Source organism: Hoplias malabaricus, chromosome 9 (genome assembly GCF_029633855.1).
Source record: "Hoplias malabaricus isolate fHopMal1 chromosome 9, fHopMal1.hap1, whole genome shotgun sequence".
In the NCBI taxonomy this organism is placed as follows: domain Eukaryota; kingdom Metazoa; phylum Chordata; class Actinopteri; order Characiformes; family Erythrinidae; genus Hoplias; species Hoplias malabaricus.
In genome coordinates this window covers 724,001-795,474 of record NC_089808.1, presented here as the reverse complement: position 1 = coordinate 795,474, position 71,474 = coordinate 724,001, and the positions used below count along the sequence as shown (strand labels likewise).

Sequence of the window (71,474 nt, the reverse complement as noted above, 5' to 3'; positions counted from 1 at the left end):
GTACGTTTCAAAACCCTGGTTCACAGACATCATGGGGTGCATCAGTATGTGTCAAGGGTGACTTTCACATCTGTGAATTAACGGTGGCTAATGCTGTATGATACAAGATTGGAGCAACATGGTGCCATCCACACAACGTCTTTTTCAGGGAAGGCCTTGATTATTTCAGTCAAACTACAATCTGCATGGATTACAATAGCATAGTCCCATAGTAAAATATATGTTTGTATTACATTTATTTTATTATAAAATCAAAAAACTGTCAGTTTGCACTACAAATACGGTTTAACGCAGTACAAAAATACAAATTACACGAAGAACTTTGATTACTCCGATGGGTAACTTATGACATACAGTTTGCTCCGAATGCTCTTGACCTAAGGTTTAAACAGTGAATATCATGTGGAATAACAGCCTTGTTGTGTACAGTAATAAAAGAAGAGAATTTATTGAGCTTTGAAGAGATCAAAACAAACATACATTATTTAATCAGGACCACTTTAGATATTTACTGTTAAGAGATTATTACGAGAAAGAAAGAAAACCCAGATTAAATTTAGATAAAAATTGTATAATTAGGATCATAATGGATGTTTATAATTTTAAAAAATACAGAATAATATCTGCACTGTATCAGCAGCTAATGGAAAGAAAAAGGTGATACAACATTTCATATTAAACACAAAAAGAGGGAGAAAAAGCTGAATGTGAATCTTTCTGAAGACGAATGGTTGTTTATGTGGAGAACACAACAATCCACGACATCTTCACGTATTTGGAGAGAACACTGTTGGAAAAATTTGTGTTTTTTTTTTCACTCCCAAAATTAGTAGTAAATTTATGTCAGTGCCTCAACTCCATGTTGGAGAAAATGTGGAGCAGTAAAATGGAAACCATTCTCGTGTCTGTTGGCTTTGTCCTGGCATCGAACAGTTTCGGGAGAGAGTCCATTTAGTTACAGTCAAAACTTTGGGTTATAATATCCCTAGGTCTCGTACGGTGATGTACTTGGGTCATTTCTGAGGAAATATTGTGTTAAGATCAGACAGATGTGTGTTTAAAGCCACCACGAGACCACGGTACAAACAAGACCCACCAACACGAGACGAATTGTAAGAATGCAAGAGGAACAATGTCAAGAGAAATGGACAAAATGGACGTTGTTTACGTATCAACAGCAGGATGAGGACTGAAATGTTGATGTTTCAGGAACAAACTGTGGTACCAATGTTGCCCATACTTTTTTATTTTCCCCAAATACCCCCCTCCCACCGACCTCCTTCCCCTTTTTTATTGGTTGTTGGGTTGATTGATTTTTCCGATGAATTTTCTATATGTACGATTCTTTGGAAACGAGGGAAAGTAAAAAATATACTATATTTATGCTGTGGACATTGCAACTACTGTTACCTATGACCAGTAAAAAAGAGTCTGAAGGGTTTTGAATAAACCATAACAATCAAAACATGCTACAATTTTGAAAAATGTGTAGAATTCTTCATAAATTTCATTAACACGTTAAAAACAGTTGTACTTTTTAAAGATAAGTAAAGAGTGAGAACATGAAGAACAGTTTTAAAGGTGATAGTCCTAGCTCCTGACACATGGAGCTCTTATTCGCCCCGTCTTTTGATTGCTGAATACCTTAAGGACTGAGCTGGATGCTAAAAAACCTTTGCCAAATTCTTTACATGCTAAGTCAGCTGGAGTGCTGTTCTGTGTGTAGAGTAACGCCAAAAAAGAAAGTACATTCTACTGACTTTCCCATGTATGTGCTACGAGTCACATTTAAAGGAATGACGTGCTCACGATAAATCTGCAGGGATAGTTTTCCACATCTAAAAAACTGCATTCTATTATTCCCATGATCTAATCTAATGGCAAACATGTTCAGTATTATCGAAGCGAGGGTTCGGTGGCCAGAGATACACACCCTTTAACAGTGATGAGTCTGTTCCAACATTGGAAAGATGGACAGAAACACATTCCCAGATCTGAAGCTGAGTTTGTCTTTCTCCTTTCTCTTGAACCTCAAATGTTTAAAATGAAAACACTGTTTCTTTAATGGTAAGGGTTCCGGAGGTCTGGCATTACGTCAAAATTTGAAAACAAAAGTAGAAATAAATATTCTATGTGGTTGATATGGTTTAAGAATTCATTGCCAAGTGAGTGCTATGGTATTCCAAGTAGTTGCTATGGCGTTTCTAGTTGTTTTCAAGGGTTTTGTAAGTGGTTCCTAGTGTATCCCAAAAGATTGCTAGGAGGTTGCTATGCAACAACACATGACTGCAAGAGTGTTCCTAGGTGAATGCTTTCTCCTGTGATTTTATGGGTTTTCTGTTATTATCTGAGCTGGTTTCTAGTTTGTTGAAAGATGATTCCTTAAGTTTTATGTCACAAGTTAAAAAGCACTTCCTTGATGTCACTGTGTTAGAAACTGGACAAATTTGCAAGGGTAAGGTCTGACAGGTGCCAGACGTGTCTGCAAAGGCCATGATGTTTTCTTTATGTATTATAAATAATATTTCAATAATACAGTAATTCATTATATATTATACAAGTAGTTTACAAATTACACAACATTATGTAAAGGTAGGAAATGTGATTGATTGATTGGCACCCCTATATTACTGATTTGTGAGGGGAGTGCGAGGCTATCCAGTCTGTTCTGATCCCACAAAAGAGCTTTTGTAGCACATCACTCAACAGTTTAACGCAGGTTACGATAGAAAGGTGTTCAAACAAATGCATCGCAGCATATTTGTATGGAGCTGCATGCCCATGCACTTCTTCCTTGTTCTGTCACTGGCGGTACGATCTAGGGCACATGTTCAGTACTTTTGATTAGTGTACGTTGTTGTACCATATTAGATACTGGATTTAAAGTTGTATTTAAAGTTTAAAGTTGTGGAATACATTTTAAGTTGTGTTTATTTCACGTCTCATTTCATCTCCAGGACTTATGTTGTTGTTGTACATTGTATACGTTCCTTCTGGGTACCGTTTGTACACTTAGCAACGATAATGTACCTCCACTGTACCTTTTTTCACGGAGCGTGAATATCGGAACACCACACAAGGCCTGAGGTTTTGAAGCCCTTGTTGAAGTCACTGAGATTCATTCACTATGCCATTATACCTGCCTCCAAAATACACCACACACTTAGGCAGGTGCCACTGAAACTATCGGTGTTAACGTTAAAAACAACGGACAATGGTTTTAGTTTTGTGGTTGATCTTGTAAGATCATTAATTAAATATAATGTCGCTGTCCAATTAAAGGGTGGCACGGTGGAGCAGCAGGTAGGTGTCGCAGTCACACAGCTCCAGGGACCTGGAGGTTGTGGGTTCGATTCCCGCTCCGGGTGACTGTCTGTGAGGAGTGTAGTGTGTTCTCCCTGTGTCTGCGTGGGTTTCCTCCGGGTGACTGTCTGTGAGGAGTGTGGTGTGTTCTCCCTGTGTCTGCGTGGGTTTCCTCCGGGTGACTGTCTGTGAGGAGTGTAGTGTGTTCTCTCTGTGTCTGTGTTGGTTTCCTCCGGGTGACTGTCTGTGAGGAGTGTGGTGTGTTTTCTCTGTGTCTGCATGGGTTTCCTCCGGGTGACTGTCTATGAGGAGTGTGGTGTGCTCTCCCTGTGTCTGCGTGGGTTTCCTCCGGGTGCTCCGCTTTCCTCCCACACTCCAAAAACACACGTTGGTAGGTGGATTGGCGACTCAAAAAGTGTCCGTAGGTGTGAGTGTGTGAGTGAATGTGTGTGTGTGTCTGTGTTGCCCTGTGAAGGACTGGTGCCCCCTCCAGGGTGTGTTCCCGCCTTGCGCCCAATGATTCCAGGTAGGCTCTGGACCCACAGTGACCCTGAACTTACAGATAATGAATAAATGAATGACCAATTAAAAACATTTATCTCTCAAATTAGTAACTTTACAAAAGAAGGGAAAAAAATCCTTAACTTTCAGTGGAGGTGGTGTGGTGAATTAAACATCAACAAAAATGGAAATGCATGGTTTGTATGCAACAACTACAGTATATAATATTTGTAAATAAGTTGGACTTAAGAAAGTCTTTTATTGTAAAAACATTTCTGATAGTTTTACACATTCTGGTATCTGTTCCAAATATTTGCACAATATACTTATATTGTGGGGGCGGCACGGTGGCGCAGCAGGTAGTGTCGCAGTCACACAGCTCCAGGGGCCTGGAGGTTGTGGGTTCGTTTCCCACTCCGGGTGACTGTCTGTGAGGAGTTGGTGTGTTCTCCCCGTGTCCGCGTGGGTTTCCTCCGGGTGCTCCGGTTTCCTCCCACAGTCCAAAAACACACGTTGCAGGTGGATTGGCGACTCAAAAAGTGTCCGTAGGTGTGAGTGTGTGAGTGAATGTGTGTGTGTGTCTGTGTTGCCCTGTGAAGGACTGGCGCCCCCTCCAGGGTGTATTCCCGCCTTGCGCCCGATGATTCCAGGTAGGCTCTGGACCCCCCCGCGACCCTAAATTGGATAAGCGGTTACAGATAATGGATGGATGGACTTATATTGTGTATTTATATATGTTATATATTATATTATATATGTTAATCTAAATTACACATTTAAAAGGGTTTTATTCTAAGCACAATATCCTCTAAAGCTTTACACTTGAATTGAACTCTACACTTCATTCATTCACAATTGGCTTCATTCCGTATGCATATAATCTATGATAATGAAATAGTTCCCACGAGTAGACAGGATTGGTCCCTTAGGTTTATGATGTAAGAAACTGTGCATGTTAGAATCCGCCCATCTGAGAACATATTCCGAACACTGCAGTTCCTAGGTGGAGATACTACACCACAGGTAGAACACATAATAGGTTTCTCTTAAAATTATGGGATGTAAAATGATCTCTCTCTCTCTCTGGGGCGGGGGTCGGCGCTGGTGTGGTGGTGGTGACGTCACGCCGCCGCGTTGGCCCACTCTCTCTCTGTTTGTGTGAGTGTGTGCGTGCAGGAGAGTGGAGAAGCCCCGCTGTGTTGTTGTTGGAGCAAAAGTTCCTGCAGGAGAAGAGTTGAGCCGAGTAGATGTGGTCGGAGCGGAGGTTTTAAACCCCGTTTCTTTAAATGGTAACGGGAGAAAGACGAAATGCGCGGGGTTTAAATAAACGGCCGTGCTTTAGGACGGTAGTATTTTATCTCTCGGGAAAAGTTTGAGCAGAGGAGACTGAGGCTCGAGTCGGTGGAGACCCCCTCCTCCTTTCTCCTGCTGCTGGTCTCTTCAGCTAGCGTTAGCCTGTTAGCTCCCTCTCCTGTAGTCCGGTGGAGCGAAGGCGAGAAAAAAAAGCCGAAAACATGTCGGAGACTAAAATAATTTATCACATTGACGAAGAGGAGACGCCGTACCTGGTGAAGATCCCCATTCCGGCCGAAAAAATCACTCTCCTGGACTTCAAACAAGTCCTGAACAAACCGAACTACAAATTCTTCTTCAAGTCTATGGACCAGGACTTCGGGTGAGTGAGAGAGAGAGAGAGAGAGAGAGAGAGTGGGCTCCACAGGAGAGGGTTTCCATGTACGAGTGATGAGGCCGAGAGAGAGAAAGAAAGGTAGAAAATGGCTGGAGGAAAAGTTTCCCTCTCTTAACTCAACCGCAGATTTTTAAACCACACTTATTTGTCATGGGACAGGAAATATTATGGGGTGTATTTTCTGAGGTAAAACTTCCCAATTTAACGAGTGAAGAAAGGCAGCAGTTCCAGGGTTTATGGAGCATTGTTCGAGGTAGAAAAGTATCAGTTGGACACACTCCTGGGACTCTGCCTTTCAGTGTAAACAGGGATCCGTTTGAACTGGACCGGTACTGGTCCGTACTTTTAAAACAGCTTTTAAACACAGACTTCATTTCTCTCGTTTTATTTCATGGCCACCAGACTACAGTGAAGGGTTTTGAAATGTGAATCAAGGTCTAGAGCAAGTTTATAACTTTGATTTCACTAAAAAAAGAGATTTGAATTGTTCTAAAAAATAATAATAATAATAAAAAGAGAGAAAAGGCTTTAGCTCCATCGTCTACTCCTTTCTCTCAAGTTTGTCCAGGTTTGGGAACACTCTTTTACTGGGAACAAAAACTAAAACACAACTATTATGATATATTTTTTAAATGTTTCCTGCAGAGCACCTACATATTAATCAAACAGAGGAGTACACAGTTTACAGGGTTTAAGAAAATCAGGTTTTAACGCCTGAGAACAAAACACAAACCCTGAGAAACGTATAAGATGTGTTTTATTGTATTAGTGTGTGTCAAGCCCAGCACAGTGAGGCATACACACACTGACATTGTTAAGATTCCAGCTCCAAATTAAGAACTCACTTAGTTTATGAGAATTTACAAACGCAGAGTAAAGAAACAACTAAACTGTCTTCTAACGCAATTCTTCTCATGTCTGTCATCTTGTGAATACTCCTTTCCTGGCTTCAAGCCACATCCTTGACTTGGTTTTCTTTTTCCTTTTTTTTTTCTGGGCCCTGTTCTTTATCCTAAATACCCAGTGGATTCTTCTAACTGAGTAACCCATCACCTTCTGTTTGCCTTATTCTTACAGAACAAACTTGTTTAAATGAGGGACATTAAGGTATTTTTGTTTTTAGGTTTATTTTCTCTCTCTCACCGAGGCCGAAACGTGCTGTGGACGAGCTGCCGGACGCTTTGAGTCTGTTTACTAACGGATTCTAAAGTGACAAACTAATACCAAATAACAGTGTGTTCAGAAATGTAAAAGGAAGTTGCGTAAATATGTCAAAGTCTCTGTGTTATTCAGTCGTTAGGAGAAAAAGCCGTACAAAGTAATGCTCGGTTCTTGAGAAGTCTGATTAGTTTTTTTTATTGTTTATACTTTATTAATGTTACATATAAAAAGCCACTTTACGCATCAAAACTATCACGGACTCTAGATGTTTTTCTTATGTCTGTGTATTAAAAAATCCTCTTGATTAGTGTCAAATGTTATTGTTTTATTAGAAAATAGACCCCGTAGAGTCCAGAGTTACACACCGTTATCACACTCACGTTAACATGTTGTTAGATAACAATGAAATCATCGCTTATTTCTTTGTCTAGTTGATCATTTAAAATAATAATAATAATAATTGCTGATATCAGTCCTGCTGGGAATCCCAGTGAAGGTACGATATTTAGTTGTTGATTATGGTTTAGAATTGTATTGTAAGTTCTATGTCTGTTACTTGTGCTGTTTTCAGAGATTACTGATTTATGCCCATTATACGAACTGAAAAAAACTGGGCTAAAGATCCCATTTTGATTCAGTTTATCCTCATTTTATGTCAAATAAAGCTTGTTTTTAAGCATTATTTTGTCTTAAAAGCTTAACACAACGTACCAGAACGTCAGTTTGGTTTTGTTGTAGTTGGGACGTCGTAGGCACAGCACCTGCGTGTTTGCTAGCTTTTGACGGGTTCTATTTATTTACAGGCAGTGTTTGAGATATTTTATGTTTGAGGTTGTTTTTTAAAATAAGAGTTGCGGATCTTGAGGTTAAAAAGATGAATGTGATATGCTTGTGATGTTCTGCAGAGAGTCTAATGAAAACTTAATTAATGAAAAAGTCTTATTAATACGTTAAGATCACTTTGCCAACCCCTGTGTCAGTGCATGAATATGAAACCGTTTAATCGTCATGAACGGTCGACTGTGTGTTTAACGGTCAAGTGTGCCGTTGAATGCCTTTGACCCGGTCGAATGTATGTGTGTATTATTGTTGAAGAGCAGAAACGCATAGACGGGTTGTAAGGTGATACCGTGGTGGAGGGGAACGGGAAGTAAGTTCTCTCTGATGCTGCTGTTTTGATTTGCTGTGCATGGAGCCAGCTGTCAGCCAGTCTGTGTGTGGTAGGGAAGGGTTAGAGTGGGGTGTGTGTGGTGTGGGGGTGTAGTTGAGTTGGAGAGAGGCCATTTGCTGGATGTCTGGGCAGAATCAACAAGAAGCGATGGATAGAGACCGTGAGTTTGCAGAAGAGAAGTTGAATGTGCTGAAGACTTGGGTGTTGGTTTGTTGGTCAGTGTTCGTCTCTTGTCCTGTTTTTAAATGAATTCCCCTGGTCCTAGGCATGGGTTTGAGCAGGTAACTCGGGGCATATCTCTGAATAGTACTGATCTAATTTAATATTGTGGTATTATCTGAATATGTCACGGTGTTAGTTTGTCTTTAAGGTTGCATTAATAAAGTCATTCATCTCATGATTTCTGAATGCTGGTACTGTGAGGAATGTGTAAATGACTAAGAGGTTGTCTTCAGATCCCGATTGGGATTGCACAGAGTATTGCACATTTAAATAGTTTTCAGTGATGCAGTTCGCCAAACACTTCCCTACATTCAGTTCTTTCTTTCAGTTAGCATGCTAGCAGTTAGCTTTGTATTCATAAAGTGTCTGCTTCTACTTTCTACTGTACAAGTTATGAAATAGTTCAGTACTATATAAATACATATATATTTTTTTAAAACACCCATTTTAACACCCATTTGATCCATATATAGGATATCTTGCTTATTACTGGGGGTGTGGTATAAATTATTGTGTTCCCTGTTAGTTTACCTTTAATTTTGTCTGTTTTCTTTAAACTGTTTTTCTGACATCATTTGTTACCACATTTCTGTCACTATGCTGTCTTTTTTTTTGACTACTTTTACATCTTAATCTAGATTCATAGTGGAATCTTTGGAAGTCTTTGAATGTGTACATATCAGGACCTCATGTTATGACTAAAGTCAGGACGGAGAACACAGAGAAACAATTATTGTTTTTATTTTTCTTAATTTCTTTTTTCTTGTGACCAAATGTTAATACATTTTGCAGGTTGTTGCTGTCTATGAATTGTGAATGTGTCTATAAAACATATCAAGGGGCGTGTATGTGCGCTTTTCTGCTTTTTTTATTCATCCATTCATTCATTATCTGTAACCCTTATCCAGTTCAGGGTCACGGTGGGTCCAGAGCCTGCCTGGAATCATTGGGCGCAAGGCGGGAATACACCCTGGAGGGGGCGCCAGTCCTTCACAGGGCAACACACACTCACATCTACTGACATTTTGAGTCGCCAATCCGCCTACCAACATGTGTTTTTGGGCCGTGGGAGGAAACCAGAGCACCCGGAGGAAACCCATGCAGACACAGAGAGAACACACCAAACTCCTCACAGACAGTCACCCGGAGGAAACCCACGCAGACACAGGGAGAACACACCACACTCCTCACAGACAGTCACCCGGAGGAAACCCACGCAGACACAGAGAGAACACACCAAACTCCTCACAGACAGTCACCCGGAGGAAACCCACGCAGACACAGGGAGAACACACCAAACTCCTCACAGACAGTCACCCGGAGGAAACCCACGCAGACACAGGGAGAACACACCACACTCCTCACAGACAGTCACCCGGAGGAAACCCACACAGACACAGGGAGAACACACCACACACCTCACAGACAGTCACCCGGAGGAAACCCACACAGACACAGAGAGAACACACCACACTCCTCACAGACAGTCACCCGTAGGAAACCCATGCAGACACAGGGAGAACACACCACACACCTCACAGACAGTCACCCGGAGGAAACCCACGCAGACACAGAGAGAACACACCACACTCCTCACAGACAGTCACCCGGAGGAAACCCATGCAGACACAGGGAGAACACACCACACACCTCACAGACAGTCACCCGGAGGAAACCCACGCAGACACAGGGAGAACACACCACACTCCTCACAGACAGTCACCCGGAGGAAACCCACACAGACACAGGGAGAACACACCACACACCTCACAGACAGTCACCCGGAGGAAACCCACACAGACACAGAGAGAACACACCACACTCCTCACAGACAGTCACCCGGAGGAAACCCACGCAGACACAGGGAGAACACACCACACACCTCACAGACAGTCACCCGGAGGAAACCCATGCAGACACAGGGAGAACACACCACACACCTCACAGACAGTCACCCGGAGGAAACCCACGCAGACACAGAGAGAACACACCACACTCCTCACAGACAGTCACCCGGAGGAAACCCATGCAGACATAGGGAGAACACACCACACACCTCACAGACAGTCACCCGGAGGAAACCCACGCAGACACAGGGAGAACACACCACACACCTCACAGACAGTCACCCGGAGGAAACCCACGCAGACACAGGGAGAACCACCTTGCGCCCAATGATTCCAGGTAGGCTCTGGACCCACCGTGACCCTGAACTGGATAAGCACTTACAGATAATGAATGAATGAATGATCCACTTGTGGGCAGCAGGGTGATGCTGCAGGTAGTGTTTGCTGCTACACAGCTCCTGGATCTCAGAGTCCTGAATCAATCCTGTCCTTGATGATGTCTGTGAAGAGTTTTGTGTGTTCTCCAAGTGTCTGCATTAGTTTGCTCTGGGTGAATCAATTTCTTCCCATAGTTCAAAACACATGTTTATAGGTAGATTGGTTATGCAAGTGTCCACGGGTGTGGGAGTGGCTGGGTGAGCATTTAGTGTGATGTGATGAACTGTCCAGTACGTGTTCCTGCCTTGCATACAATTATTGCAGTTAGACTGAGGAAGGATTTACCAAAAATGAATGATTGAAGAAACTAATTAATGATCGATTAACTTTTACCATTTCAACACACACACATCACCATGGTCCACCTCCAAATATCACCTGCTCTGTGGTGGTCCTAAGGGGGGTCCTGACCAATGAAGAACAGCGTGAAAGAGATTTTAAAAAGTATACAGAGCGACTGATGGATATAAATGATAAGTGGAGTTGATGAAAAAGACATGTAAGAGCAAGGAGGTTATTTTATTGTTATGTCTGAGCAGTGTATTTCACTACAAAGTGCCTTCTGACTCCAGCGTGCTGACTCTGTATCGGCTGGTTCTATTTCTGATGTTTACCAAACTCTTCTGTGTTGGTCTTACTTCTGATGCTCACTGTATTTACTTGGTCCTTCATTCTTAAGGCAGATTTATACTTCTGAGTTGGCTCTATGCACAGCCTGTGCCGTATGCTATGTGAGAGCCTTAAGTTGTTGTGAGCGTTTATATTTCTGTATTTGTGTCGCTCTGCAGTTGCACCACCACAACACTAGGGCTGAATCTCAAACGTCTTCTACACTATGTAGGACACGATGTAGTGGTGTAGTATTATTGGTTTAAAGTGCACTAAGGGAGTAGTTGTTTGGGACGGCATAGTTTACATGAGGTTCCATGTGTGGTCCCCTTTCTCTTTGTGAGTTTTTTTTTTCCTTCAGAGACATCAGTATTTTTCCTGTGTTGAACCTTTTTATTTATCCCTGACATCCACACCATGTCTGAGGAAATCTGTCCCCATGAATTTGCTGCTGCCTCCAGTCTCTGTAGTGTGGAGAAGAGGAGTTCATATAGCTGTAATTTTTGGTTCAACTTAAACAATGTCCATCCATTACTACTTGGTTGATTTTTGTGCAGAGGTTGTTGATAATGTTGATAATCCTTATGACTCTTCCATGAAAATGTTTGTGCTGGCAGAGCTGCACGTTGCTTTTGGCAGTCATATGAAATTTATCTCCTCTTGCCGACATCTTTTCTTTGTCTTTCAGATTTCACCTTGACCTCCAAAGTTCCTTAAAATGCCATTTCTTAATAAAATTCCTCATGGTGAATGGACACATTCTGGCCTTCCCCTGCCTTGTGGGCATTGATTGTTTTCAATTTCATCATTAGACAGCCCTCGTTTGCTGAGAAAAAGGTTTGAAGAGTCAGATCATTTACAAACATTAGAAATTGGAATCAGCCACAGTTCTAAATTATAGGCGGTGACATGAAAACCTGATTTGCTAATCCAGGTTTGGAACCTTGTTTAAAAATAATCTGTGCCTTTACGACATGCAAAGGCAAGGTTAATGATTGTGGGGAAATGCTGATTTCATTTGTTTACATTCAGAAGCTCTGTGTCATTTAAGGTGGAATGTTGGAGGGTTAAAAAAATCATGGTACATGAGGTTTTTATTCATTGTTTGAATTACCACCGAAAACTTATGTTACTTGAGTTGTTTAGTTTTGTAATACTTTTGGTGTGTTTACTTTCATGCAGTTATCACTCTCCCAGATTTAGTGTCTGTCGCAATTTACAGCAAAAATAAGTAAATATCACCCATCGATGGGGCAGGAATAAAGCAAAGTTCTCATCTCAGTTGATGCTTTTTAATGTTTGAAGGGGTATTCTTTGTCTAGAGAAGAGAAGGCCTAGCAAACCAGACTGAGACTCTTTTTTTTTACCCATTTACAGACACTGGGGTTTTGTAAATACATCAGATTGGTTTCAAGCAACAGTTTCATGCAAACAGACTGGAGATTTGAAAGATTAACTGTACATTCAGATTTACTGAACATTGACTAGCTGCTTAAAAATGTTCCAAAAGACCAATTGTGTTATTCGACCAAAAATGCCCATACTTCATTATGCCATGATTCATTATCAGCCAAATAATAGAAATATTGACTGTTTGTCACCATTTTCTTCTTCTGAAAACCGGTTAGTTCTGATAAGTGAACTCTAAAGTGTGTTTTTGTGTCTGTCTGTTTCTCTTAATGTGTGTGTGAGTATCTGTGTATGTCACAAGCTGAACACATCTGGACACAGCTGATTAAAAATTCTGCACTCCACTGTAGTTTAATTGCATTCTTCTGTTTTAAAGAAATGTGTCTATACAAACTTACCAATTAGAAATTCTCACAAAAATGTTTAATTGTTACCTGTACTATAAAGAGCAGCCATAATGTGTGTTGCTACATGTTCTACTGCCTTACTGGACGCCGTCAGGACACTAGCACGACCTGTTGGTGCAGCATTAAACATTTAAATATGTTTAAAGGTGTTGATTATTTGAATATGAACAGCAGCCTTCCTTTTAGTTTTTTCTGTCTAATGATTAAATCTTTCTCCAGTAGACGGTGTCATGCCGCTTTGATCAAGGTTTCAGAATGCTTGCAATATTTGTTTTTAATTGGAAAGATTTTAAAAAAAACATCCTGAAAGTGAGTTCACACAGACGTGAGGATGGAGTAACCAGTCTGAACCAAACTGAGGAAATCAGAGTTTAATGGACAAAAATGCTCAGTTGCTTTGTTTACTGAGTCTGAGGCTACTACTTGATTAATTGTAATCCCGGTACATGAAGTCTCGCTCCTGTTTGTGACTTGGTGCAAACTAACTATCTCTGTACGTGTTACTTGTCTTTGTAGAGTGGTAAAGGAGGAAATTTCTGATGACGGTGCCAAGCTGCCCTGCTTTAACGGACGTGTGGTGTCCTGGGTTTGTATTATTTCTTTTCTTCTTTTTTTCTCTCCCGTCTTTTTATATGCTGGTGAAAGTATAAATGGAGTATGTGCTATGGCTGGGCTGACTAAAAAAAACAACATTACACACACACACACACACACACTACCCCTGATGATGACCCAAAGCAGTATTGTAATAATTGTTTATTATTATTATTATATTTATTTAGTCATTTTTTAAACGTTACTTCACTATTTTTTCCTCAGCGTGATCTAGGAAAAATATACCATTAATTCAGTATTTAATTTCAGTTTCTCAAAGTCAGAATGTTTAGCTGTTGTATAAATGTAGTTGTTTTGCTTTATATCTTTGTTTCTTTGACCAAACATCATCATCACTGTTTACCCACATGCTGGATGAACATGGTTTTTTTGGTTTGTTTGTGTCATTATTCATGCCCAGGATTGTATCCTGATGACCAGACTGACTGCCTAAATAATTTGGCCAAAGTTGAACCCAGCTGTAATAAAGTTGTCAGATGCAAACGGCCAAATTTTGAATTTTGTAAAACAGCAGGTCATTATTATTCTCTACAACCGTGGTCAGTATCCTTCCCCTTTAAATAGTGCAACACTATAGAGGGTCAGTCATTGGGCAGTGTTGTTTGCATTCTCAGGGATAAATCTCTCAGCTGTTCCATGGTTCTCTAGTGAGTTCACAAATACTATGTAATAATTATTGAATAAGAGTTAGTGTGAACCGTTCAGAATTATGATGATTGCACACAATAAACACAGGGCATTCTAGGACTTTTAATGCTATTATAGTTTTTTATGAATTGGATTCACTGTTGGTTTCGTAGGGATTTTTTCCATGTATCACATGTTATCCTCGTGCCTAATTATGGGTTTGGATCAATTTAAAATGTTTTATTATTTAAATCTTGAAGGATTTAAATGTTTAGCTCAATCCATATTTCTTTAATGGGAAACGGTGGAAATAAACATAAAAATCTCCGACCAGCGAAAATAATTGTCCTTGAAGCAAATGCCCGAAATCATGAAGCCCAACATGCCTCTTCTGATAGGGTTTAATCTTAACAAGCTTAGATCAACCAGCGAACCATAGACTGAGAACAGCTCCAGCACTTGACCCACATTTGCTTAGTTTCTTCTTCAAACCTCAAAGAGCTTCAAGTGTGTATCTCACCCTTTCACAGAGAGAGTGAAAACCAAACCACGAATAAAAACTCCCAATGGGAAGCAGGTTCTTAAGTCAAAAGGCTCGGACAAAACCTAAACCCACTGGGATGGAAATACTATACCAACATCAGGGTGGCTCACACTCCCTGGAGGAAGAGTGCACAATAGTACAGCATCCATTACTTCTAGGGAAAGGAGGTGCAGAGGTTGAGTTTTTCCCGTATACACATTTACTTTACAAGGGGCTTCAGTATCCCACCTGTATTCCTTTTTGATTCATTGAACTCTTTCTAGTTTGAGAAGCCCTGGAATGGTATGACTGGCACGTAGGTAAACGTTGGCGTTTGATCACCGTGTGTTTATATGATTGTTGTACGTTTGGGTAGCAAGGCTGAACCTTTTAAACTAGGTTAAACACCCTCAGTGAATGGGATTTCCTTTACATGGGTTTCTCTTGACAAAGACTCCATTTATTTATCTTTTAAATGGTAGTTATGTAATATAAAGACACTTGATATGTGTCACTCGCGGCACTGTGTTGTTTTTCACATTTCTGTGATGGTGTAGAGAGTTATACAGGTAAAGCTGGTATTTTCCCAGTAACTCAATCCCTAACTGCATTGTTTTTTAAGTCAAAATAGTATATAATCTCATTGCCCGCTTGAGTTATTCACCGATTGTGCCTTCTTATAAAATGGTCCCAGTTTGTTAAAAAACACAAAGCACATCAGATTAAAGGATCAAACAACACCTGATATGTTGTAGGAGCCTCTGTACGGCCTACAGTGCAGTTCACTCACCCACACATTTCTTATGAATCCTATTGAGAATGATCTACCGGAGTATTATTTCAGGGTTTAAGCGGGCAGATGAGGACAGGTCAACATGCTGTCTTGTAAAAAGCTGCAGTGTAACTGACAGTTCAATGGAGTCGACTCTCGTGGCTCAGTTTGAGTTTGTGGAATAATTGATAACAGGAGCTTTTCTTACCCACCTTCATAAACACGTTTGATCTCTGTGTTATAGCTGGTGTCTTCAGATGTTCCTGCACCAGAACCTGCACCACCACCTCCAGTGGAGGTCCAAACTCAGCCCTCCCCTCCTCCTCCCCCTCTGCCTCCACCTCCAGCTGAGAGGACTGGGGGCATTGGGGACTCCAGACCCCCTTCGTTTCAGTAAGCTTCTCTCAGACTTCTCTTGGAGCCTATTCTTTTCATACTACTCGACTCACGAATTCCTACATTGCACAACATCTCGTCCTTGAGCAACGGGAAAGTGTTTTTGAATGCTGGTCTTCAGTGAATGGCACTTGATTTTTAAAGCTTGCATTACTTCATGTGATTTTGCCCAGTGGTTCTTTTGCTTAGTGTTAGTTTTTACATATTGCTCTGCAAATTTAGGGCAAATACCTGTAGATATTGTGCAAGGTTAAAAAACAATAACGGGTTATGTTTTAGTGATTAAAGAGTGATTATAGAGTGGTTATTACAAGTCATTATTAATACTCACTCTATAATAATAGTATTTGAAGTTCATGAAAGCTAATAAAGCCTTAGTATAGAGTTTTGAAAAGTAACCTCCCTATTAAAACATACAGATAAATACATCTTGATGACAACCTGAACAGATAAATAGACAACAGTGCAGACGTTTCCAGCGAAAATTATACAAATAATTAATTGTATAAGAATGAACCTGATGTCTTTTAAAGTCACTTAGACTAAAGCTGGAGATACGATACCAGACTTTTAGCCAGACTTTAAGTCTGCTAGTTGGCTGTAGTCTGTAGACTCTGGTGCAGTCGCAGGTGTCAGGGGAGGGGCTCAGACTCTGATTTGTTTCAGACCAGTCGCAGTGTATCAAACGTTTGATTTTTCGACCCGACTCTTCACCAACACAAGGCTGAACAAGTCCCATCAACAGCCAATGAGAACAGGGCACAGAGAGGCATGTGCAGTGGAGCTGGGAGCAGTGTAGGACGGATTAAATTGTAAACCTCTGACAAAATACAATACATAACATAGAGCTGGATGCACGTCCTCCTACAGAAGAACATAGTGAGCCACAAATCACGATGTTACAGCCTTTATTTCAGCTTTATTCTAATTTTCCATTTCACCTTAAATGACGCACCACTGTGGCGAATTTAAAAGGCATCACGTTCATTATAGTGCAGTTACCACTGCTCAGGTCGTTAGTGTTTCTGTATTTAGACCCATGATGAAGACTGTTAAAAAACTGTTTTAGGGTTTAAAATGGTGGCTGAAAGTAGTAAGTCATGCAGTTTGTAAAGAAAGAGGTGAGTTAAAAGGTGCCTCTGGTGTCTGAACATGAATGTAGGGTATATTTTATTATTATTATTATTATTATTATTGAGATCAGACTGTCAGCAAGAGCAGACCATCTTCACATTACCCCCATTACTACCATGAACTCGTGTGGTACAGAAATAGGCACTAGTCTACAGAGATGTGGGAAGAATGATGTAATCAGATAAATTAACCTCAAAAATCGTATTTTGAATTTGATCTGAATCACTTTTTGAAAGAACTGCAATTTTTATTCAGTTGTCTTAACTGTCAAATGAAAGTTTAAGCAATTAACACTGATTTTTAATTGTTAGTATGGGTTAAGTGTTCATATAGTGTTGAAGATGTTGGCAACTCACAATGTTAAAATATGTCGACGCAGATCTGAGTTTCCTCTTCTTGGATGACAGTGTTTCAATCCACAGGGCACAAGGGGTCATTGGATAGTTTGAGGGGTATAAAAAGTAAAATAAATCATTCTTTGTGGTCATATTTCACTGATGTTTATCACATTTGAGAGGATTAAAAAAGTGATTCGGCTCAAATAACTAGGATGCCATCTTTCAGTGAACAAAAAGTATTATTTTTTTCTAAATAGGGTTTGTCAGCAAGGGACTAGTTTGGTTTGTAGACATGTCAATGGCGGGGGCGTGGAGGGGATGATGACGATGTCAATCAGGAAGCTGAATGCACAGTGTCTCATTAATATATTTCCCCAATGTTATAGTCCCAACACTGCGGGCAGTGTGGAGACGCTGGATGAGCAGACAGAGACTGAGTCTGTTGTGTCCTTCAGGAGAGAGAGGCCTCGACACAGAGAAACCATGGAGTCACACGGTGAGAGCTATTTACAGACAGTGAAATTTAGTGATTTAAACTAATGCCTTGACAAGAATATGGAGCAACCCATAAGTAACATCTCTCATTTTTATTCTCTTAATCTCTGCCCCCCCCTTTATCTGTAGGGCCTCGTATGAATGGTCCATCCCGTATGGAGAGGCACTTGGCTGGTTATGAGAGCGCCACCACAGTAATGAGCAGTGAGCTGGACACCACAAGCTTCTGTGACTCAGATGATGACGACACCATGAGCAGGTCTCCTGGAATACACAAAGCCAGGCATATGCTGTAGAGAGATAGAAATCAATGTCTTTAGTGATAACACACACTGGTGTGTCACAGCTGAAATGCTGGAATGTTCCCTGATCCTAAATTTGGGCTGTGAAGCACTAACTGTTTACGTTTGGCTTACGTTGTAATTTATTAGCCCCTGGATTATGTTCCACGAGGACCTGAAAAAGTAGAAATATTGTTGGTAAAAAAAATATTGATTAAAAGATCTTATTAAAAAATGAAAAGAAATACATTTTAATTATAATCATACACAAGATAAGATGTAAAATATCCTATGCTAATTCATTAGAGCTTCATATAGGGCCCACCACACACTCTTCCTTCCTGCAGCCACCAAAATTACTGTTGAATCCTACACCACAACACTAAAGATGCTGTGGTTGTTTATGATCCGATCAGCGACCGGCTGTTCTTAACAACTACAGTTACTCATTAAACCCAGCCCATGAGAACTCAAAACACCCACTGTATCACTAGCTGTTCACAGTGGTCATTAGGAAGGCACCTCCTCTTGTTGGTGCTTCACTAAAATAAGCCCACAACACCTCCAGAAGGCTCAACAGTGATGTCTGGCGTCCCAGACCCACCCCTTCCAAGCCAGCTTTACAGTCCTACCTCACCCTTTTACCATCAACAATCATAAATCCACACTGGCCTCCCTGGTGACTAAGGCTGTACCTAGCCCCACTGGCACCGTTAATGCGTTAAGTGGCCTTACTAAAAGCTTTCCAAGAATCACCTGACCCAAAGCCTGCTCTTCTGCATTGTACTTGGCCAATCACATACCTTAGTCCTAATGAGCTCTTGACTACCTGCACGGCCACTTTTGTATTACACTTCCTTCCTGTTTTTGTGATTGGCTCTGCTGCTTTTACCACCGCATCTTTCGATCCTGAACACATTTTCTATTTTTATAAAAACAAATGTATTAGCAGAAGGAAAATTACAAAAGAAAACATAACTTTTCCAGCTTCTAATTTCATAACAGTTCATATATAAAAATATATTTCATCTTTTTAGTAATCTTTTACAAGGTATTAGTATTAATGTTTAAAACGATGTGATGTGATCCCAACTGGATGTAAATGTTTATGTGCAGATTCAGTAGTTCCACAGAGCAGAGCACTGCTTCTAGGCTGTTGAAGCGCCATCGCAGACGTAGGAAACAGCGCCCCCCGAGACTTGAGAGGGTAATACGAATGTATCTTCAGGGAAGGGGCCCTTTTTGGGTTTGATTTTTCTACATTTATGTCACCTTTCTTTTATCGGTGCCTTGTAGGCATCATCTTTCAGCAGTGTCACAGACTCCACTATGTCCCTGAACATCATCACCGTCACTCTGAACATGGGTTAGTATATCAACTTATCAGATACCTTCTAGTCATATATTAATCTTCTATTTTTCTTCAGACTGCTTAACTGGTGGTATCTAACTGGTGTTTGTATGTCCTTGTGGGTTTCCAACAGAGAAGTATAATTTCCTAGGCATCAGTATCGTAGGGCAGAGCAATGAGCGAGGGGATGGAGGTATCTATATTGGCTCCATCATGAAGGGAGGAGCAGTGGCTGCTGATGGTCGCATTGAGCCTGGGGACATGCTGCTTCAGGTGTGTGAGGGAAAGATGCATGGGGAGTGTTAGTAAAACAAAAGAGGTGTAACAAACTATGGAAAAATTTCAAATTGTAGATTGACTGACTCTTTATTTTCAATGTTTTACCCCATTACAAAGTGCAGTTTGAATATCACACACTGTGAATATTATATGTACTAAGTGTGACGGCTCAAACTAGTTTTAGTTTGTGTTAATCGTTTACAAATGGAATTGTTTCTTCACAGGTGAATGATATCAATTTTGAAAACATGAGCAACGACGATGCGGTTCGGGTGCTGCGAGAAATTGTGCATAAACCAGGGTGAGTTGTATAGACTCGAATGGATAAATGTTGGTGTAATCATGAGGCTTATTCTCATCGAAGGCATCTTCCTCTATTTCAGACCCATCACACTGACCGTGGCTAAATGCTGGGACCCCTCACCTCAAGGTTACTTCACTCTTCCACGCAGTAAGTCCCTTTAAAAGTCAGTTTTTTGTGTAAAATGTTGTTGTTGTGGTTGGTCTGAAATGTTACGCTTCTCTTTTAACCAGATGAGCCCATTAGGCCTATAGATCCCGCAGCTTGGGTCAGTCATTCAGTGGCTCTGACTGGGGCTTACCCACCTTACCCCGGAAGTACAATTACATCTAGTTCATCTGTCACTGAGACTGAACGTATGTATACGCCATAACATTAAACTTCATTAGTTAGATTTGGTCAAGTTTGTTATGTTTTGTGCGGAGCAGCACATGACCAGAGGCTTCTGAGCTGACCATAAACATAAAAGCTTCCTCTCACTCTCGCTCTCTCTAGGTTTTGATGAGTTTAATTTGTCTCTGCACTCTGATATGGCTTCGGTGGCAAAAGCTATGGCTTCACCTGAGTCAGGTTTAGAGGTCAGAGACAGGATGTGGCTCAAGATCACCATCCCCAATGCATTCCTGGGTAATACTTTACCTTTTCTCAAAAGATATTGCACTGTAATTTATAGTTTAAAATGAAATGACTTAAAGATAGAAGCAGAAGTGTGGCGTAGGCTACAGTAATAGTAAAAAAAACACTGAGAATCATACCTTGTTTGTGTGTGTACAGGCTCAGACGTGGTTGAGTGGCTCTACCACCACATTGAGGGCTTTCAAGACCGCAGAGAGGCCCGTAAATATGCCAGTAATCTGCTGAAGGCTGGTTTTATCAGACACACTGTCAATAAAATTACCTTCTCGGAGCAGTGCTACTACATCTTTGGAGATTTCAGTGACTGTGAGAACTGTAAGTTATTTGCAATTTTCTCTATAATTGTTGTCATTGTAGAAATGTAATTATTTTGACCTCATAAAGCACTGGCATTTGTTTTTTACTGATAATCATCAACTTTCTATCTTCCATCTCATTCTCTGCTTATCTCACAGACATGGCCAACCTGTCCCTCAATGATAACGATGGTTCCAGTGGAGCTTCAGATCAGGACACGTTGGCTCCTCTCCCGTTACCAGGGGCGACGCCCTGGCCCCTGCTCCATTCTTTCCCATATCAGTACCCACATCCCTACTCTACCCAACCTCCTCCCTACCACGAGCTCTCCAGCTATAGCTACGCCCCAGGTAGCACAGGCAGCCAGCACAGCGAGGGTGAGAATCTTCTTACATTCTGATTTCCCTGCTCTTATACGTTAGCTAATCAACGACATACAGATGTAACATACACACAGAATCAGAAACAGGAAATTACCAATTGGATACCAGTATCTACATAGAACACATTGTTTTATTAACAAAGTATTTGTTGTATTTTGTACCGTTTTCTTTGTGGAGTTACGGAAAAGTGAGTGATTTGTTCCTTTTCTTAGGGAGTCGGAGCAGTGGGTCTAACCGGAGTGAGGGTGAGAGGAGGAGGAGCAATAAGAGCGGAGCCGGCAGCACCGTGGGAGGCAGTACACGCGACGACAAATCTCCAAACGGCGGTGGGGCTGATTCACGCTCTGGCAGTGGCAGTGAATCAGAATACTCTGTGCGCAGCAGTCTGAGGCGGGACCACGGCTCAGCCACACCCAGCGAGCACAGCCACGCTAGTCAGCGCTCACATCATCGAGCTCCACCCCCTCACCTGGCTGCATATCCACCTGGCATTCCTATTCCTTATAATCCAATGATGGTGATGATGGTGCCACAACACCCACATCCACACCCAGCACTAGGAGGCCCGCATGCCCAGACAGCTGCCACGCAAATGCACCCCGGCCTGCCTCCTCCAAACAACCCCGGTGGGCCTCCTGGAGCCCCTCCTACTCGTGACCTGGGGTCTGTGCCACCTGAGCTGACAGCTTCTAGGCAGTCCTTCCACCTTGCTATGGGCAACCCCAGTGAGTTCTTTGTGGATGTGATGTAGAGGAAACTGATGCTGGGGGGATAAGTGTGTGGGTTTGTGTGTGGGATGAGTGAGTGAATGAACAAACGGATGAATGAGTGACACTTTTATATGTGACTTTTAATCATAATAACTGTGAGCCACGCTCAGTAAGTGACTGAGGAATAACGTTCGGTATCGATGCAGGATAGCTCTTTAACTTTATTGTCTATCCTTAATGGTAGGAACAGGGTTTCTGTACAAAGCTGGAAGTCTTGCACAGGTCAGATCAGCACATCAGCAAATCTGAAATCCATTTGGGCCTCGCCTCTCTCATCGTGCTGTTAGAAAACGCAGACAGTGTCTCCTTCTTTAAATGTCTCCTGATATATTCCACAAGTCGTGGAGGGTGCACCGTGTACTGTGTGAAACACAGGAAAATCTTCGCGGAGCCCTTCTACCCTCTGAAAATATTTGTCTAGAAACAATGCCAGACGCCAGTTCTTTTGATCTCAGAGTGTGTGTTGGGTTCATTAGCGTTTCTGCCCGGCCTGTCGAGAGGTATGCACACTTTGTAAATGATGCAGATTATAAAAATCATGTTTTCCATTGAGATGTTAAGGCTTTCACGGAGAAACTCAACAAAAAGTAAAGCTCAGACGGTTGCTTGGGATTAAACCTGCGGAGAACTATGTTAAACACCAACTACGAAGATAGATATCACCCAGTTTTTTGGAGGTGTTTTTAAGGCAGCTATGAAAAGGCGGTTAAGTGGTAAATTCTCAAAACCTTGCTATCATTCTCCTACACACGGAAGAGCTCAACACAGAGGAGCTGACGCTGCCTGACGTGAATATGTCGGTTTGTTCTGAAGGTCCACCTTTAGTAACCTGTTAAATGCAGTAATTTGTCTCGATATTTGAATGTGAAAACAGGGTTCAGTGAGTAGGGATATGAACTGTGTTCCTCTGATCGTTCTCTACAGGTGTGTGGGCTAAAGACTTCACTGAAGCCCATGTGAATCAATAAAGATGTGTCAAAAAAATAATAAATCTGAGTAAGTCGGTAAACTAGAATGGTGGTACGATCGACGGGTGGTACGCTGAAGGGGAGAGTTAACACCAAAAATGGTCATAGTGCTGGGTAGAATTAATGATTTTGTAATCCAGATATTTCACCTTTTTAGTAATGTTGTTGTTGTTGTTGTTGTTGTTTTTTTGTAAGACTGACAAACAACCATTTTTGTATGACTGAATATATAAATATAACCAAACCGTACAGGTGCTAAATGAAGATGTGTCTCAATACCGTGCCACTTTTGGGTGTAATGTTGTCACTTTTTGTGTTTCTTACTTAAAATAAATTTGTTATAGAAGAAGATTTCAAACGGGCTGCTGTTCTTTTACTCATTAAACATCTTTGTGTATATTTTTCGGAGATGATTGGCGTGATGAACGCGTCTGTGACAAAGGGACAGTGTAGAAAATAGTGAAAGTGTGATGAATTTATTAGAGTTTAGTGAAGTCAGGTCCACAACTTAAACCCAGTCTTGGATTCGTATTAAAGGAACACTAGGTACGATTTGGGGATTATTCTTTTGGGGCACAGTATAATTAATTTTCACAGCACTGTACTGAAATCACTAGGGAGGGAAGGGGTCCTCCAAAAGTTACGTAGTGCAGTTTCTGCAGTGTTGAACACTATCAGAGACAGGTTCTAGTCTCTCTGTTACAGGTAAGTGAAATATTAATGATTTTAAAGCTCTAATTTTAAGATAAAATATTACATAATGTTCCTTTAATTGAATGTTAAATTTTAATTATTAATGTAACAGATTGGACACATGATGCTATACCTACCACCTCATAATTATGTATATTGAAATGTAAACATTTTTACAGTGAGTTTGTGGGGAAAACTTATTTTTCCTTTATTCTTTAACTGAAATACAGAAAGTAATAATTTTGCTGGATAGCAGAATATCTAATTACAGCTGTATAACTCTTAAAATGAATCATATTAAAAACAACCGATTATCACCAGAGGCTGTGTGTGTGATCGCCGTTTTCGTGTCTGTGGACTGCTCTCTTGTGGCCAAAGTTGGTACAGCAAGGTAATTCTTTAGTTCCTCAGGAAAAAAATGTTCTACGTTCTACCACGGCCTCGAGCAGTGGTTCTTAAACGGGGCCGCAGAAAAACAGTAGAATCCCATTTTGATAATTTATGTCCATTTATCATTAATTTATTGGCCATAACTTTATTATAATAATAATAATAAAATAAAATAAAAAGTTAAAATACATATCTGCCAGCCAATCACAATTCGCAGTCGTCCGCGGTGACTTGGCGTGTTGTCTGTGACGTCAGAATCGGTTCTAAAGTTCTGAGAACCAAAAAACTAAATCCATAACCAATAAATGACATTTTGTATTTGAGAAAACTGTCATTAATATTCAGAGTTATAAAAACAGGTTTGTAAACAGGATATTTCTGTATGTAATCGTCTATTTTGAGTTTAATATTCTAGAAGAATCCGTTTTTCACTTTCATTCCGCCTTGGTTGCGCTTCCAGAAGTTTCTCGTTTTTGACTTTTGACGGGAGTCGGGATCTAGACAGTCATTGGCTGCTTAAGTTAAGCCCCGCCCACCCAGCTGATTCTCAAAATGGACGATACAAACCTGTTTTTATAACTCTGAATATTAATGAGTTTTCTCAATTACAGAATTTCATTTATTGGTTATGGATTCTGTTTATTTTTTTTGTTTCTCAGAACTTTAGAACTGTTGGAAATGACTGATGCTTGGCTGAATATTTAGATTGTTTGACTGCAGAGGGAGAAACAATGTTTGCTAAAAGGGTGAAGGCTCAGGGGAAAAGGATATGAACTCAGTCACAGGACGAAGGACGGGAGACCACTGTTTGACCTCAGGGATTCGGTCCGAGCGTTTGGCAAAATGCAAAATAGGAACAACTTCCTGAGCAGAAAATATGCTCACATCATTAACTAAAATATTGGAAAATACAGCTTATCAATAGAAGTCGAGGGAGGACGTGTGTGTGTGTGTGTGTGTGTGTATCCAACAACTGCCTGTCAGATCAGTGAAGTGACATCTCCAGAGATCTCTGACCATTAAAGGTTTGAAGTGTGCACTCACTGTCTCTAATGTAGAGGTCTGCCTGGGGCTGGGGCGAAGCTGCCTGCTAAGCCACCCCCAGTCACTAGAGGGAGACAGAGACACTCTTAATTTGGGGCAATTGGTTCCACCTGGGCTACTCCTACTTAAGGGAAGACAACACATGCCTCAGCGCTCAGTCTGGGGTTTCTCTCTTTTCAGAGTGCCACAGGAGACTGGCCGGTAATTTGGTAAAGACGCTTGAGTTTTCTCCAGGGTCTCTCTGTCTCCTGTTTCTCCACCAGAGCTTTCCCTCGTGAAGTTTCTCTGGTTTCTCTTGGGGTTCAATATTTTCTTTTCATTGCCATTTTTGGTATAAATAAATACATAGAAATAAGTTGTTTTTGTTCCCCCTCTTATTCTTTGCCAGTGACTGTGTTCTATTTTTAATTTATTTGGTCTTCTCTTGTCCCTTTTTGTTTTGGGAAACTCTCTCTTGCCCTTGTTTTCTTTTGCTCAGTAATTTTGAGCTGATCCGTTTTCCCCTGATATCTTAAGTTTTCCTCTCTCTTGTTTCACTCTTTATGTCCAGAGGAGTTGTTTGTGTGTCTCTGCGCTTGAGTCCTATTTCTCTAGTTCTCTGTTGGAGTCTCGCCCTGTTTGCTCTAGTCTCTTAAACTGAGGGTTTGGGTTCAAATCCACCCCTGAGTGAGCTGCCACACTACATCCCGTCTTCTCTTCCACGCATCGAAAAGAATACGCTGTGACAGAACCCATTCTGATGCCATAGTTGTCCGTCCTTAGAACAGCGCCACAGTGTTAGAAGCTATGGGCAAGTGTCTCATAAGACAAGGCCCTGGTCCCTCAGTTGAAAGCACGTACCATCCACAAAGGGAGCCCCATATTAAACAAAGTTTGAGAACCGCTGGCCTATAGTTTACCTCTTTAGCTCAGTCTGGTGGAGTTCGTATAGTGCCTCGCTCCTGGTGGTGTTTACGGTGGGAGGGATGTAAACAGTGACGAGCAGAATCTATGTAAATTTTTGCGGTAGATAAAAGCGATGGCATTTAATGATGGTAAATTTCCCCCAGCGCTGAACAGTGTTTGTGCACAGGAGCAGTACCAAGCGTCGCGAATATAGACACACACACACACACACACACACTAATTTTACATTAAAAAAAACAATGCTTATCAAATTCAGAGGAGGATTTCTTCACCAAAAACACACACTTTCATCTTTTATTCATATTCTTTGCTGTGCCGAATTAAGATTAAAAAATAAAACACTTTGACATCTTCCTAAGGTCTGTGCCCACGACCACTGACACTGATCTGGGACATTGTTGAACATTGCATATTTTGCACATTACATCAGTAATGTTTTGCTGTTCCTTGGCTGCAGATCCTCACCAGATAACACTGCACATTTTTGTGTGTGTGTTGTTGTACGATCTCTGTGTGTGTGTGTTTCTGTCTGCACTCGTCTTGTGTTGCACCATGGTCCTGGAGGAATGTTATTTCGTCGCACTGTGTACTCAGTTGCAATGATATTGAATCTCGCACTCCGTTGATTTGAATGAACTGGGCCTCCACCTCTGGACCAGCGGGTCAGAACAACCCACGGCTGAACTCTTTGCCTCTCTGCTACCCAAGAGGACCAATCAACCCTAACTCAGAACAGCCATCCGTCCCAGAGTCGATCGGTGCACCGTGGCCAGATGTGGGAGTCCACTGTGGTGCACCACTGATTCCAAACACAAGACTTCAGTACATATTCTGCCAAAAGAACTTCATACACAACTACTGACAGTCGACAGACAAAGGTCAACAAATAAATCACTTCAGTTAATAAACCAGTCTTTACTGTTCCCACAGGCAAAAATATTTAGCTAAAGCAATAAGATACTGTCGTGAGTGGCTTATTGCTTTTATAAAACCATGGCCAACAAATAATACACCGTCTGTATTTACAAAGATCATTCACAATAAACTACTCTACACTACACACTATAGACCTCCTTTGTTTCAGATTTCAAATGTATTTGTCATTTGCACCAAGAGGTCAGGATGTTTATGAACTGGTGTGTGTGTGTGTGTGGTGAGGCACAGGTCATCACTTTACAGTAGGGGAGCACTACTCTACATTAATATACGAAATAACCAAAAATATATTGAATGTACACAGAATATAGAGAGAGTGGGTTGTAGGCTCTTACTATGTACTAATAATATGAGAGAGAAATAGAATACAATTTAATGTAGACTAACAGGCGGCACAGCAGGAGGTGTCTCTGTCACAGCGTCAGAGACTTGTGGGTTCAAGTCCCGCTCCGGGTGACTGTCTGTGAGGAGTGTGGTGTGTTCTCCCTGTGTCTGCATGGGTTTCCTTCGGGTGACTGTCTGTGAGGAGTGTGGTGTGTTCTCGCTGTGTCTGAGTGGGTTTCCTCCCATGGTCCAAACACACACGTTGGTAGGTGGATCAAGTGTCTGTAAATGTGTGTCTGTGTTGCCCAGGGTGTGTTCCTGCCTTGTGCCCAATGATTCTGAGTTGGCTCTGGACCCAATGTGACCCTGGACTGGATAAGCGTTTACAGATAATTAATGAATGAGACACCCCTTGTACACTGACTACTTGTAGGTCAAAAACTGCAATATAACTTCAAGAAACCTTTGTGTTTCAACTGCCCCAAATGGCTTGGGTAGGAACAATGCTTTATATGAACTGATAAAAACAAAAATACTACTTAAACCTGTTGACTTTGCAGGTGGAGCACAGAGACCCTCTAAAAATTGATATTTGACTTCATATAAATGTGATGATGATGAAGATAAACAATTAAATTCATTAAGTTTGCACAGATTTTGCCTCAGTGTGTCATTATTATAGCAGTTGAGTTTTATCATTATTGAATAAGACCACCACAGCAAACCAGAGTGATTTGGGGATTTTTTTTTTATTAAGCAAAGGAATATTAAAAGGGGAATTAAAATAATTGCACACTGCTGTTCCTTTTCCTCGTATCTGACACAAGGTGTCAAAAAACAAACACTGCTCCACCGCGGTGCACAAAAGATGTTATAGTGTATAAATTCTACTAACTTGCTATGAGTGAATAAGAAAACTGGAACTATAAACTTTCAAAGAACGTTAGACGGTCAGTGTAAATAATGTTGAGGTAACATTCAGGGTAAATATGTTCTGGAAACTTTAAGAAATTTTGACTTTTTTCACTTTCAGGGAACATTTCCAAAGCAGACTTAAAAATAACGTTCTGAGAACGTTAGAAAAACTGGACAAATTCACGATGAGGGAACATAGTGCAAAGTTCCCAACAACCAAAACAGAATATTATAAGAACGTTCTAAACATAATTTGCAACGTTCCTGTACTGTTAAATTATTGGTGTGAATAAGGTTGTGGTAACGTTTCCGGAAAGTTTTTGTAACTTAAAAATGTTCTAAGAACGTTAAAAAAACTGGAAAAATTCACGTTGAGAGAACATTCCAGCGCAACGTTCCCACAACCAAAATGGAACGTTAGGGAAATGTTCTGAGAACGTAATTTTGTTAACTGGGAATCGGTGGCTTTAGGCGACAATTAGCTATTACTGATCTCCGACTAGTCAACAGCTCCGATTTCTTCCAGTGTAATTCACTCACCTCCGTTTCTACTGATCTGTGATCAGCGGCACTCAGCGCTCACTCAAAGGCCGCTCAGACCAAACTCACATCCGGCCAACAACACGGAGCCGTCCGAGTCTTCTTCCGTCATCATTCGGGCAGAAGGGAAAGGGTAGGTTTACATCTAGATTCAATCGCCTGGCACTGAGACTGTGTACAAGTGCAGAGTGAAGCTTCACGGAGTTAACGACGAATCTACAGATTTGTTCAAAGACAACAACAACAACAAGAAGGGGGGCTCTAATCATGATGCTGAGGAAGTTCTCTCAGAGCCCGGCTTTGTATGGCATTGTCCTCCGACTCCCACAGTCCACACCGGGGTGAGTCCAGAGGGTCAGGTCACTGTTGTAGTGATATGTTTGTCTCTCTGTTTAATCACATTTCCTCTTAGCCGCTAGGTAGATAGCTTTACTCGACTGTTGACAGAAGCTGTATGTGTAATGGCTCCCTTTTAGCCCTCTATAGTGCATTATTTATGTCACGAACAGGTTTAACAGCATCTGCACCAAAAATAATGCGTCTGAACTCCGATAAAGCCACTTCAGGTTTGTCTTATTACTTCCTTTCTCGAATGTTCTGGGTGTAGGGGTCATAGCTACGTGGCTAACGGTTGTGGGGAGCCGTTTGAGGCTCAGCACAGGGCTTCGCCTCTGAACCGCGAAAACACGACAACGAGGTTCAGACCAGAAAACAAGGCACAAATGCACATTTAACGAAGAGAAAATGAATCTTGTGAACAGTCAAAAGCTGAATAAAAATGTGGCCCTGCTCGTAAAGACGCGTTTTAAGTACTGGGAGCCGGTGTTTTTATTCTATTGCTCACTACTACTTTGCTGTATGCGTCAGCTCTACACCTGTATAAAATGTTATAAATGTGAAATAAATCGGCTCATTGTCGCAAGGTAAATTGTTCTGTGTTGTTTTTAGGGCTCCGTGTCAAACAAGAGCTGCGGTTGTGCACAGTGTCCGGTTGTACGTCAGCCAAGCCGCCGAGGTCAGGACAAACGCTTGTTTTTTTTAATCCCTGTTCATAAGTGTGATGTCTGTATGGAAAAATATGTTTATTGTCACCTAAAGTGGCAGATTTTGAAAGCGTACTTTACTATATATCTCAGTTAATTACACCCTGCTCCTGTGACTCACTGCTGGGTCTGTTTCAGCCAAACTTCTGATTTAAGAGTGGATTTCAGTGACGAGAAATGCCCCTGGACGGGTTCGTGTGTGTGTCTCTGTGTGTTTCTGTTCTCACCCAGGAGTGAAGGCTACACGGAAACTGGGGCAAAGTTCACCCACTGTTCACATGATCCCTGACAGCTACAGATGTCACACCCCAAACACACTTCCATATATAGCATAGCTAGCATATTTCTCCAGCTGCATAAATAATAAGTACATTCAGATTTCAAGGTTGCATTAAGGTGGTTAACTCGTATGAAATGTTCTCTAAGGAGTTAAAGGTGTTCTGTTAGAGGAGGAGATGTGTGTAGAATAATGAACAGAGCCGTACAAGATTCTTAAGTTGGAGTAAAATTACTTTTCAGAGTTCTGTACATTTCAAAAGTGCAGTATTGTATTATTATATTGTAATGTACATTGTTTTATCATTTTAATCATTTAATTTCTATACATCTTGAACTATTTGTGGACATTAAACTCTTGTATTCATCTGTAGAGGCAGCTGAAGCTAACAGGGTTAGCCTAAATTGCTAAAATAGGTCGTTATATATTTGAAGGTTTTAATTTAAACAGTGGTAAATGTAGTCAGTATCAGGGGTGATGGTGTTTATTGTTGTATGTGTGTCATAATTATGATGATGTTATCAAGCTGTTGATATGTGGGACATTCAAACACAGAGAAGGGCCTAGTGTCCTTGCTCACACTTGGCAACCAACGTGTGTCAGTGTTTTTAGACCGTGTGAGTGTGTGAAGTCATGGGTTTTTAAACCTGCATGCCTTTCCCTCGAGGGTAGAGTCTGTGGATAAGGACTAACCTTATTGTGTGAAAGGTTAAACACCTTTAACAGCAGTCATTTTTTTTATCTCTGTCTTTTTCTGACTGCTACTTCACAGATTGGCTGATTTATTTTTTATATTTTTTTAAACCAATGTGTAATAACTCATTAATTTATTGCAGTAGCGTGGAATATAAGTGTGTTTGTGTAACACTGCTCCTACGCTCAAATATGAGTGTCATTATGCCTTTAAGTTTGTACAAATAATTATCTTAATATTTATGCATCAGCATTTACAGATTACATACACAAGAATATATTGGATATTGGCATTGGCCCTTATTTTCCATATCAGTGCATTATCCCCTTTATTTATCCACATTTAATGAGCATGTTTGTACAGACACTTTGAAATTCGGCAGGAAGAGTTTAGGACACACACACACACACACGATCAAGTGGAAGTACAGCTGGATGATCTCAGTCTATCTCAAGATGATCTGAAGTTTGGAAACTGGAGGTTCAGAGGTCTCCTCACGTGCATGCAGAAAAGCACAGGCACAGCTTTGTCATCAGTTTGTCACCAGTTCAGTCTATAGCCAGTTTATTCTGTACCCAATCCAGTCTGATCCCAGTCCAGTCTAACACCAAATATTTCAGAAGGGCCTTATATACATTGGAGTAGTGGGGGAAGAAGAGGAGTCTGTGGAGGGGTAAAGGGGATGATGAATATGGTTCTAAAAATAGAAGGGGATAAGAGAGGAAGGAAGGGTAAGAGGTGGGAAAGGAGGGGTATGATGTATCTGAGCCCACATCTGAGTACAGCTTACGGCTCAGCTGTATGTTGTAAGTAGAATTGAACACATAGTAATGTACGCTGAGGACCGAACCTAGTGATCAGTCATCTGATTCTCAGCTGTATGTTGTGGATTGTGCGTCTGAGAACTCTTAAATACTCAAGTTTACTGAATATTGAATACCTTTAACTATTAGAGGTGCACGAGCACAACCATTTTTAGCATGTTTTTCATTCCTGACGACACAACTCGGTGTTTATCAAGACCTCAAACAATCAAACTTAAGAGAGACATGGAAGAAAGCATTTACTCCATTATTCTTTGACCTCTTGCGTAGGCCGTAATAGAGAAGCCAGCAGTTGGCAGTGATGCAGCCACCAAGGCTCACAGTGTGGACCAAAAGGCTGCCAGTGTGGTATGGTTTCTTCTCTTTTTTTAATGATTTTCATTATGGACGCACTGCTTTGATTCATGTTTCACAAGATACACTTCACTAAATCATTGTAAAGAAACAGTCAGTGTTTTTATGAGTTGTGTATTGAGATAAATGTCACACAATGGTGAATATTGATGTTTATCGTGATCTAATTTTCATGAATTTACATTTTAACGTTTTTGACTTTTGTGTTGTTTAGGAGTCGAAATCCTTCGCCGTGAACATGTTTAAGGGGCAGATCAGTACCTCTCAGGTTTTCCCGTTTCCCTCAGGTAAATCTCCTTGGCTCATTATTTTGCAGAAGTATTACAGGTGTTGTGTTTTTAAATGTGATTTTTGTCAGGTGTAGTGAATTATACCATAGGTGCGTGTTATATTGACGCTGCCGTTGGATGGTCCCTGATCTTGAATTGTTCATTTGTTCCAGTTCTGGATGAGGAGAAGTCTCAGTTTCTTCAGGAGCTGGTGGGACCATGTTCAAAATTCTTTGAAGTAAGTTTTATCTCCCAAGATGTTTTTCATGATTTTAGAATGACGTGTGATCAAGCAAGTGGGCGTGGAGTGTGAAGGACCCCAAATGCATTCTGAAGTTGGAGTGCAGTGTTTATGCGTGCTGTAGACCTGGGGTGGACCTAGTTCAGTGTCAAGAGGAAAACCCAGCAATGTCCATTTTTTTTTAAAAGAAGCATGAAGGGTTTTTTTCTAATGGAGAATTGCATGTTAATAGCACATTTTTGTTGAACTTTGCAGCTCGTGGAACAGTGGATAATGACTGAAAGTTACAACGTTCTCTGACTGTTTACATAGAGATTACAGAATAAAGGCAAACATATTGGGACGCATTCTCATTCAGTTTCTTCAAAAATGAAGGACATAAATGCTTTTTTTTAATCGTGCTTTTGTTGGTTCCAGCAATATCTTTGCAACATGGCTGTAAAGATCTGATTGCATTCAGTGACAAGTGCATTAGTGAGGTCCTTTCCAGCGTTGTGATATATTAGGTGTTACACAAGTAAATAAATCACAGTCATACATTCGTGTGTTGGGAAACTGTGCCGCTTGCTCTTGACTAAACACAATACATTATGCGATGGGAATGGATCAAATGTATTGTTATTTAGTGTAGAAACATTAGCTCTGACTATTTCTGCGTGTGCCTGGTTCTGGAGTGTTTTGCTCGTCTAATTGGAGGACACTGTATGGTCATTGTTTGGTTTGTCGGTCTTGGTTTAGTCTTCTCCAGTGGTTCTGATATTCATATGTTTACGTGTGTGTACTCAGTCTTGGTTACATTTTGCCGGGTCAGAATAATAAATGATCACAACCCCACCTCATCCCATAAGTATTAGATGGAGCCCTATCTTTGCAGAGAACGCAGTTCCATTGCTCCACAGCTCAGCGTTGGTGTTTATAGGATCATATTTATAAGCTCCAGAGAGTCATATTCTATTCTAGCAGTACTTCTCTACAGGGACTAGACAAGCTGTGTGTGTGTGCATTTATACATGTGTGTGTACCGTTAATTTAAAAGTACTTGAATGCTTTCATTAGAAGGGGTCTCCAGCTACATTTGGACAGTGTATGTACCCCTTGACTGACTCTCAAAACTAGATACAGCCTCTGTCAGAGATACAATATAATAATGTCTTAATGAACCTGATCATGAAGAGTGTTAGTGTTCAGTTTTAGAATTCACTCAATGCTCTAACAGTTCTAGTGAAGATAGATGGACATCAGAATTTAGCTTGGTATCAGTTTAAAAAAAAAACAACAGAAAACACAAAACAAGAAACCTGTGACTGAGATAAAAGCTAAAAACATAAATCCACACAGTGAATAACACCTGTGAACATTCATTCATTATCTGTAAGCCCTTATCCAGTTCAGGGTCACAGTGGGTCCAGAGCTGGAATCATTGGGTGCAAGGCGGGAATACACCCTGAAGTGGGCGCCAGTCCTTCACAGGGAAACACACACATATATTCACTCACACACTCACACCTTTTGAGTCGCCAGTCCACCCACCAGCGTGTGTTTTTGGACTGTGGGAGGAAACTAGAGCACCCGGAGGAAACCCACGCAGACACAGAGAGAACACACCACACTCCTCACAGACAGTCACCCGGAGGAAACCCACGCAGACACAGGGAGAACACACCACACTCGGAGCGGGAATCGAACCCACAACCTCCAGGTCCCTGGAGCTGTGTGACTGCGACACCTACCTGCTGCTCCACCGTGCTGCACTACCTGTGAACATATGTATTAATATTAGTTTGTATATCACAATAAGGATTTTTATCAGTTTAATGAGCTGAACTAGTTCTCTGTATCAGAACTTGCACTGGGAGAAGTCCTGTCCCTCCCTGAAGTGAAGATTCTGGTTGGTTTCGCCTCCCTATTGTCAGGCCCACAAGACGAAACACAGATTGTAATTGGTTGTGCTGCTGAGTTTAATCGTGAGATGAATGTGAAGTCCTTTGTGTGTTCTCCTCATGTCTGTGTTTGTTTTATTTACCGATAAAAAAACATGCACTGGGAGTTACGCCATCTGTTCACACGTGTCCATGGGTGTGAGTGGCTGTGTGTGATGCCCAGTGATGGACCGGTGCGCTCATTGTGACCCCGAACATAATAAAGCTGGTGCAGTAAAATGAATGTTTTTTCACTGTGTAACGTGGCTCAGTGTCCTCCACTCCTCTCTGTGCTTGTAGGAGGTGAATGACCCCGCTAAAAATGATGCTCTGGAGATGGTGGAGGAACATACCTTACAGGGTCTGAAAGAATTGGGAGCCTTTGGCTTGCAGGTGCCTGTTGACCTGGGAGGTGTGGGCCTCAACAACACACAGGTGAGAGGGGATGTTGAAAGAAGTTAAACTACCAGAAAAATATATCATTTTACAAACACACACACACACACATATATATGCTTCAGTCAGAAATGCATAAGTCAATGAGACATATGTTAGAAAAATCATAGTGAAACAGAAAGAGATGATGGATGTAAAGCCAGGGCCGAGGTAATGTCCTTAACTCTGTGTGTTTGTGATGTCAGTATGCCAGACTGGTGGAGATAGTGGGCATGCATGACCTGGGAGTGGGCATCACTCTTGGTGCTCACCAGTCCATTGGCTTTAAGGGCATTCTACTCTTTGGTAACCAGCAGCAGAAAGAAAAATACCTGCCCAAACTGGCCTCAGGTGAGTCTCAAGACACAAACAACATGCTGTATTTCCTCATGACACAGGGACTGAGGAGCTAGGAGCTAGTTAAACATTATCTTTTATGATGCAGGTGGAGCTGGTCAGATGTAAGGGACAAACTTGATATTATTGTTTAATATAATTTTCACTTCCTGTCAAGCACGTTGATATATTAGGTGCTACACATGAGTAAATAAATCACAGTCATACATTCGTGTGTTGGGAAACTGTGGCGCTTGCTCTTGTCTAAACATAATATATCACTTTATGCGATGGGAATGGATCAAATGTATTGTTATTTAGAGTAGAAACATTAGTTCTGATTATTTCTGCGTGTACCTGGTTCTGGAGTGTTTTGCTCGTCTAATTGGAGGACTGTAGTTCTGATATTCATATGTTTACTTGTGTGTACTCGGTCTTGGTTACATTTTGCAGGTGAAACAGTCGCAGCTTTCTGTCTCACTGAGCCGGCTAGTGGCTCAGACGCTGCGTCCATCAGATCCACTGCAGTTGTCTCCCCCTGTGGAAAGTACTACACCCTCAATGGAAGCAAGATCTGGATCAGGTGTGTGTGTGTGTGTGTGTGTGTGTTCCAAATGCATACGCCCTGTCTTTCCACGTGTACTTTGATTTATGAGACAAAGACCTTCTTACAACACTAGAGGGCGTCTCTGTGTTACATTTCTAATCCCATTTCTGCTCGTTACATAAGTTGATATAACCCTGAAAGCCAGTTTTGTCTCAGGGCTGTAGATTTTATTTGTGTATATTTCTGTGGGAAAGTTTGTACTGTCAGTCTGCATTCTCATTCGTGTTGTAGAGGAGTTTGACTGCATCAAATAACTTTTTTTTTTTTGGTCCCACAGTAACGGAGGCACGGCTGAGATCTTTACTGTCTTTGCTAAGACTGCGGTGAAAGATGTGAAAAGTGGAGAAATGAAGGACAAGGTCACAGCTTTCATAGTTGAGAGGAGTTTTGGAGGAGTCACAAAGTGAGTTTAGACTGAGGTTTATTTGTGTGTTACATTGCCACGTGCTGAAACTGTGCTGAGGGAAGGTAAACATTACCCAGTTATCATCATTATACATGAAAACTCAGGTCTGAGGAGGTTTACCTTAATTATATAATCAACTTTACCACTGATGGTTAGTTAGTGTTTATTTCGGTTTTCAAAATGAATACAGTATATACAAAAAATAAAATAATAACAACAATTACCTAAAAGAAGACAACAATAATAATGGTTACAAATATTAAATTAATAGACATGACGGTCAAAACAAAACAATAACAAACTGAAAAGGTATAGGCTGAAGCATTAGCTTATTGTGCCCACCCTTTGTACTTAGCTAATTAAAATTCCTGTTACTTCTGTATTTAGACGATACAAAACCACCACGGAAAGAAAACATTCAAAAATACGTGTGTGTGTATACATTTTTTTTTAACAATAATCATTCTTTGGTTTTATAAGTGCTTACCACCTTATTTTTTAACATTTTTTTAAACCAAGTGAGCTACACATTTTTAGTTCCTTATCAAAACTATTCCACAAATTAACCCCTTAAAGGATATACATCTATTTTTTATATTTGTCCTTGCTCTTGTTTTTGTAAACAAACCTGTTCCCCTCAGTTCACATTTGCTCTTTTAAATTTCAAACAACTTCTGAACACAGTTGGGAAGTAAATTGTATTGTGCTTTGTACATTATTTGTGGAATATTAAAGTTAACTAGATCACTTAATTTTAAAGCTTGTAATTTAATCAATAGTTTGTTCATTGGTTCATAATAATCCTTTCGATTTACAGCTTTCTTATAGCTTTCTTTTGTAGCATGGTAATTGGTTTAGTTATGGTTTTATGTGTTTCCCCATAGTTATGGAACTATGAAAGAACAGTATATAAAGTGATTTCTCATTCAGAACATGTTTAATTTGATATAATACTGATATTATTTTAGAGATTTTTGGTTTTACACAATTTATATGTGGTTTCCAACCTAATTTGTTTGAAGGAAAGTGTTTACAGTTTAACCTGATGATACCTAGAGCAGAATAAAATTAACTATTTTGTTTACCCCCTATTTACCCCTGTTTTTGCTCCAGAACCAAATTGTCCCTTTGTTGTTTTTTCCCCCCTTTTATATGTTGCCTTTATAATTGTCCTCTTTTGCTCTTTTTGTCTTTCCTTATTTGTCTTTGTGAATAATTCCTGGCACTCTCTCCACACCTCCCTATTTTCCTTCTTCTTGTCCATGTTCAGTGGTCCTCCAGAGAAGAAGATGGGTATTAAGGCATCAAACACCGCGGAGGTATTTTTTGACAATGTTCGTGTACCTGCTGAATGTGTTCTGGGGGAGGTTGGAGAAGGATTTAAGGTGGCCATGAACATCCTTAACAATGGACGTTTTGGAATGGCAGCCGCACTCTCGGGAACAATGAAGGGTGTCATTGCCAAAGCCGTGAGTATTATTATTATTATATGATTTATTATTATTGTATGATCCTTTGTTTGGGTTTGTTAAGGATTAGTTAATACTTAGTTGTACCACCCTTGGCACAAATATATAATGACCACATCTGGAGGGTGTTCACTCAGCTTTGTAGTAAATAAAGATGTCACAGATATAAAGGAAAATGTTTGTGAACCTATGGCTGAATTCTGAAACAACAAATTACATGAAATAATTTGAATTAAAGCCATATATTTTTACAGATCAGATAAAGGAGGAAATTAAACATTAATTTGTTGCTTTTCCTCTGGGCTCTGAGTTCTTTTGAATATTGACTTCTTTCATTAAAAATGATATTCGAATAACAAGCTGCTTCCAAGTTGAAGAGATGTTGACAGATCGGCTTTACGGGATGGAGCCTTGTTGTGGAATTCAGTCAGATTCAGAGACTGACTCTTTTCTGGCCGTGTCACTGTTGACAAACCCTTTCTGAAGAAAAACATTGAGAGACTTGAATAATTATTGAAGAAAACTAAATTAGTCATCAGCAACTTAATTTCTTTCAAAGGAACGAGAAACAAACTCAGTGTACACATGGGCTTTGGCTTCAGAGGTAAAGACATCTCCCCTGGTCTTTTCCTGACATGTCATTAATGTGTGGGGAAATCAAACTTCCCTTGAGACAGTATTCTGTAGATGTTTTATCAGATAAAAATTTCCAGCATCATTTCCTCGGCCAATGCTGATTCACCACAAAGTTATTGCTGCTGCTGCTTGAGAATTTTATAAAACATTGTGAAGTCAATTACCGAACTCTTTTGTAGTGACAGTCACTAAATAAAAAGGCATTAAAAAAAAGATCCAGAAAATGGAGACGTGGCGTCACTTATCCCAGAGAGTCCTGCTCCTGCTGCTGAAAAGATTCCTGTACGGAGCTCCAAACCCACCTCTGGTTTAAATGGCAGCTCTCTTGTTGAGTTTTTTCAGCTGAAATCCATCAGCTCTGTAAGCATTCCCTTTTAACAGCAGAATCCTTGGCATTTTTTTAACTTTCAAAATGTGATTCAATAATTCTCTTCCTCTTAGAGCTTTAGGATGAGTCCAAAGGTTACATCACATTTACACTCCTTAATTTCAGTCGATTTGAGATAATTCCAATATTGACATGAACAATAAAAAAAAAAAAACACAGAAAAACTGTCAAGAACTGAAAGCAATATGACACCAACAAAGAAAACCTCTTGGATTGTTAACGTTATATTTTTAAACTACCTTTAAAACTGAGTGCATTGAACTGATGGCAGCGCTCTGTAATAACCACCAGCCAGTGACAGATGGTGTAAATCACACGCGTCAAACTCAAGGCCCGCGAGCCAGATGTGGCCCGCCGTGTCGTTTGATGTGGCCCGCAAGAGCTTAATCTGATTGACTGCAATCTAGTGGCTTAATGCCGTCGCTTCACGGGTAACAATCGGCATGAACTGTGGGAAATGGAGTTTATGGTCAATGCACGCTTTTAGACTTAATTATTACTTATTCCGCCACTGATTCTAAAACGTGCATTGGCCTTAAACTACATTTCCCACAATGCATGCTGATTATGTTGCCTGCCAAGTGACAGCGTTCCACCACTAGATCACAGTGTATCCTCTTCAATGTGATTACTTTCAACAAGTGGAATTAAGAAATGGCTATAAATACTGATCCCAAAATGTCCAGGAAAAGAGATGGGTTTGAAGAGAGAGGGGAAGGTGAAAACATGTTTGTGCTTCAAGGAGGAAAAACCGGTGTGTCTTTTGTGTTATGAGGCGGTGGCAGCTGTCAAAGACTACACTTCACGTCGGCACTTAGACACCAAGCACGGAGCTCAGTAGTTAGCCTTCAAGACAAAGTTGGTGAAATATTAAAAATGGGTATAAAAATCATATCATTGTTAGTGAAACATTTATATTAACTCTATACAGTAAAACCTTGACTTACGACTTCATTACGACTTATAATTCATTCTGTGATCAAACTCGTAAAAAACGTAATTTGTTCCTGAATCAAAGTACATTTCCCCTTTAAAATCAACTAAAATGTTAATCTGTTCCAGGCACCCCCCAAAAAACACGTGTTTTTCAATAGGAAAACTTTCATTTTTAAATAACTAATAATGTATAAATATACTACTAATAAAAGAGAATGTAAAGAAATAAACTGGTTTATTGAGTGTATTTACCTTGAAGATCAGATGAAGATGTTGGGGGGGGACTTAACTTACTCAAAACACACTACACACTTGATGCTACAAAAAACAGTAATAGAGCAGAGATGCATGTGAACTGGATGCTCGCTGGGACACCTAGTAGCGGGTGGTGTAAGCTTATTCGCTCGTAATTCAGATCTAGGCTCTCATCTTAAGGCAAAAAATCCACCGAGCCACAGCTCGTATTTCGGAAAATTCGTAAGTTGATTCAGTCGTAAGTAAAAAGTTCCGCTGTATATTGATATTGAATTATTGCCCAGACCTAGTTCCTCTAATAGATCAGGGGAAAAATATATCATTCTTTCAAATAACGTCTTTTTTTCCTCGTGATTTTATAAACCCAGAATATTCAGCAACTTAATGAAAATTAACCTAAAATAAAATAGTGGATTCTGTTGTATATGAGGACATTCTATAACGTTCTGAGGAAAGAAAACCAGAAAAAACCCTGAAAGTGTGTTGTAATAAACGTTCATGGGATTTCATAGTGTGTGTGTTTTCAATTAAACTTTCATTATAATGGTGCTCATAGATGTGTTCGTAGGCTTCTAATGCATTAATTTAAAAAAAAAAAAAAGAGAAAAATCCACCCTTTTAATTCAAGTGCAGTTATTCCGTGGGAAAAAATCCCATATTTAGAACATGAAATCATTTCTTCATTAATGGCACCCCTGATGTTAATACTTTTTTACAGCCCCCTATTGCCAACGAGACAGCACTTAATCTTCTATAACATACACATACAGAGAGAGGGAGTCCTGGGTCCTCTGTTATGAACTCTCCCCTTCAGCTCACCCCACAGCTTTTCAAATGTGTTGAGGTCTGGGGACTGAGATCTCGGGCAGAGGCCACTAGATTTTGATTAAAAATCCTTGTATTTCAAAGAGTTCATGACCCCATGCACCTTAGCAAGGTTCCCGGGGCCTTTGGAGGAGAAACAGGCCGACAGCACCACCAAGCCTCCCCCATACTTCACAGTGGACATGAGGTGTTTTTCTGCGTACCCATTTTTTTGTGTTACACCGGACCTACTTAGATTTTTTGTTGCTGAAAAGCTCTATGTTAGTCCCATCTGACCAAACCTGGACTCATTGGGTGCAAGGCGGGAACAGACCTTGGAGGGGGCACCAGTCCTTCACAGGGCAACACACATTCACTCACACCTACAGGCACTTTTGAGTCTCCAATCCACCTACGAACGTGTGTTTTTGGACTGTGGGAGGAAACCGGAGCACCCGGAGGAAACCCACACAGACACAGAGAGAACACACCACACTCCTCACAGACAGTCACCCGGAGGAAACCCACACAGACACAGAGAGAACACACCACACTCCTCACAGACAGTCACCCGGAGGAAACCCACACAGACACAGGGAGAACACACCACACTCCTCACAGACAGTCACCCGGAGGAAACCCACACAGACACAGAGAGAACACACCACACTCCTCACAGACAGTCACCCGGAGCGGGAATCGAACCCACAACCTCCAGGACTGCGACACCTACCTGCAACAGGAAGTGATGAATTACTAATTAAAAGTTCGTAGATACACTGATCAACTATTTAAACTACAGTGGAAATGACAGAAATGCTACAATTGCATTTATTTTCTAGGGATTGTCAGGGGTGCCAATAATTGTGGAACACATGATTTTATGAAAAATAATAATTTATCGTCTGTTATTTATTTATAATTTTTTTTAATTCACTTGATTTGAAGGTTTCTACAAATTTCAGTGTGATATGCTTCTGCAATAAAAATTGCATTTATTTTAAGGCTTTTAACACGTCTTCACCAGGTGCCAATAAATGTGGAGAGCGTTGTGTATATCGTGTCTGTTTTATGTTTAACCTTTAGTCTCTTTCATTTACTTTCGTTTCCGTGTGTTTCAGTTTGTCTGGCAAGTTGTTTGTCCCTCTGACTTTTGGCACACCCCCTCCCCCCTCCCCCCTCCCCCCTTCACCCACATTACCTTCACTTCCTCTGTTGAACGAGTCTATAGGCCGATGCAGGGAAAGTCCCAGTGCACTTTACACACGGTTCTATTTGAGATGTGTGTTAACATCATACTGCAGTTTAAGTCTGTGTTTGTCAGTATCTCCTCCTCTACAGTGGACATCCTTTTAAAAGAAATAGGCCTTTTCCCTGTTGTGATTCAATAAGTGACCACAGGAGTAGCTGTTTCTAACGGGAAAACTCACTCAATTTTTTTTATTGATTTACTTCATGCAATTCATAGAGAGACATTTTTAGTCACCAATCTCATCCTGCATTAAAACTCATATGTATTTAACTGATTGAATTATATATTTAAATATATTAAATTCTAAAATCCCAGCTGCCCAGAGTTGAATGTGCTCTGGTAGTTTCTTGGGGGAATGCCAGGCGGCCGGTTTCATGCCTTTACAAAGAGCACGTTTTAATGGTATACATCAGGAAATACTCACAGCTCCCTGTAGTCTTTCAGACATAAAACAGGCCTCAGATCTCAGGGAACGATGCCGTCATATTTCTACTTCTGTTCAAAGACACGAGGTGAATTTAAAGTCTCAATTTCTGCTCAATTATTCTGTTGTTTTATTTTACAGCACTTTAGCTTCAGATTAAACATCCTCTCACCGTTTGTTTCAGTGTTGGAGCGCGTTTCCAACTTTTAAGAAGAAAACAAAGTATGCAGAGCAATGTATGACTACGGTCTGTAATAGTAGAACTGCAGAGCGCTCCTGTCTCGTCAGTAGAGCGGAGAGAATGGACCGTGAGTGTAGAAAAAGGAAGTGGTCATAATGTTATGGCTGATCCAACCATAGCCAAGTGATGGGAAATTTTGAAAGAAATGTGTCAACGGTGCAGTTTATTGCTAGAGACAGTTAAATCTGTATAAACAGGTTTGATCTAGACATATCATTGCCACCCGTTAGATGTGTTGAGTTAATACACCACAAGCCGCCTCTGTAACTTCAGCATTTGTTTTGCGGGATGTTTGTGTATTTATTGTTTAATAAATGTGTCGACTGAGGGACCTGGTTTCCCGTGCTGTCCGCTCAGACAGGCCGGAGAACAGTCTCTCACCACACACACACACACACACACACACACACAGTAAAGCAAACACACTGAGTGATGACAGGAGGGTTTTAGTCTTGTGCTGTTTAGCGCTCCACATAAGACCCACTTGACCTCATTTACCTCTGTACTTCGGCCTCATTAGCATATCGTTAGAACTCTTAGCGAGGGAGATTTAGTAGCTTTTGCTTCCTTTAAAACCAGATGATGCAGAAACATTACAGTGGCTTTATGCTAAAATGAAGCTATAGCTGCTTATATTGGATTGTAGCATTTTAAAAATATCTTTCAAGTGTGTGTGTGTGTGTGTGTGTGTGTCTCTCTCTCTCTCTCTCTCTCTCTCTCTCTCTCACTCACACACACAGGTGGACCATGCTGCAAACAGGACTCAGTTTGGCAGTAAGATCCACAACTTTGGGGCTATACAGGAGAAGCTGGCAAAAATGGCTATGTATCAGTATGTCACAGAGGTGAGGCAGACTCTTACCTTGTTTTCCCTTTTGCTTATAGATCGTTAGCTGAAAAGGTAAATTTAACATTTTCTGCCGCTTGGTAATTGACATATTTACAGTGTTAGTGTTAAAACGGACAATGACTGTGAGAACAATTTCTCATCACTTGTTATCTTTTGGCATGACTGGCCAATTTAAGTTCCCATTCTATTTGAGGACAGGACGCTGGGGGAAACTTGTCCAACCTGAGAAAGAACATCATTAGATGCAATGGACTCTTTTTATATAACTGCTTAAATAAATCCTGCACTATTATATCAGCTAATGTTTGGGCCAATAAACTGTCAGCTAGCGATTCCTCCCACCCCCCAGTATTCATTATATGACAATTAAAGTTATATATGATCCATCCATCCATCCATTATCTGTAACCGCTTATCCAATTTAGGGTCGCGGGGGGTCCAGAGCCTACCTGGAATCATCGGGCGCAAGGCGGGAATACACCCTGGAGGGGACGCCAGTCCTTCACAGGGCAACACAGACACACACACATTCAGTTATATATGATGTATTTGTTTATCTGATTTACTGAGGGAATAATCAGCTCCCTTTCTGCACTCATTAATGGTTCATTATTCTACTGCCCAGGATCCTTAAACCCAATGCTGAGGGAGAGACAATCACACAGAGGAAGTAGAGGTTTCTTCACTTTCTAAGTGGTTGCATCAAATCAGTGAACAGTGCAAAAATACTGTTGTTTTGAAGAAGCTTTACTCCTCTGCCACTTCCTTTAACTTCTCAAGAAATGTGCACTGTCTTCTCTAAGCCTTGAAATCGTGCTTTTTTTTATGATTATTTCCTGCCCTTGTCTTTTGCACACAGTGTATGGCCTACACGGTGAGCGGTAACATGGACAGTGGAGCTGCAGACTTCCAAATCGAGGCGGCCATCAGTAAAATCTTTGCCTCTGTGAGTTTTTCATATGCAGCCTGTGATCAGGAATTACAACAAGTGGAAGTCCATATTTATTCATTATACATTTAAGGACTCATTACAAACCCCTTCCAGAAACACTGTGAAACATCCATGTAGCAGCTGGAAATAACGTTTTATATACGGGTTAAAAAGAACGTTATTGCTCTGTTTCAGGAAGCAGCATGGACCGTGACAGATGAGTGTATTCAGGTGATGGGTGGAATGGGATTTATGAAGGTTAGTCTGATGATCTCTTGAAGGGTTATTTTTGTTTTTCCTGCTGTTTTCATGTTTACTTCATTTTGCCTTTTTTTATATAAAGTTCTAAATATATTTTTTTCAGATTGTTGTGATAACGATTCTTATTTAACCTTTGTATTTAAAGCTTTAGTTGAGACGTTCACTATGAAAATGTAGTCTTCATCATTCATCACCATAAAATGTTTGTTCTAAGACGTCTCTTCACCACCTTTGAGTAAAAACTAGAAATCTAGTAAAAGCTAGAGTCCCTATCAGTGGCTCCCACCAAGGCTGTAAGAAACCTGGGTGTCATGGTCGATGACCAGCTGACCTTCGCAGATCACGTTACCGCTGTAGCTCCATCGTGCCGCTTCTCCCTATTCAACATAAGGAAGATTAGGCCATACCTAACTCAACATGCAACACAGCTCCTCGTTCAGACGTTAGTAATCTCCCGTCTTGAATATTGCAACGCCCTCCTGACAGGTCTGTGCTATGAGACCGCTACAGATGATCCAGAATGCTGCAGCACGCCTAAAAGAGCACATGTCACGCCCCTATTAGCTGAGCTGCATTGGCTACCCTTAGCTGCTCGCATCAAATTTAAATCACTAATGATGGCCTTCAGAGTATTCACTGGCTCTGCTCCCATCTCCCTCAATAGACTCTTAAAACCATACGTTAGCGCCCGCCTTCTCCGTTCCTCAAAGGAGCGCCAACTAACACGACCAACCCCCCGTACAGGTCAGTCGAGGCTATTCTCATCGCTGGTACCACGCTGGTGGAACGAGCTTCCAAGCACCATCAGAGCAACAGAAACCCTCTCTGCATTCAAGAAATAATTGAAAACCCAGCTCTTCCGAGAGTATCTCTTGCACTGAATGTCTTACTTTAATGCACTTATTACTTCCTGCATATTGCATTCAGTGTAAGGTATTTTGTATAAATCGTGCTGTAGTTTGAACGTTAGATCCTCATTTGTAAGTCGCTTTGGCTAAAAGCATCTGCCAAATGCATAAATGTAAATGTAAAATGTGTAAACAGTGATGTCTGGGTGATGATCTGCGGAGGACGCTATCATTTTGTTTTCAGTGTCGATTACCCATTCAGAGCTGTACTTACAGTCTCGCTCTCACAAGTCCTTCCATTAAAATAACTTTTATATTTCATATACGTGCTGAAAAAAGAGGGTGTTGGCGTTCACAAAATCCCACGTGAATTTAAGACGTTTAAACGGAAAAAAGAGGGTGGTGGAAAACATGGTAGGTGTCAGATTATAAACCCCTTTAAGAGTCTCGTGTGATATTATGCGGCGCTAACCACAGAACACGAGGGGGGGGGGGGGTTCCTATGGGGTTTTTTTTCATTTTTTTTAAACAGCACTTGCTCCTGTTAACACACAGCTAATTTAGAAAAGTGTGCACAGAGAGCAGACAGAAACTAGATACGCTGAAGTGCAAATTGTAGAAGTGTGCAGAGCATGAGCAGAAGTGAGCGGCCGGACCACATGCATCAGCTACTTTTATTTGTAGACCGGCACATTGCTTGTTCCTCTTCATCTGCCTCAGTTATCATATCAGCTCCGGATCAAATTAAGCAGCTTGATTCTAAAGGACTGTTAGTGTTTCCAGTGTGTGGGGGATTCACATGCTGCTGAGCAAAGCCACTACGTTTTGTCACCCTATATTTTGAATTTAGATCAGTCCAATCAGCACAATGTATTTCCTGGTGGCGCTGGTTTCTTGACAGATACACAGCTGCTGCAAGGATTGTATCATATTTCTAAAGAATCTTTGACAATGCGAGTTGCAACATACTCCGCCAGCTCATCACTGTCTTTAGACTCGGTGGTTTCAGTGGATTCTTGCATAAAGGCCTTAAATATTCATGTTTAGTTAAAAACTGAGGGGTTGTACTTAAGGGCACTACATTGTAATTGAACACCGTGGCTCAAAGGTTAAATTAATAATGCCAAGCTGGTTTTTATTGCCATACGTTTAATATTTATGTGTTTGTACGTTCCTAGGGTGATTTTTACCTGTTTCTATTTATTTTTCACATCTGTCTTCATAAATTTGAGTTCATAAAGGTTTTGTGGCTAAATAAAGGCAACTTTAGCTGTAGCTTAACGTCTTTCTTTCAATTTGAATCAAAGTCTATTATTTTCCTAAAGATTAAAATTGAAATCGAAGTCAGTCACGGCACAAATATCAGTGTAAAGCCAAATTCCCTCGTGATGCTTAAAGCCAGTGATGATGTGATTCTCTTAAACACAGTTTGCCATGCTTCCATGACCACAGTTCTAATGATATCGCTGTTGCGCCGACACAGGACGCTGGTGTTGAAAGAGTCCTGAGAGACCTGAGAATCTTCCGAATCTTTGAAGGCACCAATGACATCCTGCGACTGTTTGTTGCACTCAACGGCTTCCAGGTAATCGCAGAACAGATATGCTGACGAGAATGAGCAGCTGGTACACGCTTCCTGTGCTGCAGATACCATGTTGTTGTTGAAAACTCCTGAAGTGTTTCACAGTTGCCACTGTTTGGAATATTTATCAACAACCAAACAGCAGTTGTAACAGTTAACAGTTGTGCGGAGAGCAGTGTAATCCATTAAATCAGGTTCACTGCTTTGTAAACAATCAAATTAATAATACATCCGCAGTTAAAGCCACTAATAACGGTTCTGCTGAGTCACCTGTAAATGAAATGCAGCTGTGGGCTAAGATCGAACAGTGAACAGTTGAGATGCACTCGTGCAGAGGAGAGCGTAGCAGTAAGATATACGCTGAGGCCATTAGGAAATGGAGTCAAATATTAAGTACTGAGACGGTTCTAAGCCTGAGCTGTGAATCCAATAAACTGTGAGAGACGTTTGTCGACCTGACGCCACTAAATCCATACAGTGGTCTGTTAGAGTTGGGCTGGGAATGTTGTTAATTAAAGTGTCTCGTTTTGTAGAACGCAGGGAACCAGCTGAAGAGTTTACAGAAAGCTCTGAAGAACCCTTTCGGGAATGCTGCTCTACTGACTGGGGAAATCATAAAACGTGCCAAGAGGTCAGATATCCATAGACTCTTATGTAAAATGTCCATACATAAAGGGTTTAAAAAAAATAGCTGAGATCCATTGGCGAAGTAATATAACTACTTTCTTTCTTACTTTTCCCTTTGACTAATTTCCCTCCACCGTGTGTCTTCTCTGCAGAAAAGCGGGGCTGGGTACAGGCCTCACGCTGCAGGGAACTGTTCACCCAGAACTTGCACAAAGTGGAGAACTGGTGAGACTATTTCACAGTGGCTGAGTTTAAAATGTCTATAGTGTATTTTAGGACATGGCTGTAGCTCCTTTAATAAAGACTGTGATTGGAGGTTACGTTTCATCTGTTCTGAATCCTCCCTTCAGGCCGTTAAAGCTATTGAACAGTTTGGAGGACTCATTGAGGAACTACTACTTAAGCATGGAAAGAGGATCATTGGTGAGTGAAATACTAATCTATTAGTACGAGTCTCTGTTCTAGGATCAGTTTTATGTGAAGCACCGGGAAGTAAATGAAATGATATAGTTTTGAATTTGAAATGTGGGTTAAAGACAGTTTGAGTGTTTAACGAAGATATGGTGCTTATATCTGACAGCGATCTTCATGTAATGCCTGAGCAAATGCAGATCTTGCAGTTTTGTGGTACAACCAGTTTCCGTTCCCTTAATCTCATTAATATGAGTTGTTTAATTCAACTTGTTTATCGAGACACTCTCGGCTTGTTGTGATGGGTTTCATTTTTTCACAGATGAACAGTTTGTGCTGAAGAGAGTCGCTGACGTTGCCATTGACTTGTACGCCATGATTGTTGTGCTCTCAAGGTAAACACACACAAACACACACTGTACAGCACTTAGCCATGGACTTCAACCTTCAGCGGTGTGGTGTTTAAGTGGATTTGGGTGTGCTCTCCTCCCACAGGGCCTCCAGGTCTCTGAGTCAGGGTCATTCCTCTGCTCAGCACGAGAAGGTGCTGTGTGAAACCTGGTGCATTGAGGTGAGTTTTTGTTCAGGTGCCTCCCTGTTACTCTCTCTTTTTCCTTTGTTCTTAAACATTCTCAAGTTGAAAAATGGCGTTTTGAACGTCTTTACTAACATTAGGCTTCGTCACCCTCTGACACAGGCCTCTGACAGAATCCTGAGGGAGATAACGTTCCTGAGGTCCGGCGCATCCAAGCAAGTCTTTAAGAACCTGCGCTCCATTTCCTCAGCCGTGGTGGAGAACGGAACGGTGGTAGCCCCTCACCCCCTGGGCTTCTAAAGACTAAATTGTTGCTTCCCTCTCAGCAGATAATTCCATGAGGCCCATCCATCCATCCATCCATTCATGTTTGTTATGAGTTTCCTGCCTGATTTTAATAGCTGTAACATACCACGGTGCTTTAATATTTTAGGAATTTGCTTACAATGTTTGTTTGTACAGTTAGTGCCTGTTCTACTCGTTATAAATCAATAATAACAATTTGCCAAAGCTAAAGACTCCTAACAGGAACTTGTCACTAAGTGAATTTCTGGTAAACTGTAGTCAATGTGTTTGGCCCTGTCTCATCATATGATATGATATTCCTGCACAGAACACAGTCTCAATGCCTTGGCCAATTTGAAGGATATCATACACCTTCATCATCACAGAATTTAAAGTGTTTCTCAGTGCGTCACGTAACGGTAACGGACGTGTAATAATTCTTCTTCTTCTTCCCTCCGCCGTCCTCAGAGAGAGGCATTTGTCAAATACTAGGAAAATATTCATGTTTTTCATGAGTGTAGTTCATTTTTAATTCATTGTACTGTCTGCTTCTTGCAGGTCTTCACTGTGTGTGAGAGAAGGCTGTAAATATTAAGTAGAGATCGTCTCCAGATTCTCTTTTCTCAGCTTTACGTTTATAAGCTGCAGATCACTCTTTGTACAAAGTACTGTGAACATGCGCCACACACTTTTCAGCTCTTCGTCGGCTGTTTGGCCAGTGCCTGAAGTGCAGCTGACTTTGTGAAAGTTGTGATGATTAAGGGCTTTTTTACACATGATGTTAACACGAGTTTAACTTCATAACGAAAAAGGCTCTTTGGAAAGATGTGTTTCCACCGTGTTCCAGAGTCTTGTCCTGACCCAGTTAATAAACTCAAATGAATGAATTTTAACACGAGGACGTTGTGTTTACTGCTTTAATGAACCGTAGCTGGAATGCCCCACAGTAACAACTTCAAACTTCAGCTTTTTCTTATCAGTCGTGCAGCTTTCTGCTCCTTGTACATCTTTGCACCGGATGCAGTTTCTCTGAATCAACAGAATGTGTCTAAGCACAGTTCACTGATCTTCCACACTTCCACTTAATGTAGCACACACTTAAAGACACATGGGCATTGCCGCGATAACTGCCCTGTGTTAGTGGTTTTCCAAATGACCTCCTCCGTCTGACACCGACCATTTTAAAGTGTAAACTCTGTACCTATCTACTGCGGCGCCCTGCTTTTGTAGATAAGAATATTATCTATTAACCTCCACTCCAACGCACAGCGCTAGCAGTTTTCAAACAGGCCTCAGTCATTCGCCTCGACGCGTCCCCAGCTCCAACAGCAATGGCTCAGTTAAAGCAAAAGCACGTTAAATTAATCACTGGAGTTGTTTTGGGTTTTTTTTTTCGTCTAGATGGTGGAACACTGCAACAGTCAGAGACCACTGCTCTGTTCAGGTACAACATCAGGTATCACAGCTCCAGAAGAGCCCTCGCAGAGGCACAACTGAGGCCATTAAAAGTGAGAGGAGGTACGTTGAAAGAAAAAGCTACTTCTCAAGAAAGCCTTGGAGGTTTTAAACTGGACAGAGTATCCATTTAATCAGAATTCCAACACAATAATCGTTATAGACTGATTAAAAACATCCTAAACTCAGTATTTGCCTGTTGTAGAAAACACCAGCTGGTTTTTATTCTGTATAAATTTCACCAATAAAAGACCAGACCACATTTCATTAAGTTCAATGCCACTATGAAAATTGAAACATTAAAATCCCAAAGATACAGCTCCCTCCCAAACACACGTCCTTCACAACGATAGAAACGACACCGCCGCTAAAGCTGTGCCTATTTTAGCAAGAGGTTTTCACATTACAGTGGATTTGTTACAGAGGAAGTGTTTTATGTTCGGTTCCGTGCGTCGAGAATAAAATCAATGCAAGTAAAAGTGTAGGATACGGCCCTTGTTTCTTCATTCGTGTGAGGGTTTGTTCTCAAAGCAACGTAAGAATAATTGAGAACAAACTCTGGTAAATGTAAGGATTGTTCTCAAATAAAAGCCTCTGTACAAATAAGAATTGTTCTTTTAAAAAAAAAAAGTCAGTCAGAAATCCAAAGCATCCTTTTGTGATTGAGCACATTTTTCAGGCGACTCTCAAGAAAACAGTGTTCAAATATCCATCTCTCCTTCACATAGCTGCCACTGTTGAGTATTTCCAAACTTTACTCTGTTCCTCGGTCCCCCTTCTGACCGTTTCCAGATTCACAGGAACGTGCATCGTCTTCTGTAGCTGCTGCAGGGAAGCAATCTGAGGCCATTCTCCGTGGAAAATGTTCCAGAGGGTCATACGGTGGTAGTTGATATCTCCCGCGATAACAGCGTCTCTGATGTCATTCTCCTCGCCCTGAAACACAAGAGAATCGCGTTGAGTGGGTCGTTTTATTTTGAATGTGATCCTCTCATTAATCACAGAAATGCACTAAAGACGGTCTCACAATTTCAGTCTAAAAGCCGTGTGTTAGATGTGGGTCTGTGGCCTTGTGGTGAGGGGGATCCCGCTGTCACCAACTGAAGAAGCGTGTGCAGTGGAAGACAAATGAAAAATACAGGCTACACAGCGGAAAATAACATTCTGGTGTAAAGCAACATCGCTGTAGAAACCCGTCGATCTGAAACCTTTAGTTACTCGGCTAAAGATAATGTGCCTTTTCCAAAACAACTGAAGCATTTTTGAGCTGCTACTTTTGTGTTTCTGCTCGAGTTTTTGGTGTCTTTTTAAAATGCAGAAGGACTGTTTAGAGGTCTAATAGCAGAAGTACTGTTGTATTTTTAGACTCCCAGAGAAGTAGTGTGATCAGTGGCAAAGGAAAACAAGTGTCGTCACTGTACATTTATCAAACGGAGTAGAAGCAGTAAAATAAACAACAGTCAGGAAAGTGCAGATCCATCAGGAGCTTAAAGTGTTCATCTCAAGCCTAAACTTAACTGTTACGGTCCACTTCTGATTCAGCAAATAGAATCCTGGAATCCTCAACACACACAAATCTACCCATTTTATTGTGGTGTTGAAATATTGTCTGTAAATCTAAGATAAACTGCAGAGGGCTGTGATAAAGAGACAAGAACATCCTACGTTTCTGTTGTAGAACGTTGATTAACACATAATTTAAGAGTCTCTTCTTCTTCATCATCGTATTGTCCTTCTCAGTTTATTAAGAATAAAGCTGTTCTGTGGATTCATTAATTCAAATGTGCCACACAAAGTCCCCAAATATAAATAACGTGACTTTGTAAATGAACACAGGGCTTCACCGCTGGGATTTATAGCAGGGAATTCCCAAACTAGGGCTTGTGATCTTACATGGGATCGCTAGAGTTTTAATGGTGTCTCTGGGGAACGTTAAATATACGACTGTTATCTATAAACCTCTCTGTTTTCATTAAACATCTGCAGTCTTTATCATAGATGCTTTAATAAAAGTCAGAAATGGGAAATGCTTAAGGGGCTTTATGTGAGTGGCCACTGGAATAAAACGAATGTATCTTTAACAAGGTTGGAGTTACATTCACAAAGTCAACTGTACGTCTTTTGCCCTAAATCAGAAAATAAATAGGGTATTAATAGGTCAAACATATCATGGGTTCCGACTTTCTAAAACTTCCTTTATTAATGTCATCTGAAGGAGCATAGGGCGGCACGGTGGTGCAGCAGGTAGGTGTCGCAGTCACACAGCTCCAGGGACCTGGGGGTTGTGGGTTCAATTCCCGCTCCGGGTGACTGTCTGTGAGGAGTGTGGTGTGTTCTCCCTGTGTCTGCGTGGGTTTCCTCCGGGTGACTGTCTGTGAGGAGTGTGGTGTGTTCTCTCTGTGTCTGCGTGGGTTTCCTCCGGGTGACTGTCTGTGAGGAGTGTGGTGTGTTCTCCCTGTGTCTGCGTGGGTTTCCTCCGGGTGACTGTCTGTGAGGAGTGTGGTGTGTTCTCCCTGTGTCTGCGTGGGTTTCCTCCGGGTGCTCCGGTTTCCTCCCACAGTCCAAAAACACACGTTGGTAGGTGGATTGGTGACTCAAAAGTGTCCATAGGTGTGAGTGTGTGAGTGAATGTGTGTGTGTCTGTGTTGCCCTGTGAAGGACTGGCGCCCCCTCCAGGGTGTATTCCCGCCTTGCGCCCAATGATTCCAGGTAGCCTCTGGACCCACCGTGACCGTGAACTGGATAAGGGTTACAGACAATGAATGAAGGAGCATAATATGTTAAGGGTAAATAATAATCAATCATTGGTTTTTAATGTGTGATCTGTTTGTCCACAGTGGAATCATCTCCCCGTTTCTATGATGAATGTCTCAAGTGGTATGAATCGAATGAACTGGTCCTAGACCTCGAACATCGAAAGCTCATTTCCAGCACAAAAACAGACCAGTGACTTTTACTTAACACTGGAAGTCACGAGATATTTACAGCTGCTTCTGAATTAGCTCTTAAAGTCATAAGGTTTGTAGACACTGAGTCATTGCTTACCGGCAGACCACATTCATACACTGTTTTTAACAAGTAATTAACTCCTTGCATGTACAGTTATGTGCAAAACTCAGAGACCACCATTCAATTATGTCATAGCACATATCACCATAATGAATCAGTATTTATCGCTCATACTTTGTTTGCACTACAGCTTCCAGTATTGTCAGGAGACACACTCTCTGTTTATCCAGGAAATCTAGAGAGATATTTCTGAGAACACTAACAGCTTCTTTGTTTGGTTTTGCAAATGTTCTTCTGATCTGTTTCCTTTTCTTGGTAACAGCCTGCTCCATGTCCTTTCAGTCTCTGAGAGTAGTTCTCCCCTCCGAGTGGAAGCATAGACAGAAACACCTGGGGATGTTGCATGTTGATGAAGGAAGCGGGGATCTCTCGAAGATGTATGTTTTTAAAAAAGATGGTTCTGTTTTGGATTATGTGTTGTTTGCAAGATTAAATAGTACTGCTTTTCACTATAAAAAGTCATCCCTAACCATCTCTAAACTCCCTTGATGCATGAGGAAGAAATCTTGAGAGGATAATGAGTAATGAGCTATAGCTAATGTGAAGGCAATACCATTAGTTATGAAGATTCATTTATCCTCATTCACTCCTCACAGACAGTCACCCGGAGGAAACCCACGCAGACACAGGGAGAACACACCACCACACTCCTCACAGACAGTCACCCGGAGGAAACCCACGCAGACACAGGGAGAACACACCACCACACTCCTCACAGACAGTCACCCGGAGAAAACCCACGCAGACACAGGGAGAACACTCCAGACTCCTCACAGACAGTCACCCGGAGGAAACCCACGCAGACACAGGGAGAACACACCACCACACTCCTCACAGACAGTCACCCGGAGAAAACCCACGCAGACACAGGGAGAACACACCACACTCCTCACAGACAGTCACCTGGAGGAAACCCACGCAGACACAGGGAGAACACACCACACTCCTCACAGACAGTCACCCGGAGAAAACCCACGCAGACACAGGGAGAACACACCACACTCCTCACAGACAGTCACCCGGAGAAAACCCACGCAGACACAGGGAGAACACACCACACTCCTCACAGACAGTCACCCCGAGGAAACCCACGCAGACACAGGGAGAACACACCACTACATTCCTCACAGACAGTCACCCGGAGAAAACCCACGCAGACACAGGGAGAACACACCACACTCCTCACAGACAGTCACCCGGAGAAAACCCACGCAGACACAGGGAGAACACTCCAGACTCCTCACAGACAGTCACCCGGAGGAAACCCACGCAGACACAGGGAGAACACACCACCACACTCCTCACAGACAGTCACCCGGAGAAAACCCACGCAGACACAGGGAGAACACACCACACTCCTCACAGACAGTCACCTGGAGGAAACCCACGCAGACACAGGGAGAACACACCACACTCCTCACAGACAGTCACCCGGAGAAAACCCACGCAGACACAGGGAGAACACACCACACTCCTCACAGACAGTCACCCGGAGAAAACCCACGCAGACACAGACAACACACCACACTCCTCACAGACAGTCACCCCGAGGAAACCCACGCAGACACAGGGAGAACACACCACTACATTCCTCACAGACAGTCACCCGGAGAAAACCCACGCAGACACAGGGAGAACACACCACACTCCTCACAGACAGTCACCCGGAGGAAACCCACGCAGACACAGGGAGAACACACCACTACATTCCTCACAGACAGTCACCCGGAGGAAACCCACGCAGACACAGGGAGAACACACCACTACATTCCTCACAGACAGTCACCCGGAGGAAACCCACGCGGACACAGGGAGAACACACCACACTCTTCACAGACAGTCAGTTGAAGCAGGACATGAACCCCCAATCCCTGATCCCTGGAGCTGTGTGACTGTGAAACTACCTGCTGCTCCACCAAGTTATGAAGATGTATGTGGTACAGAGAAATCTAGACCCATAAAACAAGCCTTTGTAAAGCCTACTTTTCTAAGTGGGTGCTGATTATTAGGGGGCCGTCCTGGTGAGCTTTAAGACACGATGTTTTTAAAATACTTAAATATACTTAATAAAGAGCTCTGACTGGAAGTAAATGGTTGTGCGCTGTAGGTGCAAGAAATATATGTAGAAGTCATGTGACAAACCACAATATATTTTCGTGAGGATGTCCAGTAATCTGAGTCATTTCTGGACTCTCGGCAGCAGCACAGTTTTAGTGGTAACCTTGGTTTACCCTTAACACGTTTAGGACAGTAGAGATCCCAGGTGGGAGTGACACTGTTGCTGTGTGTGTGTGTGTGTTTCTAAACAATGTGTATACTTCCTGGCGGTTTGTAGCTCTAATTTGCTGTGACACTACGATCTGTTTTCATGCACAATTTGTGTTATCCCTTCAGCTCATCGTCCAGGTTTAACTTTTAACCGCAGGACAGAGTGTGTGTGTGGTTGGGGGGTGAGTGTGTTTGGGGTGTTTGGGGTGTGTGTGTGTGTGTGTGTGTTTGGGGGGGGTGTGTGTGTGTGTTTGGGGTGTGTGTGTGTGTGTGTTTGGGGGGGGTGTGTGTGTTTGGGGGGTGAGTGTGTGTGTGTGTTTGGGGGTGGGGGTGTGTTTGGGGTGTGTGGGGGTGTGTTTGGGGGGTGAGTGTGTTTGGGGTGTGTGTGTGTGTGTGTTTGGGGTGTGTGTGTGTGTGTTTGGTGTGTGTGTGTGTGTGTTTGGTGTGTGTGTGTGTGTGTGTGTTTGGGGTGTGTGTGTGTGTGTTTGGGGGTGTGTGTGTGTTTGGGGGGTGAGTGTGTGTGTGTGTGTGTGTTTGGGGGGTGAGTGTGTTTGGGGTGTGTGTGTGTTTGGGGGGTGAGTGTGTTTGGGGTGTGTGTGTGTGTGTTTGGGGTGTGTGTGTGTGTGTGTGTGTTTGGGGGGGTGTGTGTGTGTGTTTGGGGGGTGAGTGGGGGTGTGTGTTTGGGGGTGGGGGTGTGTTTGGGGTGTGTGTGTTTGGGGGGTGAGTGTGTTTGGGGTGTGTGTGTGTGTGTGTTTGGGGTGTGTGTTTGGGGTGTGTGTGTGTGTGTGTTTGGGGTGTGTGTGTGTGTGTTTGGGGTGTGTGTGTGTGTGTTTGGGGTGTGTGTGTGTGTGTGTGTGTTTGGGGGGGTGTGTGTGTGTGTTTGGGGTGTGTGTGTGTGTGTGTTTGGGGGGTGAGTGGGGGTGTGTGTTTGGGGGTGGGGGTGTGTTTGGGGTGTGTGTGTTTGGGGGGTGAGTGTGTTTGGGGTGTGTGTGTGTGTGTGTTTGGGGTGTGTGTTTGGGGTGTGTGTGTGTGTGTGTTTGGGGTGTGTGTGTGTGTGTTTGGGGTGTGTGTGTGTGTGTTTGGGGGTGTGTGTGTGTTTGGGGGGTGAGTGTGTGTGTGTGTGTGTGTTTGGGGGGTGAGTGTGTTTGGGGTGTGTGGGTGAGTGTGTTTGGGGGGTGAGTGTGTTTGGGGGGTGAGTGTGTTTGGGGTGTGTGTGTTTGGGGTGTGTGTGTGTTTGGGGGGTGAGTGTGTTTGGGGTGTGTGTGTGTGTGTTTGGGGGGTGAGTGTGTGTGTGTGTGTTTGGGGGGTGAGTGTGTTTGGGGTGTGTGGGGGGGTGTGTTTGGGGGGTGAGTGTGTTTGGAGGGTGTGTGTGTTTGGAGGGTGTGTGTGTTTGGGGGGTGAGTGTGTTTGGGGTGTGTGTGTTTGGGGGGTGTGTGTGTTTGGGGTGTGTGTGTTTGGGGTGTGAGTGTGTTTGGGGGGGGTGTGTGTGTGTGTTTGGGGTGTGTGGTGGAGGTGGGGTGTGTGTGTGGGGGTTAAGTGACACTTAAACCCCAGCTATGTGTCTGTCTTGTGGCGGTATCCTCAAACGAACAGAATCTGGCCGACGGTGGCCTAATGAGGGTCCTTTTCCACCACCCTTTTCACGTAGGAATACACCAACCCCACAGCGGCTCACCCACATTTACAAAGCGCCATCTCTGAGAGAGTAACACATACCTCTGTCTCCCCTGAGGCCGCAGCGCACCGACCGTCCACTCCAAGAGGCTCTTGAGGCGGACGCTGAGGCGGGGGAAGCGCTGTCTCAGCTGCTCGAGCAGCTCCTCGTTCCTCAGGCCGTAGACGACGGGCGCGACGCACTGCGCGAGGCTGAAGAAGGCGAAGGCGGCCACGGCGAAGCGCTCCTTGTCTTCGAGGGTGAGCAGCTTGTTCTTCTGCAGCATGTGTAGCACGAAGTTGACGAGGTTGGGCAGAATGTAGGCGGCGAGCTGGGCGCCGTGGAACGCGATGGTGCGGCGGGCCGCGAGGTTGCGGCGGTTCAGCACGCCCAGGCGGCGGCCCTCGTACAGGATGCGCGCGTAGCTGTAGAGAATGAGCAGCGTGCACACGGAGATCAGCAGGACCTTGGGCAGCTCGCCGCCCTTCAGCTCACCGCGGCCACAGTGCTCGTGCTCCCTCTTTGCAGAATCGTACGCGTTGCTGTAAACGCTGAGGGGGACGACGGCGGCGAGACCCCACGTGAGCACGCCCAGCAGCCACGGCCACGCGCCCCGGCCCGCGCCGTCGTAGCGCAGCGGGAAGCAGATGGCGGCGTAGCGGTCCAGCGCCATGGCCGTGATGGTCAGCAGAATGGCGCACGCGCTCGTGGCGAGAGCCGTTACCAGCGCGAGGCACGGAGCGGCGGGAACGCGCGCGCCCACATGCGCCTGCAAGTGAAAGGCGAAGCACAGCGCGAAGTAGACGCACGCGGACACGAGCAGGTGGAAGACGAGCACGAAACGCGCGTGGACGCGGAGCCGCGGCTCGCGCGCGATCGTCCAGCTGATCAACAGGTTGAAGATGAAGAGCACGATGAAGGCACCCGCAGACGCCCACACGCGCACGCGCATGTACGAGTTCGTGTCCGGGTCCGTGATGTTCGGCGTCATGGTTGTTCGGCTTTTTGTTAAACATCCATAAGAGGCGAAAACCGGGAATATTGGGAACAGCGTCGACCCCGTCAGCGAGCTCATGTGATCATCCTGTCGGTTACAAAGCGCGCGCTCTCGGTTCGCTCTGTCTCGAAGCTCTTCTGACTTTCCTCTGGTGCGTTTTCCTCCTCTTCAACTCTCAGCTGCTCTGCTGGGTTTCACTGTGCTTTGAGGAAACGCTGTTCGTGCGCTACCTCTTCCTCCTACCACTGCCCTCTGTGTGTGCGCGTGCATGCGTTTATGAGAGTGAGTGGGTGAATGCATGCTGAATTTTATAAACAATCTGCAAGCCTCAACATTTGGTTTTCCAGCAATGTTCTGTTAGTGCCGTCCAAAAACACCCCAGGTCAAAGGTGAATGTAAATGCTATGTTTTTGAGGGAATTTCCTTTTTCACAAACAGCATCTAAATCAGAATCAAACAGAACCAGATCAATCAAGAACCAGTCAATGTGTCAGAAAGTGTTTACAAATTTAAGTGTGCTCTACTAATCACACAATGCATTGTAAAAATGATTGTACAGCCCATGTACACTTGCCGACACTGGTGGACAAAGGATACCCATAATGCACTGTGCTGTTTGGTAAAAACCTGCATAAGAGTGCAAAATATAGGAGATAGGGAGCCATTTTGGACACAGGGAGAACCCACCACACTCCTCACTGACAGTCACCCAGAGGAAACCCACGCAGACACAGAGAACACACCACACTCCTCACAGACAGTCACCCGGAGGAAACCCACGCAGACACAGGGAGAACACACCACACTCCTCACAGACAGTCACCCGGAGGAAACCCACGCGGACACAGGGAGAACACACCACACTCCTCACAGACAGTCACCCGGAGGAAACCCACGCAGACACAGGGAGAACACACCACACTCCTCACAGACAGTCACCCGGAGGAAACCCACGCGGACACAGGGAGAACACACCACACTCCTCACAGACAGTCACCCGGAGGAAACCCACGCGGACACAGGGAGAACACACCACACTCCTCACAGACAGTCACCCGGAGGAAACCCACGCGGACACAGGGAGAACACACCACACTCCTCACAGACAGTCACCCGGAGGAAACCCACGCGGACACAGAGAGAACACACCACACTCCTCACAGACAGTCACCTGGAGGAAACCCACGCAGACACAGGGAGAACACACCACCACACTCCTCACAGACAGTCACCCGGAGAAAACCCACGCAGACACAGGGAGAACACACCACACTCCTCACAGACAGTCACCTGGAGGAAACCCACGCAGACACAGGGAGAACACACCACACTCCTCACAGACAGTCACCCGGAGAAAACCCACGCAGACACAGGGAGAACACACCACACTCCTCACAGACAGTCACCCGGAGGAAACCCACGCAGACACAGAGAGAACACACCACACTCCTCACAGACAGTCACCTGGAGGAAACCCATGCAGACACAGGGAGAACGCTTACTGTAAACGTTTTTTTTTTTTTTTTAAAAGGTCAACTGGGGACAGTTCATAGAATGTATAAGCAACCTGCAAGTGTTTTTCTGAGCAAAATGTGAATTTAGTGGTGTTTTCAACAAGAACTGAAGACTACACCATAACAGCAGCCAGCAGTAATCTAGAGGAGATAGAGCCACTCAGCACTTAGTCTTTGTCTGAAACATAATGCAGCAAACTCGATTCCCTGTTGTCGTGCTTTCTCACAGGTCAGTGCCTTAAAAGCCTTTATTTTGAACTTAATGTGTTTGTAACAGCTGCATTACACAGAAATACTTAAGCGGGTTACAGGAACACCCCCAGCGCTCACCAGAGGAACTACAACTTTGAAAATAGTGGAGTAGAAAGCAGGCAGCGTTTATAAACACGTTCATTTCAGACACGACTCGGTGCTAGTGATGTGTCGGTCGCGAACGAACCGGTTCAAAGAGCCGGCTCTTGTAAGTGAACGATGAGAGCCGGTTCCCGTCTAAGACCGAGACATTTTTTTTCTAAGGCTTGTCATTCAACCAATCAGAGAACAACAAGCAAAGGTACCAATCAGCGAAGGGTTATACCACCAAGCGGGGAGGGGAGGGGTGGGTGTCCGGATCAACCCCTCCGAGCCGAGACACGGTTTTCCTGAATGCCAGTCTGCCTTCCAAAATATAGTTGAAGAAAATGTTAAATCAGTTAAATGTTTGTTGACAGTTGTGGTTGTTTTAATCACTGCCGTTGAATGCTGCTGTTTTGCACTTTGTAGATTATTTGTTTATTTCCCAGAAATGGATTAATTGAATGAATTATTTAGGTTCCATTGGCTGTATTTCAGAGTTTACAAGTGATTTTTTATTAAGGTGTTTAAATAAAAATCCAGTTATTTATACAATTGAATGTGTGAGTGCAGTCAGTGAGTTATTACAAGACAGCCATAAAAACAATTGGCCATTACAACACTATTTATTATTTTTAATACTGAACAATAATATTTTGTCCCTATAGTCATGTAAAATGTAGGTAATATTGTTCTGTACCAGTGGAAATAAGTGGTAAAACAATAAGTGGAGCCATTTAGAAGCCGAAAGAGCCGGCTCTTTATGAAGAGCCGAGCCAAAAGAGCCGGCTCCCCAAAAAGAGCCGAAATTCCCATCACGACTCGGTGCCTTACTAAGAATACTGCCTTAGTAAACAGCAGCACAGCCACAGATGCTCCGCCCACATACACACTTCCGTGTATCGTCACTGGTCCGACATATCCACACTGCCAAATAGCAGATTGTGATTGGTCCTTTCTCGTGTCAGTCAAATGTCCTTCTTGCAGTAATAGGCGGTTCAAGGTGACGTTAAATGGTCACTTCTGAGGGAGTCTGGCACCTACGAGCACTTTATGTCTGTCCACAGTTTTCCTGTTCCACACGGTGAATTTAAGACGATAACGAGTTAAGCACATGATTGAATCCCTCAAACAGATTAATAATAAAAAGAGCAATATATTTATTTCTAATTATTAGGGGTATGTTCCCGATTCCTCAGACTGAATAAAGATTTGTGTTATTGTATTGACTCTCCTTCAGTATGAATGTCTTCGTGCTTCAGCTTACTCTGCCATGCTCATATTGGACTCAATAGAAATTACATATTGTTTTTGTTGTTGTTCTGTGCTGTTCTTTAACGCACAGCCTGTTTGTTTTGTACATTCTGATTCAATAAAGTTTTGTTTAAAAAGAGTCTGGAAATGCGGGAACACTCAGCACTGACTTGTGGAACTTTGGGGATTAAACATCTGTAAAGCTTTAGTAGAGTATTCCGTTCTGCAGCAAAGAGGAAACCGACTGTTGTAAGGAATGGATGAGCAGGCGTCATCTACTTCAATTTAGAATCAGAGCGCCCCCATGTGGAAACACAACGCAGACGCAACTCTGAACAGCCGTCCGTTCTTTTACAACTACAGGTGCATCTCAGTAAATCAGAATATCATCAGAATGTTAATTGATTTCAGTAATTAAATTAAAGTGAAACTCATATAGATTCATTACAAACAGAGTGATCTATTGTGAGTGTTTATTTATTTTAATGTGGATGATTGTGGTTTACAGCCAATGAAAACCCAAAAGTCATTACCTCAGAAAACTAGAATATTATATAAAACCAGTTAAAAATGATTTTTACTATAGAAATGTTGGCCTATGGAAAAGTACGTACAGTATATTCACTCAGTACTTGGTCTGGGCTCCTCTGCATGAATCAATGCATCGGTGCGGCGCGGTGTGGAGACAAGCAGCCTGTGGCACTGCTGAGGTGTTATGGAAGCCCGGGTTGCTTTGATAGAGGCCTTCATCTCGTTGGGTGTGGTGTCTCTCGTCTTACTCATGACAATAACCTACAGATTCTCTATGGCAGTGGCTCTCAAACATCAAACATCAAATCAAAACCTACAAGTACCACCTGAGTCTTACCACAGACACGTTCCTCCTCAGTTCAGGAGGCAGTTTTGGTTTAATTTTTGTTACAGTGGGATGAAAATGTTTGGGCACCTCTGATAATTTTCAGGGTTTTCCTTTAGAAATCATTGGTTTAATTTAATCATAATTTTACGGCACCCCAACAGAAATATCAACATTTAGTAGATCCCCCTTTCGCAGAAATAACAGCCTCTAAACGCTTCCTGTAGCTTCCAATGGTTGAAGGTATTTTGGACCATTCTTCTTTATGAAACCTCTCCAGTTCAGTCAGGTTTGAATGTTTCTGAGCGTGAACAGCCCGCTTTACATCACACCACAGATGGGTTCAATAATATTCAGGTCTGGGGACTGAAATGGCCGTTCCAGAATGGTGGACTTGTTCCTCTGAATGAATGCCTTAGTAGATTTTGAGCAGTGTTTAGGGTCGTTGTCTTGTTGAAGAATCCAGCCCCGGCACAACTTCAACTTCATCTTTGTCACTGAATCTTAAACATTGTTCTCAAGAACCTGCTGATATTGACTGGAATCCGTGTGACCCTCAACTTTAACATGTTTCCCAGTCCCTGCATTGGCCCCACAGCCCCACAGCCCCACAGCCCCACCGCAGAATGGAACCACCACCAGATTTTACTGTGGGTAGCAAGTGTTTGTCTTAGAACGCTGTGTTCTTTTTCCTCCGTGCAGACCGCCCCGGTTATGTCCAAATAACTCAGTTTTACTTTTATCGGTCCACAGCACCTTATCCTAAAATGAAGAGGGCTTGTTCAAATGTGCTTTATCATTCCTCTCTGTTTGTGGGGTGTGTGCAGAAAAGCTGGTCTGTGGGTTGACTGTGACTGTCCTCACCATCCTTCACCTCTGCTTCTCTGAGATTATTCTGGGCCTGCCTCTTCTGGCTTTAACTAGAACTGTGCTGTGGTCCTCCATTTCCTCACTATGTTCCTCTCAGTCGAAGCTGACCGCTGAAATCTGAGACAGCTTTTTGTATCCTTCCTCTAAACCAAGATGTAGAACAGTCTTTGTTTTCAGGTCATTTGAGAGTTGTTTTGAGGCGGGTGAATACCTGTCCTGCCTCGTCTCGCCACCTACGTACTATGTGAACTCTGTAGCCCATGTTGTATGTTTAATCACAAATGGATATTAATGAGACCCTGTGAAACATTATTTAAATTACTCATGAAAACTTTTGATATTCAGTTATTAATTGCTTGATTTCAGGTGAGGTCTCCATAAAGTATAGTCAGCAGAGGGAAGCATGGAGTGCTCTACATTTTCCTGGCAGACGGCTGCGCTGACTTTGGACGTGATGTAACAGAGTGGACCAGCACCAGCAGATGACACTGCTCCCCAAACCATCACTGACTGAGGAAACTTCACACTAGACTCCAGCAGCTTGGACTGTGTCTCGCGTTTTGGACGTCCAGTGACGTTATCGATTGGTCACCACTTAACTAACTTATTAAGATGGATGTTGGACGTCCGTTGACGTTTAAAATATGTCCTTGACGGACAGACTACTTTTAGACCTATTTTGAACGTCCAGGGACGTACCTTGTTTACTGGGATGGACTTAATGCAATGAAGAATAACCCACAGATTTTAATGGTCTTTGTTAATTTAATCAGCGTGGATACACTTTTTATTCTGGTTGTAATACAACGACTTATTTCTGTAGGGTTCTTGTGTAAAAGCAATGAGGGAACATCGGTAAACGATTAGAACATCATCGAGACTTCAGTCAAGGGCGCTCTGCACAACCTTGTTTTTTTAAACAAAACTGAAACTGCGACATAAGGAGTTTCATTTCTCAGAAAACGAGAATACTCACCCAAAGAATTCCTGTGTGTGTGTGTGTGTGTGTGTGTGTGTGTGTGTGTGTGTGTGTGTGTGTATGTGTGTGTGTGTGTGTGTGTGTGTAATACATCAACCACTGTGGGAACTTCACCAGTTTAAAAACCTCACGTTGTGGGGACATCGCACTTGTGGCAGATACAACGTAAATCATTGTATTTTAAGTGGCGTGTTTTAACATTAGGATACGATTAGTTTAAGATTATTAGCTGAAAGGAATGGAAATATACTTATGGCCAGACAATGCATCAAAACAAACTTGTACTCTCTCTCTCTCTCCGTCTCTCTCTGTCTGTCTGTCTGTCTCTCTCTCTCTCCGTCTGTCTGTCTCTCTCTCTCTCTCCGTCTGTCTGTCTCTCTCTCTCTCTCTCCGTCTGTCTCTCTCTCTCTGTCTGTCTGTCTCTCTCTCTCTCCGTCTGTCTCTCTCTCTCCGTCTGTCTGTCTCTCTCTCTCTGTCTGTCTGTCTCTCTCTCTCTCTCTCCGTCTGTCTCTCTCTCTCTGTCTGTCTGTCTCTCTCTCTCCGTCTGTCTCTCTCTCTCCGTCTGTCTGTCTCTCTCTCTCTCTCCGTCTGTCTGTCTCTCTCTCTCCGTCTGTCTCTCTCTCTCTCTCTCCGTCTGTCTCTCTCTCTCTCTCCGTCTGTCTGTCTCTCTCTCCGTGTCTCTCTCTCTCCGTCTGTCTCTCTCTCTCTCTCTCCGTCTGTCTCTCTCTCTCCGTCTGTCTCTCTCTCTCTCTCTCCGTCTGTCTCTCTCTCTGTCTGTCTGTCTGTCTCTCTCTCTCTCTCCGTCTGTCTCTCTCTCTCTCTCTCCACCATTATTCAGTGGGCACCTGCTACATCTTTATTCCAGTGTTGTACCCGCCCCCCTCCATTTGAATGTGAAAATGCTCGAAAAGTTCAGCCTGGAATTCCTTTGTCAAAAGAAGACGTGCATTTTTATTTTCTATTGAAACTAATATGAACCACGTCAAAGCAAATGTTTGTGCAGTGACACAGTCCCGACAAAGTATTAAAATCCAAACAAACTTTTATTAACGCGCCATTTTACTTCTTTTTCGGACTCTTCTGCGCTGTTTTTACATTTGAGTGAATATACATCTGTCTTTCCTGCTTTTACTCGTAGAATAATAAAAGAAGCTTAGGACTGTTTTCTCTGAAGCAGAGGAAAGGCGTGGTTTAAAGGCGCAGAAAAAAACGTTACACACTTCTTTGTAGAAAGTGCAGTCCTCTGAAGTGAACCTCATCAGTGCAGCGCCAGGAGCCGTTAGCACTTTCACAGAAAAATACCTGCTTCAACAAACTACTTTCAGTCGGAGACCAGAGGCTTCAGAGCTCCACAGACCGTTTGAAGACTCCACAGGTAAAGCCCTGAGGGACATTCATTTTCTTATAACACACGTATAACATGTGTTTTTGATGTTTTTCGGTGCAGTGACTGAGAACAGCTCTCTGTTTAAAGAAGGAGTCCAGGTCAGTGCTCAGGGATTCGTTTTGGAGCAAAGAGAGCCACAGCACAGACTTCACCAAAATGCACACGCTGCGTTATTTCGCCTTAAAATGGGGTCCGAAAGGTGTTTTCGACATAAACTTTTTCCTTTTTCTAAAATATTATTTCATCTAATCCCTGACATGTCAGGAAAAGGTGTTGTGACAGTAAATCTGGACCAAAAACATAGAAACACACACATCCTCATCCTCACAAAACTGAATAAATAGAGCCCTGTTAACGACTTTAGCAGGAAATGGAAGGGAGGGGGGGGGCATGAACATGAACATGGACTAACAGTGTTGCTGCCTCTTGGCTGACCTCTGATTCCTTTCCTTTCCTTTTTTTTTTTTTTTTACATTACACGCTGTTTTGGAGTTTCCATTTCCACAAACTGACAGAATCATGATTAATGTGTTTTGAATTTTTAAAACTGCTGTGAGTAACTAAAGGCGAAACCCCTGCATGTTTTTTAAACACAGCTTTTGGATACAACACCAAAAGGTTTATAGCATTAATCCAGAAATGAACAAAACATTAGGAAGTCAGTAAAATCCTTTGGAATAAAGTTAATCATGAACATTAATAACTTTACTTGAACACAGCTAGAATTTGAGAATTCTCAAAAATGATGATTGCACTAAAGAACGGAATTCATCCATTGTCTGTAACCACTCATCACTCCGGAGCCTACCTGGGAATACTGGGCACAAGGCAGGAACACACCCTGGACAGAGTGTAGATCCATCACAGGGCACCACTCACTCACACATTCACACACACTCACACCTACAGACACTTCTGAGTCACCAATCCACCTACCAACTGTGTTTTTGAGCGTGTGAGGAAACCGGAGCACCCGGAGGAAACCCACACAGACACAGAGAGAACACACCACACTCCTCACAGACAGTCACCCGAAGGAAACCCACGCAGACACAGGGAGAACACACCACACTCCTCACAGACAGTCACCTGGAGGAAACCCACGCAGACACAGAGAGAACACACCACACTCCTCACAGACAGTCACCCGGAGGAAACCCACGCATGATCTTATTGCTCCAAATTACAAAGGTTAGTCTTAGTTACATTAATGAATATAAACAGCACAATCGTAGAAAAGCAGTTGCATCAGACACAGTATGCCATCTTTTATGGTCACGTTAGTCATTTAAGTTCTCGTATATTGAGACTAATTAAGCCTGAATCCAGATTAAAAGTGATTTCTAATTATTAATTAAAGGTAAACCGTTATAGCGTCTTTATTCTAGAGTTGTTATCGAGGTTCATCTGCAAGACTTCACTGGTGCTGCCACCTTCAAGGCATTCATAGCCTTTCTTTACAAGTTTGCCTCTGAAAGTTCTCAATTTGAAGGCCCTCCCCCGTTTGCCTTACCCCTCTTTATCTACAAGAATGAAGGCTCCCCACTCCTGGGCAAAACGGAGGGGTAGGGCTTAGGGGTGAAATGGGATGTACCCATGATTTCGATGTTCCTGAATGTACAGCTTGTGATGTTAAATGCTGTAATCTCCAGTCACATTTCTCATTCCTGTTTTCTCTGTCTCTGTCCTAGTCATGGCAGTTCAGCAGCAGGTCGTCTCAGTGACTCACACCACCCACAGTTCTGGGACATGGACCACGGGCATCTGCGACTGCTGCTCAGACATGGGCACCTGTGAGTTTCACATTGTTGTTCAGTTAAAGGAACTTCCCTTATCTCAGAACTTGTGTCTTACTCGTGTGAAATTTACAGGAGAAGAAAACATTTTTAACGTTTTCGTGTGTTTCTCGTCAGGACACTGTCAAAATGAAAGCGAAAGTGTCACTTTTAAACTGCAACACAAACATTGAGGATACGGTGGTTACTAGTTAGGTGTTGTTTTTTGTAACAATGTCTTGGTCCTATTCATTGGTCAGTTTTTCCAACTTTAATTTCCATATGGCTGCAGTGATCATTTATACAGTTACAGTTACAGATTGTGTTCCACCAGTTGTTCTGCATACTTTGTCAGCCTCTTTTTCACCCTGTTCTTCAGTGGTCAGCATTGCAGCGATGCTGATGTGGTGGTGGTGTGTTACTGTGTGTTGTTGTTGTGTGAGTGGATCAGACACAGCAGTGGGGGGGGGTCCTGGTTATTGCTTTCTTTCTATTTTTCATTGTTATTATTATTATTATTATTATTCATTCATTATCTGTAACCCTTATCCAGTTCAGGGTCGCGGTGGGTCCAGAACCTACCTGGAATCATTGGGCGCAAGGCAGGAACACACCCTGGAGGGGGCGCCAGTCCTTCACAGGGCAACGCACACACACACACACACATTCACTCACACACTCACACCTATGGACACTTTTGAGTCGCCAATCCACCTACCAATGTGTGTTTTTGGACTGTGGGAGGAAACCAGAGCACCCGGAGGAAACCCACGCAGACACGGGGAGAACACACCACACTCCTCACAGACAGTCACCTGGAGGAAACCCACACGGACACAGGGAGAACACACCACACTCCTCACAGACAGTCACCCGGAGCGGGAATTGAACCCACAACCTCCAGGCCCCTGGAGCTGTGTGACTGCGACACCTACCTGCTTCGCTGCCCTATTATTGTTATTATTAATATTATTATTTTGGCCAGAAGTTGTACATCATTGTAATGAGATCATCTGCTGCCTTTCTTTACTGACACATTTAACTTGGTGCATGATGGAAGTCCTACTAGAACATGTATTTTTTCTGTGGAAATTCTAAGGAACCCCTAAGGATACACAATAAAACTAAAACTAGCAACAGCAGATATTCATCTAGTCCAAGGGTCATGAATCAGTGGATCACAGTCCGGGTGCAGATCCAGACGCAGTCCGATCCGGACCTGGACCTGTATCTGATAAACTATAAAGAGCTCTTTCATTTTGAGTGTGTGTTTGAAGCGGTGTGACTCTTCTAGTCGTTACGGTGCAGGTTTAGCGCTCCAGGAAACTCACAGACCAATCACATGCATTTCTGCACATCACACGTGACGCTCCTCAGCCAATCAGATCTGTGCATTATGACTCAAATGAGAGACACACACAGGGAAGAGCTCTAGACGCCGCTGTCCTGGGGCCAATTAAAATAGCCCCAGGGGACGAGATAAAAGCTCTTTGGGGCACTTTCAGGACGACAGTGTTGTGTGAGTTAAAACCAGAAACATTTAAAAACAAAAGGGAACGATTACAGGTTGAAATTCTCATAACGGATTCAACATGGATTCTGTTAACGGACCAAGTCCCACCTTTTAAGAGCCGTCAGATCGCTGGTGATGGGAAAGCAGTAAAGTCAACTGCAGCTACAATAGCCATTAGAGACCAATGAAAATGTAACGTGATTTGACATTTGTTTTTTAAGTACATACAATTATGCTATAATTATTAGGCTGTTTTAATGTACAGCATATGGCTCTGATCGTAATGCAAGTTATACATTTTGTTCAGGACCTTAGCTTGGCGTCTAACTGAAACTTAATACATTTCTAAGATCTACCCCTGATCTAGACCAAATATCTGAGGCTGCTGGGCACTGCGTTCTGAAACCTGAAGATCTGATAAATATAAAACATCAGCTGGTTTGAAGAATGTGATCATGGTAAAGGAGGTTGCAGTGGTATAATTGTTTTGGCATACATTGTGTTCCTTTATTGAGAATAGCGTGAATGCTGCAACATGGCTGTTGTTACACCTTTTGGATGTGTTACAATGAAGGAGTTGCAGGATGAATGTGCAGAAAACGCACCTGCAGGCAGCTATTACACGTTCCAGTCTTGACCAGGACTACCAGGATATTTCCTGCACTTTCTTATATCTATGAACAATCTGTATGTTCAGAGAGGGAAACCTGTTTATCTAGTATTAGAATGTTGTTCCTAAACTGTTGCACCCGTCCATGTAAAAAGGTGTATTAATTTTAGTACCTTAAAATGGAAGAAGATGTGTTACAGGGTGTTAATAACATGCAACAGTGTTCCCCTAGCTCAAGAGTTCACAGGTCCGGGATCTGGTGGTCTCATGCACATCGCTGTACTTTGTCTCATCTAGGACCCTTGATTTAACTCAGTAACTGATTTTAAAATTAAAGGGTTAATAAAATTTAAAGGGTCAATAAGGAAAATGAAAAATAAATAGGACAGAACAGAACACAAAACTAAGCATGTTACACATGTAATGTTTTATTTCACATGTCTTAGTTGACATGGCTGCCAACTCAGATATGGCTTTGTCATTTTTCCATACAGAACACAAGCATAAAAAATGTAGCTTGCGTTGTTAATTGTTTCAGATTTTACAAGCTTTACAAACAACTTGTTTAATTTTAAAAGTTATTTGGGATATAAATGATGCCCTAGAGATTAAATACATTCACAAACAAGTCCATGATAGTCTGCTGTTAATAGTGAAATCTAAGCATGGACATGTACTAATGTGATAAGCTTCAGTGTTTTGAAATATAAACCTTAGGAAACCACAATAAAATGAAGCATTCATCGGACTAACAGACTGTTATGGTTGTGTCAGTATACTGCTGTTGGCACCACACCTGTCCTTCCATCAAACAAACTGTACACGAAGAACGGAAACGGAAATGAAGCTGTCGGTTCTAAAACTTCTTTTGATATGTCGCGTTAGATATAAAGGTGTGGATTGTGGGTTTGTGTGTGTGTATTTTGCAGAAGAGAAGGCTGAGCTAAAGAGAAAGAAGAAAACTGATATCACACCACAGGGTAATTCAGAGCGATGCAGGAGGAGACTGAGCTTAATCAAGGGAATGTGTGCTGCTGTTGGAAACGGGAAAACAACGTTGGGACAAATCATACAACCTATAACTCTGGGACATGGACCATGGGCATCTGCAGCTGCTGCTCAGACATGGGCCTGATTTGGGTGATGGGGCTTTTTCAGCACTGCAGTGTTGCTGATGTTGCCAATAGTGTTGTGTTGGTGTTAGAAACAGTCAGAGCTGTGCTGCTGGAGTTTTTAAAAACTGACAAATACTGTCCACTAGACACAGCTACATTTTCGGGCCACCTTGGATAGGTTATTTGTAGCTGCACAGTTTTTCTTCATCTGTGGTGAGTCCATGACCACAAGGGCACAGGTTATTTTTGGCCGACAGTCATTTCTGCATTGACACTGAGGTTTCAAAATCACTCCTCAGCAATGCTCCTGTGTGCAACACACACACCATTAAAATACATATAAAAATATAATATAATATAATGTGTACGTGGACCTTTATCACAGACCAATTTATGAATGAAATCAGTTGCTCTGCTAATGAAGTGTAACAAATCTATGCATCTTGCTATAAGATAACCAACATAAGACATACCATAATAACCAAGGGCTCATCTATAGAGTAAATAATGAAGATGTCTTTTAAAATTGCATAAAGTTACCATCGATTTCAGATGTGACCACACTTTACACCATAGAAGTAAATGCATTATAAATTGATGAGTTTTTTTCCCGTATGTGAACAGCAGCACATACTTCCTTAAACATCAACAAGCTCAGTTTCCTCCCACTTCACTCTGAATTACCTTCTGATATCAGTTTTCTTCTTTCTCTTTATCTCAATCTTCAATTCTGCAAAATACACACACACACACGTCCAAAAAGGACTCGTAATGATGATGTGGAGTTTATTAAAGTTGTTTTGTGAAGTGAATAATGTACATTATAATGACTTTTTTGTTCAGAATTTAAGGGTTCGTTGTAGTAAAACTTTCTCGCTCTTTCTGCTCTCTCTCTCTTTCTCACTCTCTCTTTCTCTCTCACTTTCTCTCTCTGCTCTCTTTCTCCCTCTCTCTTCTTTCTCTGCTTTCTTTCTCTCTCTCCTCTCTCTCTTTCTCTCTTTGTCTCTCTCTG

The 71,474-nt window shown here is 42.3% G+C and overlaps 4 protein-coding genes across 4 annotated transcripts in view; 3 read left to right on the top strand and 1 right to left on the bottom strand.

The window, feature by feature from the left end:
* The first annotated feature begins 4,910 nt into the window (after positions 1 to 4,910).
* On the top strand, positions 4,911 to 23,244 carry dvl2 (dishevelled segment polarity protein 2). Its single transcript, XM_066681675.1, has 15 exons — positions 4,911 to 5,479; positions 13,276 to 13,345; positions 15,541 to 15,689; positions 17,551 to 17,660; positions 17,789 to 17,918; positions 19,057 to 19,147; positions 19,237 to 19,306; positions 19,425 to 19,564; positions 19,795 to 19,871; positions 19,954 to 20,021; positions 20,105 to 20,227; positions 20,367 to 20,498; positions 20,646 to 20,822; positions 20,963 to 21,181; positions 21,400 to 23,244. The coding sequence occupies exons 1-15, from the start codon at positions 5,319 to 5,321 to the stop codon at positions 21,936 to 21,938; spliced, it is 2,256 nt and encodes a 751-aa protein (XP_066537772.1). The 5' UTR covers positions 4,911 to 5,318; the 3' UTR covers positions 21,939 to 23,244.
* A 5,486-nt stretch (positions 23,245 to 28,730) lies between these two features.
* acadvl (acyl-CoA dehydrogenase very long chain) lies at positions 28,731 to 49,684 on the top strand. Its single transcript, XM_066680700.1, has 20 exons — positions 28,731 to 29,014; positions 29,622 to 29,688; positions 31,782 to 31,859; positions 32,080 to 32,152; positions 32,308 to 32,372; positions 34,595 to 34,729; positions 34,936 to 35,080; positions 35,519 to 35,648; positions 35,950 to 36,075; positions 37,349 to 37,547; positions 43,224 to 43,328; positions 44,193 to 44,279; positions 44,460 to 44,522; positions 46,857 to 46,958; positions 47,489 to 47,586; positions 47,735 to 47,807; positions 47,933 to 48,005; positions 48,316 to 48,388; positions 48,489 to 48,564; positions 48,691 to 49,684. Exons 1-20 carry the CDS (start codon positions 28,941 to 28,943, stop codon positions 48,826 to 48,828), a joined length of 1,980 nt encoding a protein of 659 aa, XP_066536797.1. The 5' UTR covers positions 28,731 to 28,940; the 3' UTR covers positions 48,829 to 49,684.
* A 107-nt stretch (positions 49,685 to 49,791) lies between these two features.
* Positions 49,792 to 58,488, bottom strand: zgc:194312 (uncharacterized protein LOC794943 homolog). Its single transcript, XM_066680701.1, has 2 exons — positions 57,322 to 58,488; positions 49,792 to 51,204 (listed from the first exon to the last, which is right to left on the bottom strand). The coding sequence occupies exons 1-2, from the start codon at positions 58,332 to 58,334 to the stop codon at positions 51,144 to 51,146; spliced, it is 1,074 nt and encodes a 357-aa protein (XP_066536798.1). The 5' UTR covers positions 58,335 to 58,488; the 3' UTR covers positions 49,792 to 51,143.
* A 6,790-nt stretch (positions 58,489 to 65,278) lies between these two features.
* Positions 65,279 to 71,474, top strand: part of ponzr1 (plac8 onzin related protein 1) — a 7,961-nt gene continuing 1,765 nt past the window's right edge. Inside the window, exons 1-2 of the mRNA XM_066681993.1 lie at positions 65,279 to 65,437; positions 67,141 to 67,242. Of these exons, the coding sequence (XP_066538090.1) occupies positions 67,143 to 67,242 (100 nt within the window). The 5' untranslated portion in view covers positions 65,279 to 65,437; positions 67,141 to 67,142. The remainder of the gene's footprint in view (positions 65,438 to 67,140; positions 67,243 to 71,474) is intronic.

Excerpts from the sequence above, each read along its gene's own strand:
- acadvl (XM_066680700.1), top strand. The coding sequence starts at position 28,941 with ATGATGCTGAGGAAGTTCTCTCAGAGCCCGGCTTTGTATGGCATTGTC. Across the intron at positions 34,730-34,935 it reads TGGGCCTCAACAACACACAG|TATGCCAGACTGGTGGAGAT; the intron begins GTGAGAGGGGAT and ends TTGTGATGTCAG. Across the intron at positions 47,808-47,932 it reads TTGCACAAAGTGGAGAACTG|GCCGTTAAAGCTATTGAACA; the intron begins GTGAGACTATTT and ends TCCTCCCTTCAG.
- dvl2 (XM_066681675.1), top strand. The coding sequence starts at position 5,319 with ATGTCGGAGACTAAAATAATTTATCACATTGACGAAGAGGAGACGCCG. Across the intron at positions 5,480-13,275 it reads TCTATGGACCAGGACTTCGG|AGTGGTAAAGGAGGAAATTT; the intron begins GTGAGTGAGAGA and ends TTGTCTTTGTAG. Across the intron at positions 17,661-17,788 it reads AGAAACCATGGAGTCACACG|GGCCTCGTATGAATGGTCCA; the intron begins GTGAGAGCTATT and ends CTTTATCTGTAG.
- zgc:194312 (XM_066680701.1), bottom strand. The coding sequence starts at position 58,334 with ATGAGCTCGCTGACGGGGTCGACGCTGTTCCCAATATTCCCGGTTTTC. Across the intron at positions 51,205-57,321 it reads CGGCCTCAGGGGAGACAGAG|GGCGAGGAGAATGACATCAG; the intron begins GTATGTGTTACT and ends CTTGTGTTTCAG.